This window comes from Pseudophryne corroboree, chromosome 3 (genome assembly GCF_028390025.1).
Source record: "Pseudophryne corroboree isolate aPseCor3 chromosome 3, aPseCor3.hap2, whole genome shotgun sequence".
In the NCBI taxonomy this organism is placed as follows: Eukaryota; Metazoa; Chordata; class Amphibia; order Anura; family Myobatrachidae; genus Pseudophryne; species Pseudophryne corroboree.
The window spans coordinates 699,321,541-699,393,629 of record NC_086446.1 but is presented as its reverse complement, the minus strand read 5'-3'; the positions used below and the strand labels follow the sequence as shown (position 1 = coordinate 699,393,629).

Below are 72,089 nucleotides of genomic sequence, written 5' to 3'. Positions count from 1 at the left end.
GAGTGATTACCACTCACTAGTGGGTAAGGTCTTAAACCAAACGGAATGTTGGACGTGCTCACAGGTACCTCTAAGACAAAATAATGCAGGACTAGTGCCATATTCTTTAGAGTTAGCTGAGGTACTTGAATTAGACGGAGGGGGGGGGGGACCGGTGGACAAGGAATATAATATAACTAGACCCCCTAGTCTTAAGATCCACCTGTACCATAGATAAATCCCTAGTATGTTTAGATCTCAGCAATTTCAGGAAATCAGGAAATTGGGAGGTAATCAGGAACAATCAGAGAATGGCTCATTCACACATAGCAGCTAAAGAGCTCATTAATATATGTGGAAGAAAAATTTATGAGTGGCTCTCCCCGAACTCCGAAGGTTTATGTTATCTAGGAAGGACACTACTAATAACCCTTGTTCAATGATGAAACAGACATAGCATACGATCCAGAAATGGAAACAATATTAAGGGAGTGATAGGAATATAGATCATGAAAATTTTATATGTCTCTTTCACGATTGTTTGTGTTTTCTCCCTCTACCCAGCAAAACCTCTATCGAATCCGAACATCAGTGTGCAAAGACATAGGTGCATGTATGTGTGCAACGTTCGTGAAAATCAGACATCATAGGCCGTAGCACTGTCCCAGCATACTCTATAGGTTGAATGTCGTCCCACACCCAACCAGTGGTCCCTTGACCACCGAGTGCATATAGAGGATGTCCCGTCCTCCTCCCAGTATTCCCCAAATATAGCGAACAAAAATTGTATCTGCACACACACTGTATGTTCTTAATCTACATTTGAAACATAAGTTCCATCAAAGACCCCTATTTAAATTTATGGTAGTTACCATCTATTGTGGGGGTGCTACCAACTACAGCTATCATAGATACACAAAAGAAAGAAGGAAAAGGCTGTATTATCGGTGCACATAAGGAAGATTGGATCTGGTTATCACATCTACCTATATTTGATTAAAATTTAACTTTTATTGATATCTGTTTAAAAATCGTGTACATTACTTACACATAACCATGAGTATAAGCGAAACATAGAGGTTAAAATTGTGACATAGACAAAACATACATAGTGCAAGTGAAATAAAGGTGATTTAATCTTTGATAGCTGTGGTTAGATTGTAGCACATTGCAACAGTTAGTTATGATTAAATGTATGAATATGAAGCCACAATTCTATGAGAACAAAAGACTTCCTGCATCTTCAAGGCTGGACATTGCTTGCATATGAACTGACCAATAACACATCATGAATGAGAGATTTCCCTCCCCTGGACCAATAACAGAAGACTCAGTCCCAGACATGTACTTTCCCCAATACACAGTATATAGGTATTTTCCCCTCACCCAAGAAGGGCTGTTTGCTGTTTTTCTGTTGCTGTTTTGTTGCTGTTGGGGCAGATTCAAAGATGGAGCGGACTGTGCATTGAGCAAATAGGGTGAAGTATGCTGGCTGTAGCTGTAATTGATTCTTTTGTAACTAAAACTGCTTCTTGTGTAATTGTAACACTGTAACCATATATATATATATACTGTACATGTGTCATATTGTATGCATACCCTTTTAATATCAAATATATACATCTCTGAGCATTGGACCTCAGCCACTGTGTGCGATTGCTTGTTTTCTCTTAAGGGATGTAGTGTTTGCAACGTACAGCACACTTTTATCGTATATGGTAATAAGATGTGCCTTGCATCCGCAGCATATATTAACGCTGGAATTTTAAATAATTATTAGAAATAATCTGAACTTCTCAGGGTGAAGCAGGGTGAGGCACCTGGAAACATCTCATCGATCCTGAACATATAGTTAATTTACATGTGATTCACTCACAATTCACTCAGAAGTAACCCTATTAATGCTGTCCTCTCTGCTATATCAATCAACTTTATTGTCACTATACATAGTGGTACTGAGGGGGGGGGGGGTTCGAGTACTAATTTCCCGGGCATAGGCTTCATGGAGGGGCCCGGCCAGGGCCCAGGTCCGTACACTCCCGCAACTACCCCTTACATGTCAGCTGGCAGCCGCATCTTCTTTCTCCAGACGGTGATGGGCTACAGTGGGTCCAGGGAGGCAACTGCCGCTGAGTGCAGCAGTCTCCTCTGGCTGGAAGGGTGGGTTAGCAGTCACACTGACCACGCTCCCTCCATGTATCTAACCCTGGCAGGGGTGTACATGCTTCCCCCCACTGCATGTCAGCTCCATAAAAATTATTTCCTAAGTTTTTTTAAAGGGGGCATGGCCACACTGACATGATTTAGCCACACCCCTTTCATTAACGCAGCCCAGGAATATTTTCTACATCCCTGACTGTACATAACAACTGTATCATATTTGAAGCTATGCTGGGTAATTGGGCTGATATTGCAGTGTGTAGTGTAGTAGTTCCCAAACTGCTCGCTGTGGTGCCTCGGGACACTTGCAGAGGTGTCCTGGGTTGGTTGCCCAGTACTAATTCAAATAATTTATGGTCAATGTGATAGGCAAACCCAGTGCTGGTGGCTTTCAATCATAAAATATGTGGACAAGCAGAAGTGAATCCTGTCCCTCACCACATAACTGACCCTAAGGATGACCTATAAACACAATTTAGTTAATGCAATATTTTTTTCTAAATAAGAAACTTTTGCCCTGGGGGTGCAGTGAAAAAAAAACCTGGTACTCTAGGGCACCGTGATTCAAAAAAAGTTTGTGAACCACTGGTGTAGTGACTCAGAATGATCCCCTTGCCTGAGAATAATCTATTTAAAACCAGTCATGTTGGTAAGTGCTGGATCTCGCAACGTTTTATGATGAGCAGTTTTAGTACTATAGGTATAGTATAGTAACAGATGTTAAGTTATATAGATTTCAACAGTTGGCAAATAGGATCTCCACAAAACAAGACAATTAAATGTAACATTTCTTTAAACAATCCAACAATTTATCAAATACATAAAAAGTGCTACACTGCTGTGACTGACTATATAACATAAAGACCAAACTGCAGGTGCTCACTTTAGGCACTAAAGACAATTGGAAACATATGTGCAGTAAACTAGGCAAACTAGCCAAGTAATATAAATTCTGGAATATAACTTCTGGAATAAAACATGAGGTTCTTAGTACACATCTCAATCAAATTGTGGATGCCTATCTAGCTCAAAACTTTGGCAACCTACACTAAAAAGTTATTCCTGCAACAAGGGATTTATCGGCTCTCTGTGGCTATTGCCTACATTTGTACAATAAACTGCAAAGGTCTGTCCTGCCTACAACATAAATGAGCAGTGGAAGCCAAAGTGTGCACCACCCGCATCCACTGTCCACTCCCGCTGCTAGGGAGACAGGACAGACCCTAGCTGGGGAGGAGGAGAATCTGCCCAGGCCACTGTGAATGGTCTGGATTAAGTATGAGGGTAGGGCAGACAGGAAGACGGCGGGAGGGACAGGATAGAGCAGCAGAGGGAGTGGGGTGGGCCATAGTCGGGCGGAGCAGCAGGCAGGCTGAGGTGATCCGGCATGGTTGTGTCTATGTTCGCCTCGTGGAAAGGACCAGGAAGTGACAGCACGAGAGGGCAGAAGAGAACTTCCGCCCTTAGAGCACGTGAATTTTTTATCTATTCTCAGTTTGTTTTAGGTTATTTTGTTTAATCTATGCACCATGGTACTCTCGCCATGCTTCGGGCTCGGTGGCTTGCCACAGGTTACTGTTTCAAATAGTTGGTGACATGGACCCAGGGGATTTTAGGGAAGGTCCTCTCCATGAAAGGTGACTAGACTCTACCATAAGCTGATAGGTTCATATTTTATGCAGCTAATCTTTCTCCAAGATTTATTAAATGTCCCCCATAAACTTTATACAGAGGCGTAGCTAGGGTTTTCGGAGCCCAGGGCAAGATGGAAAATGGCGCCCCCCCCAAAAAAAAAAAAAAAACACACAAAAAGAAGCATGTGCGCGTGCCGAAAAAATGGGCATGGCCACACACCAGAAGGGGTGTGGCCACGCTCCAGAAGGGGTGTGGCCACTGAAAATGGCCCACAGTGCCAGTTACATTGCCCCACTGTGCCAGATACATGCCCCACAGTGCCAGTTACATTGCCCCACAGTGCCAGTTACATTTACATTGCCCCACAGTGCCAGATACATTGCCCCACAGTGCCAGATACATGCCCCACAGTGCCAGTTACATTGCCCCACAGTGCCAGTTACGTTGCCCCACTGTGCCAGATACATGCCCCACAGTGCCAGTTACATTGCCCCACAGTGCCAGTTACATTGCCCCACAGTGCCAGTTACATTGGCCACAGTGCCAGATACATGCCCCACAGTGCCAGTTACATGCCCCACAGTGCCAGGCCCCACTCAGTGCCAGTTACATGCCCCATTTGGTGCCAGTTACATGCCCCACAGTGCCAGGCCCCACTCAGTGCCGGTTACATGCCCCATTTGGTGCCAGAAACATGCCCCACTGTGCCGCCGGCGCCCCCCCCCCCCCCCCCCCGGTCACTCACCGGCCGCTTGTTGTGTCTATGTGAGGGGAGGAGAGCGCAGCGCCTCTCCTTCCCCTCACCGCTCCAGGTCTCCGGCGGCTGTCTGGCGTCGGTTCGCTAGCCAATCAGAGCTCGCGGACCGGCAGCCAATCAGGAGCCAGTCCGCAAGCTCTGATTGGCTAACGCCGGAAACCGGACACAGCAGCGCTGCTGGCAGCGGCGGTGAGGGGAGGGAGAGACGCTGCGCTCTCCTCCCCTCACATTTCGGGTTGATGGGGCGAGTGGGGCATGATGCCCTGGCCGCCGGCGGTGCCCCCCTCTCCTAGGCCTGCCAAGGCACCCAGGGCACGTGCCCCACTCGCCCTACCCTAGATACGCCTCTGACTTTATAGCAAGTTTCTGATGCTAAAAGGGGTCATGACATTTGTTCACTATTTAGCAAACAGCAGTGAACTAAGCTTACTGCTGTTTCTGATGAAACCTTTCCACCATCTATAGATTGCTGACAAAAGGGGCTTAACGAAGCCTATTAGGCTTCAACAAAGCCTTCCAGAGTCTGCTGAATCCCCTCTGGATTGAAGCTCTATGCGCGGACGGCTATTATTGCGTACACATATTCATCAGCAAACTTTCACACTGCAGCGAAGGCCCATTCTGGGGCTGCCTCTCAGTGCGCCTTCTTGGTACTTTCATATGAAACCATACACTCCACCCAACTCTGCTTGTCCTCTACTCCTCTGCCGAGTTGGCAGCTGTGCCAGGCCCAGGTACTCGGAGGAAAGGGCGTGGTCAATACAGGGAGGTGTGGCCAACCCTCCTCCTTAGCGAATATTAAAATAGTTTCTGTGTAGCCATGAAGCATGCACGCGCTGCACAGGGGGGAAGCTGGGTGAGGAGCAGGGGGGCGGCGGGGATGACTGCTGAAGGGAGTGGCGGGTGCAATTGCTCACTGCCTCCTGCACATCGGGATTTAATCAATTTTCCTATGCCGGAATCCCTCCAGCCGGCAATGCCTCCTGCCAGAATACCGGGGCTATTCCATTTGTGGGTGTCCACGACACCCATAGAGTGGGAACAGAACCTGTGGCGAGCGCACCGCTGGCCCCACTGCCGCCATTCTGCCAGGCGGGATGCCGCTGTCGGGATACTGACAGTCGGCATCACACCCGGCGGGATTACGTATGTAATCCCGCACGTCATGCAGGGAGAGAAGATACAGCATTGTCCACTCTCTCCCCGCTGCCATTGTCTACAATGGGGACCAGGCCCGGGTAAAGAGTTCCTGCTTCCCCCCCATCTCTGCGCCACTGTATGAGACTTGGCCAAATTGTAAACGCATTACGGACCCAAACTGGCCTCACAGATAAGACGGCAGTGAGCTGTATGCAGTGTGGGTGCAGCCTCAGAGTGACAGCAGCCTTCCACACACAGAAACTGTGCTGCAAGAGTGTGCGCCAGCTCTTCCGGGTCCAGCTCTGTTGCAGGCAGTTATGGGACATGGCAGCAGCTCTGTTGGCCAGGATTCCCATGTCCTGCACCAGCCTCTTCTGGTGGGGTGTAAGGGCCACATGGTTCCTGCTTTGCGGTGTTTGGGTCTAGATACTGGGGAGTGCAGCACAGGTGAATCTCTCTCCCTGGGGTAATAGTGGAATGGTGATGGGGTACAGGACTTTGGGATGGGCTGGGGAAGCTGGGAATGCAGCATGGAGTCACATGGAGTCATTCAGGAGAGAAAGACTGTGGCCTGTGTGGGAGGAAGGAGAGGGGGAGACACAGACTGTGCGTGTGTGCGTGTGTGCATGTGTGCGTGTGTGTGTGTGTGTGTGTGTGTGTGTGCATGTGCATGTGTGTGTGTGTGTGTGTGTGTGTGTGTGTGTGTGTGTGTGTGTGTGTGTGTGTGTGTGTGTGTGTGTGTAGAGATACACATTTATATACATGTATAGATAAAAAATATATTTATTTCTGTATTACCGGTTTCATATATAGCGTAGCAAATTCTGTTGCACCATATACAGTGGGGATTGAAAGTTTGGGCACCCCAGGCAAAAATCCATTTTAATTAGAGATGAGCGGGTTCGGTTCCTCGGAATCCGAACCCCCCCGAACTTCACGCTTTTTACACGGGTCCGAGGCAGACTCGGATCTTCACGCCTTGCTCGGCTAACCCGAGCGCGCCCGAACGTCATCATCCCGCTGTCGGATTCTCGCGAGGCTCGTATTCTATCGCGAGACTCGGATTCTATATAAGGAGCCGCGCGTCGCCGCCATTTTCACACGTGCATTGAGATTGATAGGGAGAGGACGTGGCTGGCGTCCTCTCCGTTTAGATAGAGAGTGAGACACTTGATTTACTGGAGCATTAGGAGTACTCAGAGAGTGCAGAGTTTTGCTGATAGTTATACTAGTGGTGACCACCAGTTTTATTTATTATTTAATATAATCCGTTCTCTGCCTGAAAAAAAACGATACACAGTCACATACCATATCTGTGCTCAGCCTCAGTGTGCTGCATGATATAATATCATCTATGTATATCTGACTGTGCTGAGTGCTCACTGCTCACACAGCTGAATTGTGGGGGAGACTGGGGAGAAGTTATAGCAGGAGTACATATTTAACAGTGCACACTTTTGCTGCCAGAGTGCCAGTGTGACTGACCAGCAGTGACCACCAGTATATTGTCTGCCTGAAAAAGTTAAACACTCGTGTGGTGTTTTTTTTTTTTATTCTATAAACGCATTCTGCTGACAGTTAGAGATGAGCGGGTTCGGTTTCTCTGAATCCGAACCCGCCAGAACTTCATGTTTTTTTTCACGGGTCCGAGCGACTCGGATCTTCCCGCCTTGCTCGGTTAACCCGAGCGCGCCCGAACGTCATCATGACGCTGTCGGATTCTCGCGAGGCTCGGATTCTATCGCGAGACTCGGATTCTATATAAGGAGCCGCGCGTCGCCGCCATTTTCACACGTGCATTGAGATTGATAGGGAGAGGACGTGGCTGGCGTCCTCTCCGTTTAGAATTAGAATAGATTAGAGAGACACTTGATTTACTAATTTTGGGGAGCATTAGGAGTACTCAGTAGTGTACAGTGCAGAGTTTTGCTGATAGTGACCAGTGACCACCACTTTTATTTATAATCCGTTCTCTGCCTGAAAAAAGCGATACACAGCACACAGTGACTCAGTCACATACCATATCTGTGTGCACTGCTCAGGCTCAGGCCAGTGTGCTGCATCATCTATTATCTATATATAATATTATATATATCTGTCTGACTGCTCAGCTCACACAGCTTATAATTGTGGGGGAGACTGGGGAGCACTACTGCAGTGCCAGTTATAGGTTATAGCAGGAGCCAGGAGTACATAATATAATCCGTTCTCTGCCTGAAAAAAGCGATACACAGCACACAGTGACTCAGTCACATACCATATCTGTGTGCACTGCTCAGGCTCAGGCCAGTGTGCTGCATCATCTATTATCTATATATAATATTATATATATCTGTCTGACTGCTCAGCTCACACAGCTTATAATTGTGGGGGAGACTGGGGAGCACTACTGCAGTGCCAGTTATAGGTTATAGCAGGAGCCAGGAGTACATAATATATTATATAGTGAGTGACCACCAGACACACAGTGCAGTTTATTTAATATATCCGTTCTCTGCCTGAAAAAAGCGATACACACAGTGACTCAGTCAGTCACATACCATATCTGTGTGCACTGCTCAGGCTCAGGCCAGTGTGCTGCATCATCTATATATATTATATATCTGTCTGACTGCTCAGCTCACACAGCTTATAATTGTGGGGGAGACTGGGGAGCACTACTGCAGTGCCAGTTATAGGTTATAGCAGGAGCCAGGAGTACATAATATTATATTAAAATTAAACAGTGCACACTTTTGCTGCAGGAGTGCCACTGCCAGTGTGACTAGTGACCAGTGACCTGACCACCAGTATATAATATTAGTAGTATACTATCTCTTTATCAACCAGTCTATATTAGCAGCAGACACAGTACAGTGCGGTAGTTCACGGCTGTGGCTACCTCTGTGTCGGCACTCGGCAGCCCGTCCATAATTGTATATACCAGTGACCTAACCGTGGTTTTTTTTTCTTTCTTTATACATACATACTAGTTACGAGTATACTATCTCTTTATCAACCAGTCTATATATTAGCAGCAGACACAGTACAGTGCGGTAGTTCACGGCTGTGGCTACCTCTGTGTCGGCACTCGGCAGCCCGTCCATAATTGTATATACCACCTAACCGTGGTTTTTTTTTCTTTCTTTATACATACATACTAGTTACGAGTATACTATCTCTTTATCAACCAGTCTATATATTAGCAGCAGACACAGTACAGTGCGGTAGTTCACGGCTGTGGCTACCTCTGTGTCGGCACTCGGCAGCCCGTCCATAATTGTATATACCACCTAACCGTGGTTTTTTTTTCTTTCTTTATACATACATACTAGTTACGAGTATACTATCTCTTTATCAACCAGTCTATATATTAGCAGCAGACACAGTACAGTGCGGTAGTTCACGGCTGTGGCTACCTCTGTGTCGGCACTCGGCAGCCCGTCCATAATTGTATATACCACCTAACCGTGGTTTTTTTTTCTTTCTTTATACATACATACTAGTTACGAGTATACTATCTCTTTATCAACCAGTCTATATATTAGCAGCAGACACAGTACAGTGCGGTAGTTCACGGCTGTGGCTACCTCTGTGTCGGCACTCGGCAGCCCGTCCATAATTGTATATACCACCTAACCGTGGTTTTTTTTTCTTTCTTTATACATACATACTAGTTACGAGTATACTATCTCTTTATCAACCAGTCTATATATTAGCAGCAGACACAGTACAGTGCGGTAGTTCACGGCTGTGGCTACCTCTGTGTCGGCACTCGGCAGCCCGTCCATAATTGTATATACCACCTAACCGTGGTTTTTTTTTCTTTCTTTATACATACATACTAGTTACGAGTATACTATCTCTTTATCAACCAGTCTATATATTAGCAGCAGACACAGTACAGTGCGGTAGTTCACGGCTGTGGCTACCTCTGTGTCGGCACTCGGCAGCCCGTCCATAATTGTATATACCACCTAACCGTGGTTTTTTTTTCTTTCTTTATACATACATACTAGTTACGAGTATACTATCTCTTTATCAACCAGTCTATATATTAGCAGCAGACACAGTACAGTGCGGTAGTTCACGGCTGTGGCTACCTCTGTGTCGGCACTCGGCAGCCCGTCCATAATTGTATATACCACCTAACCGTGGTTTTTTTTTCTTTCTTTATACATACATACTAGTTACGAGTATACTATCTCTTTATCAACCAGTCTATATATTAGCAGCAGACACAGTACAGTGCGGTAGTTCACGGCTGTGGCTACCTCTGTGTCGGCACTCGGCAGCCCGTCCATAATTGTATATACCACCTAACCGTGGTTTTTTTTTCTTTCTTTATACATGCATACTAGTTACGAGTATACTATCTCTTTATCAACCAGTCTATATATTAGCAGCAGACACAGTACAGTAGTTCACGGCTGTGGCTACCTCTGTGTCGGCACTCGGCAGCCCGTCCATAATTGTATATACCACCTAACCGTGGTTTTTTTTTCTTTCTTTATACATACATACTAGTTACGAGTATACTATCTCTTTATCAACCAGTCTATATATTAGCAGCAGACACAGTACAGTGCGGTAGTTCACGGCTGTGGCTACCTCTGTGTCGGCACTCGGCAGCCCGTCCATAATTGTATATACCACCTAACCGTGGTTTTTTTTCTTTCTTTATACATACATACTAGTTACGAGTATACTATCTCTTTATCAACCAGTCTATATATTAGCAGCAGACACAGTACAGTGCGGTAGTTCACGGCTGTGGCTACCTCTGTGTCGGCACTCGGCAGCCCGTCCATAATTGTATACTAGTATCCAATCCATCCATCTCCATTGTTTACCTGAGGTGCCTTTTAGTTGTGCCTATTAAAATATGGAGAACAAAAATGTTGAGGTTCCAAAATTAGGGAAAGATCAAGATCAACTTCCACCTCGTGCTGAAGCTGCTGCCACTAGTCATGGCCGAGACGATGAAATGCCAGCAACGTCGTCTGCCAAGGCCGATGCCCAATGGCATAGTACAGAGCATGTCAAAACCAAAACACCAAATATCAGTAAAAAAAGGACTCCAAAACCTAAAATAAAATTGTCGGAGGAGAAGCGTAAACTTGCCAATATGCCATTTACCACACGGAGTGGCAAGGAACGGCTGAGGCCCTGGCCTATGTTCATGGCTAGTGGTTCAGCTTCACATGAGGATGGAAGCACTCAGCCTCTCGCTAGAAAACTGAAAAGACTCAAGCTGGCAAAAGCACCGCAAAGAACTGTGCGTTCTTTGAAATCCCAAATCCACAAGGAGAGTCCAATTGTGTCGGTTGCGATGCCTGACCTTCCCAACACTGGACGTGAAGAGCATGCGCCTTCCACCATTTGCACGCCCCCTGCAAGTGCTGGAAGGAGCACCCGCAGTCCAGTTCCTGATAGTCAGATTGAAGATGTCAGTGTTGAAGTACACCAGGATGAGGAGGATATGGGTGTTGCTGGCGCTGGGGAGGAAATTGACCAGGAGGATTCTGATGGTGAGGTGGTTTGTTTAAGTCAGGCACCCGGGGAGACACCTGTTGTCCGTGGGAGGAATATGGCCGTTGACATGCCAGGTGAAAATACCAAAAAAATCAGCTCTTCGGTGTGGAGGTATTTCACCAGAAATGCGGACAACAGGTGTCAAGCCGTGTGTTCCCTTTGTCAAGCTGTAATAAGTAGGGGTAAGGACGTTAACCACCTCGGAACATCCTCCCTTATACGTCACCTGCAGCGCATTCATAATAAGTCAGTGACAAGTTCAAAAACTTTGGGTGACAGCGGAAGCAGTCCACTGACCAGTAAATCCCTTCCTCTTGTAACCAAGCTCACGCAAACCACCCCACCAACTCCCTCAGTGTCAATTTCCTCCTTCCCCAGGAATGCCAATAGTCCTGCAGGCCATGTCACTGGCAATTCTGACGAGTCCTCTCCTGCCTGGGATTCCTCCGATGCATCCTTGCGTGTAACGCCTACTGCTGCTGGCGCTGCTGTTGTTGCCGCTGGGAGTCGATGGTCATCCCAGAGGGGAAGTCGTAAGCCCACTTGTACTACTTCCAGTAAGCAATTGACTGTTCAACAGTCCTTTGCGAGGAAGATGAAATATCACAGCAGTCATCCTACTGCAAAGCGGATAACTGAGTCCTTGACAACTATGTTGGTGTTAGACGTGCGTCCGGTATCCGCCGTTAGTTCACAGGGAACTAGACAATTTATTGAGGCAGTGTGCCCCCGTTACCAAATACCATCTAGGTTCCACTTCTCTAGGCAGGCGATACCGAGAATGTACACGGACGTCAGAAAAAGACTCACCAGTGTCCTAAAAAATGCAGTTGTACCCAATGTCCACTTAACCACGGACATGTGGACAAGTGGAGCAGGGCAGGGTCAGGACTATATGACTGTGACAGCCCACTGGGTAGATGTATGGACTCCCGCCGCAAGAACAGCAGCGGCGGCACCAGTAGCAGCATCTCGCAAACGCCAACTCTTTCCTAGGCAGGCTACGCTTTGTATCACCGCTTTCCAGAATACGCACACAGCTGAAAACCTCTTACGGCAACTGAGGAAGATCATCGCGGAATGGCTTACCCCAATTGGACTCTCCTGTGGATTTGTGGCATCGGACAACGCCAGCAATATTGTGTGTGCATTAAATATGGGCAAATTCCAGCACGTCCCATGTTTTGCACATACCTTGAACTTGGTGGTGCAGAATTTTTTAAAAAACGACAGGGGCGTGCAAGAGATGCTGTCGGTGGCCAGAAAAATTGCGGGACACTTTCGGCGTACAGGCACCACGTACAGAAGACTGGAGCACCACCAAAAACTACTGAACCTGCCCTGCCATCATCTGAAGCAAGAAGTGGTAACGAGGTGGAATTCAACCCTCTATATGCTTCAGAGGTTGGAGGAGCAGCAAAAGGCCATTCAAGCCTATACAATTGAGCACGATATAGTAGGTGGAATGCACCTGTCTCAAGTGCAGTGGAGAATGATTTCAACGTTGTGCAAGGTTCTGATGCCCTTTGAACTTGCCACACGTGAAGTCAGTTCAGACACTGCCAGCCTGAGTCAGGTCATTCCCCTCATCAGGCTTTTGCAGAAGAAGCTGGAGGCATTGAAGAAGGAGCTAAAAGGGAGCGATTCCGCTAGGCATGTGGGACTTGTGGATGCAGCCCTTAATTGGCTTAACAAGGATTCACGGGTGGTCAATCTGTTGAAATCAGAGCACTACATTTTGGCCACCGTGCTCGATCCTAGATTTAAAGCCTACCTTGGATCTCTCTTTCCGGCAGACACAGGTCTGCTGGGGTTGAAAGACCAGCTGGTGACAAAATTGTCAAGTCAAGCGGAACGCGACCTGTCAACATCTCCTCCTTCACATTCTCCCGCAACTGGGGGTGCGAGGAAAAGGCTCAGAATTCCGAGCCCACCCGCTGGCGGTGATGCAGGGCAGTCTGGAGCGACTGCTGATGCTGACATCTGGTCCGGACTGAAGGACCTGACAACGATTACGGACATGTCGTCTACTGTCACTGCATATGATTCTCTCAACATTGATAGAATGGTGGAGGATTATATGAGTGACCGCATCCAAGTAGGCACGTCACACAGTCCGTACTTATACTGGCAGGAAAAAGAGGCAATTTGGAGGCCCTTGCACAAACTGGCTTTATTCTACCTAAGTTGCCCTCCCACAAGTGTGTACTCCGAAAGAGTGTTTAGTGCCGCCGCTCACCTTGTCAGCAATCGGCGTACGAGGTTACATCCAGAAAATGTGGAGAAGATGATGTTCATTAAAATGAATTATAATCAATTCCTCCGCGGAGACATTGACCAGCAGCAATTGCCTCCACAAAGTACACAGGGAGCTGAGATGGTGGATTCCAGTGGGGACGAATTGATAATCTGTGAGGAGGGGGATGTACACGGTGATATATCGGAGGGTGAAGATGAGGTGGACATCTTGCCTCTGTAGAGCCAGTTTGTGCAAGGAGAGATTAATTGCTTCTTTTTTGGGGGGGGTCCAAACCAACCCGTCATATCAGTCACAGTCGTGTGGCAGACCCTGTCACTGAAATGATGGGTTGGTTAAAGTGTGCATGTCCTGTTTTGTTTATACAACATAAGGGTGGGTGGGAGGGCCCAAGGACAATTCCATCTTGCACCTCTTTTTTCTTTTCTTTTTCTTTGCATCATGTGCTGATTGGGGAGGGTTTTTTGGAAGGGACATCCTGCGTGACACTGCAGTGCCACTCCTAGATGGGCCCGGTGTTTGTGTCGGCCACTAGGGTCGCTAATCTTACTCACACAGTCAGCTACCTCATTGCGCCTCTTTTTTTCTTTGCGTCATGTGCTGTTTGGGGAGGGTTTTTTGGAAGGGACATCCTGCGTGACACTGCAGTGCCACTCCTAGATGGGCCCGGTGTTTGTGTCGGCCACTAGGGTCGCTAATCTTACTCACACAGTCAGCTACCTCATTGCGCCTCTTTTTTTCTTTGCGTCATGTGCTGTTTGGGGAGGGTTTTTTGGAAGGGACATCCTGCGTGACACTGCAGTGCCACTCCTAGATGGGCCCGGTGTTTGTGTCGGCCACTAGGGTCGCTAATCTTACTCACACAGTCAGCTACCTCATTGCGCCTCTTTTTTTCTTTGCGTCATGTGCTGTTTGGGGAGGGTTTTTTGGAAGGGACATCCTGCGTGACACTGCAGTGCCACTCCTAGATGTGCCCGGTGTTTGTGTCGGCCACTAGGGTCGCTAATCTTACTCACACAGCTACCTCATTGCGCCTCTTTTTTTCTTTGCGTCATGTGCTGTTTGGGGAGGGTTTTTTGGAAGGGCCATCCTGCGTGACACTGCAGTGCCACTCCTAGATGGGCCCGGTGTTTGTGTCGGCCACTAGGGTCGCTAATCTTACTCACACAGCTACCTCATTGCGCCTCTTTTTTTCTTTGCGTCATGTGCTGTTTGGGGAGGGTTTTTTGGAAGGGACATCCTGCGTGACACTGCAGTGCCACTCCTAGATGGGCCCGGTGTTTGTGTCGGCCACTAGGGTCGCTAATCTTACTCACACAGTCAGCTACCTCATTGCGCCTCTTTTTTTCTTTGCGTCATGTGCTGTTTGGGGAGGGTTTTTTGGAAGGGCCATCCTGCGTGACACTGCAGTGCCACTCCTAGATGGGCCCGGTGTTTGTGTCGGCCACTAGGGTCGCTAATCTTACTCACACAGCTACCTCATTGCGCCTCTTTTTTTCTTTGCGTCATGTGCTGTTTGGGGAGGGTTTTTTGGAAGGGCCATCCTGCGTGACACTGCAGTGACACTCCTAGATTGGCCCGGTGTTTGTGTCGGCCACTAGGGTCGCTAATCTTACTCACACAGCTACCTCATTGCGCCTCTTTTTTTCTTTGCGTCATGTGCTGTTTGGGGAGGGTTTTTTGGAAGGGACATCCTGCGTGACACTGCAGTGCCACTCCTAGATGGGCCCGGTGTTTGTGTCGGCCACTAGGGTCGCTTATCTTACTCACACAGCGACCTCGGTGCAAATTTTAGGACTAAAAATAATATTGTGAGGTGTGAGGTATTCAGAATAGACTGAAAATGAGTGTAAATTATGGTTTTTGAGGTTAATAATACTTTGGGATCAAAATGACCCCCAAATTCTATGATTTAAGCTGTTTTTTAGTGTTTTTTGAAAAAAACACCCGAATCCAAAACACACCCGAATCCGACAAAAAAAATTCGGTGAGGTTTTGCCAAAACGCGTTCGAACCCAAAACACGGCCGCGGAACCGAACCCAAAACCAAAACACAAAACCCGAAAAATTTCAGGCGCTCATCTCTACTGACAGTGTCCAGCAGGTCCGTCATTCATTATATTTCTATCTTCTTCATACTAGTAGTTTAGGAGTCTGCAGTGCTGACAGTGTCCAGCAGGTCCGTCATTATACAATATATACCTGTCCTGCAGTAGTGATATATATATATTTTTTATATCATTATCATCCAGTCTATACTAGCAGACGCGCAGTACGGTAGTCCACGGCTGTAGCTACCTCTGTGTCGGCAGTCGCTCATCCATAATTGTATACCTACCTGTGGTGGTTTTTTTTTTTTCTATCTTCTTCATACTAGTAGTTTAGGAGTCTGCAGTGCTGACAGTGTCCAGCAGGTCCGTCATTATACAATATATACCTGTCCTGCAGTAGTGATATATATATATTTTTTATATCATTATCATCCAGTCTATACTAGCAGACGCGCAGTACGGTAGTCCACGGCTGTAGCTACCTCTGTGTCGGCAGTCGCTCGTCCATAATTGTATACCTACCTGTGGTGGGTTTTTTTTTTCTATCTTCTTCATACTAGTAGTTTAGGAGTCTGCAGTGCTGACAGTGTCCAGCAGGTCCGTCATTATACAATATATACCTGTCCTGCAGTAGTGATATATATATATTTTTTATATCATTATCATCCAGTCTATACTAGCAGACGTGCAGTACGGTAGTCCACGGCTGTAACTACCTCTGTGTCGGCAGTCGCTCGTCCATAATTGTATACCTACCTGTGGTGGTTTTTTTTTTTTCTATCTTCTTCATACTAGTAGTTTAGGAGTCTGCAGTGCTGACAGTGTCCAGCAGGTCCGTCATTATACAATATATACCTGTCCTGCAGTAGTGATATATATATATTTTTTATATCATTATCATCCAGTCTATACTAGCAGATGCGCAGTATGGTAGTCCATGGCTGTAGCTACCTCTGTGTCGGCAGTCGCTCGTCCATAATTGTATACCTACCTGTGGTGGTTTTTTTTTTTCTATCTTCTTCATACTAGTAGTTTAGGAGTCTGCAGTGCTGACAGTGTCCAGCAGGTCCGTCATTATACAATATATACCTGTCCTGCAGTAGTGATATATATATATTTTTTATATCATTATCATCCAGTCTATACTAGCAGACGCGCAGTACGGTAGTCCACGGCTGTAGCTACCTCTGTGTCGGCAGTCGCTCGTCCATAATTGTATACCTACCTGTGGTGGTTTTTTTTTTTTCTATCTTCTTCATACTAGTAGTTTAGGAGTCTGCAGTGCTGACAGTGTCCAGCAGGTCCGTCATTATACAATATATACCTGTCCTGCAGTAGTGATATATATATATTTTTTATATCATTATCATCCAGTCTATACTAGCAGACGCAGTATGGTAGTCCACGGCTGTAGCTACCTCTGTGTCGGCAGTCGCTCGTCATCCATAAGTATACTAGTATCCATCCATCTCCATTGTTTACCTGAGGTGCCTTTTAGTTGTGCCTATTAAAATATGGAGAACAAAAATGTTGAGGTTCCAAAAATAGGGAAAGATCAAGATCCACTTCCACCTCGTGCTGAAGCTGCTGCCACTAGTCATGGCCGAGACGATGAAATGCCATCAACGTCGTCTGCCAAGGCCGATGCCCAATGTCATAGTACAGAGCATGTAAAATCCAAAACACAAAATATCAGTAAAAAAAGGACTCAAAAATCTAAAATAAAATCGTCGGAGGAGAAGCGTAAACTTGCCAATATGCCATTTACCACACGGAGTGGCAAGGAACGGCTGAGGCCCTGGCCTATGTTCATGGCTAGTGGTTCAGCTTCACATGAGGATGGAAGCACTCAGCCTCTCGCTAGAAAAATGAAAAGACTTAAGCTGGCAAAAGCACAGCAAAGAACTGTGCGTTCTTCGAAATCACAAATCCACAAGGAGAGTCCAATTGTGTCTGTTGCGATGCCTGACCTTCCCAACACTGGACGTGAAGAGCATGCGCCTTCCACCATTTGCACGCCCCCTGCAAGTGCTGGAAGGAGCACCCGCAGTCCAGTTCCTGATAGTCAGATTGAAGATGTCAGTGTTGAAGTACACCAGGATGAGGAGGATATGGGTGTTGCTGGCGCTGGGGAGGAAATTGACCAGGAGGATTCTGATGGTGAGGTGGTTTGTTTAAGTCAGGCACCCGGGGAGACACCTGTTGTCCGTGGGAGGAATATGGCCATTGACATGCCTGGTGAAAATACCAAAAAAATCAGCTCTTCAGTGTGGAAGTATTTCAACAGAAATGCGGACAACATTTGTCAAGCCGTGTGTTGCCTTTGTCAAGCTGTAATAAGTAGGGGTAAGGACGTTAACCACCTCGGAACATCCTCCCTTATACGTCACCTGCAGCGCATTCATCATAAGTCAGTGACAAGTTCAAAAACTTTGGGCGACAGCGGAAGCAGTCCACTGACCAGTAAATCCCTTCCTCTTGTAACCAAGCTCACGCAAACCACCCCACCAACTCCCTCAGTGTCAATTTCCTCCTTCCCCAGGAATGCCAATAGTCCTGCAGGCCATGTCACTGGCAATTCTGACGAGTCCTCTCCTGCCTGGGATTCCTCCGATGCATCCTTGCGTGTAACGCCTACTGCTGCTGGCGCTGCTGTTGTTGCTGCTGGGAGTCGATGGTCATCCCAGAGGGGAAGTCGGAAGACCACTTTTACTACTTCCACCAAGCAATTGACTGTCCAACAGTCCTTTGCGAGGAAGATGAAATATCACAGCAGTCATCCTGCTGCAAAGCGGATAACTGAGGCCTTGGCATCCTGGGCGGTGAGAAACGTGGTTCCGGTATCCATCATTACTGCAGAGGCAACTAGAGACTTGTTGGAGGTACTGTGTCCCCGGTACCAAATACCATCTAGGTTCCATTTCTCTAGGCAGGCGATACCGAAAATGTACACAGACCTCAGAAAAAGACTCACCAGTGTCCTAAAAAATGCAGTTGTACCCAATGTCCACTTAACCACGGACATGTGGACAAGTGGAGCAGGGCAGACTCAGGACTATATGACTGTGACAGCCCACTGGGTAGATGTATGGACTCCCGCCGCAAGAACAGCAGCGGCGGCACCAGTAGCAGCATCTCGCAAACGCCAACTCTTTCCTAGGCAGGCTACGCTTTGTATCACCGCTTTCCAGAATACGCACACAGCTAAAAACCTCTTACGGCAACTGAGGAAGATCATCGCAGAATGGCTTACCCCAATTGGACTCTCCTGTGGATTTGTGGCATCGGACAACGCCAGCAATATTGTGTGTGCATTAAATATGGGCAAATTCCAGCACGTCCCATGTTTTGCACATACCTTGAATTTGGTGGTGCAGATTTATTTAAAAAACGAGAGGGGCGTGCAAGAGATGCTGTCGGTGGCCAGAAGAATTGCGGGACACTTTCGGCGTACAGGCACCACGTACAGAAGACTGGAGCAACACCAAAAACGCCTGAACCTGCCCTGCCATCATCTGAAGCAAGAAGTGGTAACGAGGTGGAATTCAACCCTCTATATGCTTCAGAGGTTGGAGGAGCAGCAAAAGGCCATTCAAGCCTATACAACTGAGCACGATATAGGAGGTGGAATGTACCTGTATCAAGCGCAGTGGAAAATGATTTCAACGTTGTGCAAGGTTCTGCAACCTTTTGAACTTGCCACACGTGAAGTCAGTTCAGACACTGCCAGCCTGAGTCAGGTCATTCCCCTCATCAGGCTTTTGCAGAAGAAGCTGGAGACATTGAAGGAGGAGCTAACACAGAGCGATTCCGCTAGGCATGTGGGACTTGTGGATGGAGCCCTTAATTGGCTTAACAAGGATTCACGGGTGGTCAATCTGTTGAAATCAGAGCACTACATTTTGGCCACCGTGCTCGATCCTAGATTTAAAACCTACCTTGGATCTCTCTTTCCGGCAGACACAAGTCTGCAGGGGTTCAAAGAACTGCTGGTGTGAAAATTGTCAAGTCAAGCGGAACGCGACCTGTCAACATCTCCTCCTTCACATTCTCTCGCAACTGGGGGTGCGAGGAAAAGGCTCAGAATTCCGAGCCCACCCGCTGGCGGTGATGCAGGGCAGTCTGGAGCGACTGCTGATGCTGACATCTGGTCCGGACTGAAGGACCTGCCAACGATTACGGACATGTCGTCTACTGTCACTGCATATGATTCTCTCCCCATTGAAAGAATGGTGGAGGATTATATGAGTGACCGCATCCAAGTAGGCACGTCAGACAGTCCGTACGTATACTGGCAGGAAAAAGAGGCAATTTGGAGGCCCTTGCACAAACTGGCTTTATTCTACCTAAGTTGCCCTCCCACAAGTGTGTACTCCGAAAGAGTGTTTAGTGCCGCCGCTCACCTTGTCAGCAATCGGCGTATGAAGTTACTTCCAGAAAATGTGGAGAAGATGATGTTCATTAAAATGAATTATAATCAATTCCTCCATGGAGACATTCACCAGCAGCAATTGCCTCCACAAAGTACACAGGGAGCTGTGATGGTGGATTCCAGTGGGGACGAATTGATAATCTGTGAGGAGGGGGATGTACACGGTGATGAATCGGAGGATGATGATGAGGTGGACATCTTGCCTCTGTAGAGCCAGTTTGTGCAAGGAGAGATTAATTGCTTCTTTTTTGGTGGGGGTCCAAACCAACCCGTCATTTCAGTCACAGTCGTGTGGCAGACCCTGTCACTGAAATGATGGGTTGGTTAAAGTGTGCATGTCCTGTTTATACAACATAAGGGTGGGTGGGAGGGCCCAAGGACAATTCCATCTTGCACCTCTTTTTTCTTTCATTTTTCTTTGCGTCATGTGCTGTTTGGGGAGTGTTTTTTGGAAGGGCCATCCTGCCTGACACTGCAGTGCCACTCCTAGATGGGCCAGGTGTTTGTGTCGGCCACTTGGGTCGCTGAGCTTAGTCACACAGCTACCTCATTGCGCCTCTTTTTTTCTTTGTGTCATGTGCTGTTTGGGGAGTATTTTTTGGAAGGGCCATCCTGCCTGACACTGCAGTGCCACTCCTAGATGGGCCAGGTGTTTGTGTCGGCCACTTGGGTCGCTGAGCTTAGTCACACAGCTACCTCATTGCGCCTCTTTTTTTCTTTGCGTCATGTGCTGTTTGGGGAGTGTTTTTTGGAAGGGCCATCCTGCGTGACACTGCAGTGCCACTCCTAGATGGGCCAGGTGTTTGTGTCGGCCACTTGGGTTGCTGAGCTTAGTCACACAGCTACCTCATTGCGCCTCTTTTTTTCTTTGCGTCATGTGCTGTTTGGGGAGTGTTTTTTGGAAGGGCCATCCTGCGTGACACTGCAGTGCCACTCCTAGATGGGCCAGGTGTTTGTGTCGGCCACTTGGGTCGCTGAGCTTAGTCACACAGCTACCTCATTGCGCCTCTTTTTTTCTTTGCGTCATGTGCTGTTTGGGGAGGGTTTTTTGGAAGGGCCATCCTGCGTGACACTGCAGTGCCACTCCTAGATGGGCCCGGTGTTTGTGTCGGCCACTAGGGTCGCTAATCTTACTCACACAGCTACCTCATTGCGCCTCTTTTTTTCTTTGCGTCATGTGCTGTTTGGGGAGGGTTTTTTGGAAGGGACATCCTGCGTGACACTGCAGTGCCACTCCTAGATGGGCCCGGTGTTTGTGTCGGCCACTAGGGTCGCTAATCTTACTCACACAGTCAGCTACCTCATTGCGCCTCTTTTTTTCTTTGCGTCATGTGCTGTTTGGGGAGGGTTTTTTGGAAGGGCCATCCTGCGTGACACTGCAGTGCCACTCCTAGATGGGCCCGGTGTTTGTGTCGGCCACTAGGGTCGCTAATCTTACTCACACAGCTACCTCATTGCGCCTCTTTTTTTCTTTGCGTCATGTGCTGTTTGGGGAGGGTTTTTTGGAAGGGCCATCCTGCGTGACACTGCAGTGCCACTCCTAGATTGGCCCGGTGTTTGTGTCGGCCACTAGGGTCGCTAATCTTACTCACACAGCTACCTCATTGCGCCTCTTTTTTTCTTTGCGTCATGTGCTGTTTGGGGAGGGTTTTTTGGAAGGGACATCCTGCGTGACACTGCAGTGCCACTCCTAGATGGGCCCGGTGTTTGTGTCGGCCACTAGGGTCGCTTATCTTACTCACACAGCGACCTCGGTGCAAATTTTAGGACTAAAAATAATATTGTGAGGTGTGAGGTATTCAGAATAGACTGAAAATGAGTGTAAATTATGGTTTTTGAGGTTAATAATACTTTGGGATCAAAATGACCCCCAAATTCTATGATTTAAGCTGTTTTTTAGTGTTTTTTGAAAAAAACACCCGAATCCAAAACACACCCGAATCCGACAAAAAAAATTCGGTGAGGTTTTGCCAAAACGCGTTCGAACCCAAAACACGGCCGCGGAACCGAACCCAAAACCAAAACACAAAACCCGAAAAATTTCAGGCGCTCATCTCTACTGACAGTGTCCAGCAGGTCCGTCATTCATTATATTTCTATCTTCTTCATACTAGTAGTTTAGGAGTCTGCAGTGCTGACAGTGTCCAGCAGGTCCGTCATTATACAATATATACCTGTCCTGCAGTAGTGATATATATATATTTTTTATATCATTATCATCCAGTCTATACTAGCAGACGCGCAGTACGGTAGTCCACGGCTGTAGCTACCTCTGTGTCGGCAGTCGCTCGTCCATAATTGTATACCTACCTGTGGTGGTTTTTTTTTTTTCTATCTTCTTCATACTAGTAGTTTAGGAGTCTGCAGTGCTGACAGTGTCCAGCAGGTCCGTCATTATACAATATATACCTGTCCTGCAGTAGTGATATATATATATTTTTTATATCATTATCATCCAGTCTATACTAGCAGACGCAGTATGGTAGTCCACGGCTGTAGCTACCTCTGTGTCGGCAGTCGCTCGTCATCCATAAGTATACTAGTATCCATCCATCTCCATTGTTTACCTGAGGTGCCTTTTAGTTGTGCCTATTAAAATATGGAGAACAAAAATGTTGAGGTTCCAAAAATAGGGAAAGATCAAGATCCACTTCCACCTCGTGCTGAAGCTGCTGCCACTAGTCATGGCCGAGACGATGAAATGCCATCAACGTCGTCTGCCAAGGCCGATGCCCAATGTCATAGTACAGAGCATGTAAAATCCAAAACACAAAATATCAGTAAAAAAAGGACTCAAAAATCTAAAATAAAATCGTCGGAGGAGAAGCGTAAACTTGCCAATATGCCATTTACCACACGGAGTGGCAAGGAACGGCTGAGGCCCTGGCCTATGTTCATGGCTAGTGGTTCAGCTTCACATGAGGATGGAAGCACTCAGCCTCTCGCTAGAAAAATGAAAAGACTTAAGCTGGCAAAAGCACAGCAAAGAACTGTGCGTTCTTCGAAATCACAAATCCACAAGGAGAGTCCAATTGTGTCTGTTGCGATGCCTGACCTTCCCAACACTGGACGTGAAGAGCATGCGCCTTCCACCATTTGCACGCCCCCTGCAAGTGCTGGAAGGAGCACCCGCAGTCCAGTTCCTGATAGTCAGATTGAAGATGTCAGTGTTGAAGTACACCAGGATGAGGAGGATATGGGTGTTGCTGGCGCTGGGGAGGAAATTGACCAGGAGGATTCTGATGGTGAGGTGGTTTGTTTAAGTCAGGCACCCGGGGAGACACCTGTTGTCCGTGGGAGGAATATGGCCATTGACATGCCTGGTGAAAATACCAAAAAAATCAGCTCTTCAGTGTGGAAGTATTTCAACAGAAATGCGGACAACATTTGTCAAGCCGTGTGTTGCCTTTGTCAAGCTGTAATAAGTAGGGGTAAGGACGTTAACCACCTCGGAACATCCTCCCTTATACGTCACCTGCAGCGCATTCATCATAAGTCAGTGACAAGTTCAAAAACTTTGGGCGACAGCGGAAGCAGTCCACTGACCAGTAAATCCCTTCCTCTTGTAACCAAGCTCACGCAAACCACCCCACCAACTCCCTCAGTGTCAATTTCCTCCTTCCCCAGGAATGCCAATAGTCCTGCAGGCCATGTCACTGGCAATTCTGACGAGTCCTCTCCTGCCTGGGATTCCTCCGATGCATCCTTGCGTGTAACGCCTACTGCTGCTGGCGCTGCTGTTGTTGCTGCTGGGAGTCGATGGTCATCCCAGAGGGGAAGTCGGAAGACCACTTTTACTACTTCCACCAAGCAATTGACTGTCCAACAGTCCTTTGCGAGGAAGATGAAATATCACAGCAGTCATCCTGCTGCAAAGCGGATAACTGAGGCCTTGGCATCCTGGGCGGTGAGAAACGTGGTTCCGGTATCCATCATTACTGCAGAGGCAACTAGAGACTTGTTGGAGGTACTGTGTCCCCGGTACCAAATACCATCTAGGTTCCATTTCTCTAGGCAGGCGATACCGAAAATGTACACAGACCTCAGAAAAAGACTCACCAGTGTCCTAAAAAATGCAGTTGTACCCAATGTCCACTTAACCACGGACATGTGGACAAGTGGAGCAGGGCAGACTCAGGACTATATGACTGTGACAGCCCACTGGGTAGATGTATGGACTCCCGCCGCAAGAACAGCAGCGGCGGCACCAGTAGCAGCATCTCGCAAACGCCAACTCTTTCCTAGGCAGGCTACGCTTTGTATCACCGCTTTCCAGAATACGCACACAGCTAAAAACCTCTTACGGCAACTGAGGAAGATCATCGCAGAATGGCTTACCCCAATTGGACTCTCCTGTGGATTTGTGGCATCGGACAACGCCAGCAATATTGTGTGTGCATTAAATATGGGCAAATTCCAGCACGTCCCATGTTTTGCACATACCTTGAATTTGGTGGTGCAGATTTATTTAAAAAACGAGAGGGGCGTGCAAGAGATGCTGTCGGTGGCCAGAAGAATTGCGGGACACTTTCGGCGTACAGGCACCACGTACAGAAGACTGGAGCAACACCAAAAACGCCTGAACCTGCCCTGCCATCATCTGAAGCAAGAAGTGGTAACGAGGTGGAATTCAACCCTCTATATGCTTCAGAGGTTGGAGGAGCAGCAAAAGGCCATTCAAGCCTATACAACTGAGCACGATATAGGAGGTGGAATGTACCTGTATCAAGCGCAGTGGAAAATGATTTCAACGTTGTGCAAGGTTCTGCAACCTTTTGAACTTGCCACACGTGAAGTCAGTTCAGACACTGCCAGCCTGAGTCAGGTCATTCCCCTCATCAGGCTTTTGCAGAAGAAGCTGGAGACATTGAAGGAGGAGCTAACACAGAGCGATTCCGCTAGGCATGTGGGACTTGTGGATGGAGCCCTTAATTGGCTTAACAAGGATTCACGGGTGGTCAATCTGTTGAAATCAGAGCACTACATTTTGGCCACCGTGCTCGATCCTAGATTTAAAACCTACCTTGGATCTCTCTTTCCGGCAGACACAAGTCTGCAGGGGTTCAAAGAACTGCTGGTGTGAAAATTGTCAAGTCAAGCGGAACGCGACCTGTCAACATCTCCTCCTTCACATTCTCTCGCAACTGGGGGTGCGAGGAAAAGGCTCAGAATTCCGAGCCCACCCGCTGGCGGTGATGCAGGGCAGTCTGGAGCGACTGCTGATGCTGACATCTGGTCCGGACTGAAGGACCTGCCAACGATTACGGACATGTCGTCTACTGTCACTGCATATGATTCTCTCCCCATTGAAAGAATGGTGGAGGATTATATGAGTGACCGCATCCAAGTAGGCACGTCAGACAGTCCGTACGTATACTGGCAGGAAAAAGAGGCAATTTGGAGGCCCTTGCACAAACTGGCTTTATTCTACCTAAGTTGCCCTCCCACAAGTGTGTACTCCGAAAGAGTGTTTAGTGCCGCCGCTCACCTTGTCAGCAATCGGCGTATGAAGTTACTTCCAGAAAATGTGGAGAAGATGATGTTCATTAAAATGAATTATAATCAATTCCTCCATGGAGACATTCACCAGCAGCAATTGCCTCCACAAAGTACACAGGGAGCTGTGATGGTGGATTCCAGTGGGGACGAATTGATAATCTGTGAGGAGGGGGATGTACACGGTGATGAATCGGAGGATGATGATGAGGTGGACATCTTGCCTCTGTAGAGCCAGTTTGTGCAAGGAGAGATTAATTGCTTCTTTTTTGGTGGGGGTCCAAACCAACCCGTCATTTCAGTCACAGTCGTGTGGCAGACCCTGTCACTGAAATGATGGGTTGGTTAAAGTGTGCATGTCCTGTTTATACAACATAAGGGTGGGTGGGAGGGCCCAAGGACAATTCCATCTTGCACCTCTTTTTTCTTTCATTTTTCTTTGCGTCATGTGCTGTTTGGGGAGTGTTTTTTGGAAGGGCCATCCTGCCTGACACTGCAGTGCCACTCCTAGATGGGCCAGGTGTTTGTGTCGGCCACTTGGGTCGCTGAGCTTAGTCACACAGCTACCTCATTGCGCCTCTTTTTTTCTTTGTGTCATGTGCTGTTTGGGGAGTATTTTTTGGAAGGGCCATCCTGCCTGACACTGCAGTGCCACTCCTAGATGGGCCAGGTGTTTGTGTCGGCCACTTGGGTCGCTGAGCTTAGTCACACAGCTACCTCATTGCGCCTCTTTTTTTCTTTGCGTCATGTGCTGTTTGGGGAGTGTTTTTTGGAAGGGCCATCCTGCGTGACACTGCAGTGCCACTCCTAGATGGGCCAGGTGTTTGTGTCGGCCACTTGGGTTGCTGAGCTTAGTCACACAGCTACCTCATTGCGCCTCTTTTTTTCTTTGCGTCATGTGCTGTTTGGGGAGTGTTTTTTGGAAGGGCCATCCTGCGTGACACTGCAGTGCCACTCCTAGATGGGCCAGGTGTTTGTGTCGGCCACTTGGGTCGCTGAGCTTAGTCACACAGCTACCTCATTGCGCCTCTTTTTTTCTTTGCGTCATGTGCTGTTTGGGGAGTGTTTTTTGGAAGGGCCATCCTGCGTGACACTGCAGTGCCACTCCTAGATGGGCCAGGTGTTTGTGTCGGCCACTAGGGTCGCTGAGCTTAGTCACACAGCTACCCCATTGCGCCTCTTTTTTTCTTTACGTCATGTGCTGTTTGGGGAGTGTTTTTGGAAGGGCCATCCTGCGTGACACTGCAGTGCCACTCCTAGATGGGCCAGGTGTTTGTGTCGGCCACTAGGGTCGCTTAGCTTACTCACACAGCTACCTCATTGCGCCTCTTTTTTTTCTTCTTTGCGTCATGTGCTGTTTGGGGAGTATTTTTTGGAAGGGCCATCCTGCCTGACACTGCAGTGCCACTCCTAGATGGGCCAGGTGTTTGTGTCGGCCACTTGGGTCGCTGAGCTTAGTCACACAGCTACCTCATTGCGCCTCTTTTTTTCTTTGCGTCATGTGCTGTTTGGGGAGTGTTTTTTGGAAGGGCCATCCTGCGTGACACTGCAGTGCCACTCCTAGATGGGCCAGGTGTTTGTGTCGGCCACTTGGGTCGCTGAGCTTAGTCATCCAGCGACCTCGGTTCAAATTTTAGGACTAAAAATAATATTGTGAGGTGTGAGGTGTTCAGAATAGACTGAAAATGAGTGGAAATTATGGTTATTGAGGTTAATAATACTTTGGGATCAAAATGACCCCCAAATTCTATGATTTAAGCTGTTTTTTAGGGTTTTTTGAAAAAAACACCCGAATCCAAAACACACCCGAATCCGACAAAAAAATTCGGTGAGGTTTTGCCAAAACGCGTTCGAACCCAAAACACGGCCGCGGAACCGAACCCAAAACCAAAACACAAAACCCGAAAAATTTCCGGTGCACATCTCTAATTTTAATGTGCAAAAAGAAGCCAAGGAAAGATGGATAAATCTCCAAAAGGCATCAAATTACAGATTAGACATTCTTATAACATGTCGAAAAAAGTTTGATTTTATTTCCATCATTTACACTTTCAAAAGAACAGAAAACAAAAAAATGGCGTCTGCAAAAGTTTGGGCACCCTGCAGAGTTAATACCTTGTACTGCCCCCTTTGGACAGCTGAGACCTGGCAGTGTCATGGATTGTTCTCAATCATCGTCTGGAAAGACCAGGTGATGTCAATCTCAAAGGTTTTAAAAGCCCAGACTCATCTGACTTTGCTTCAACAATCAGCACCATGGGTTCCTCTAAGCAGTTGTGTAGAACACTGAAACTGAGAATAGTTGACGCTCACAAAGCAGGAGAAGGCTATAAGAAGATAGCAAAGCGTTATCAGATGCCCATATCCTCTGTTCGGAATGTAATTAAGAAATGGCAGTCATCAGGAACAGTGGAAGTTAAAGCAAGGTCTGGAAGACCAAGAAAAATATCAGACAGAACAGCTCGCAGGATTGTGAGAAAAGCAAGTCAAAATCCACGTTTGACTGCACGATCCCTCCAGGAAGATCTGGTAGACACTGGAGTTGTGGTACACTATTCCACTATAAAGAGATACTTGTACAAATAAGGTCTTCATGGAAGAGTAATCAGAAGAAAACCTCTTCTACGTCCTCACCACAAAAATCAGCGATTGAAGTTTGCAAATGAACATATAGACAAGCCTGATGCATTTTGGAATAAAGTTCTGTGCACCGCTGAGGTTAAAATTGAACTTTTTGGCCGGAATGAGCAAAGGTACGTTTGGAGAAGGAAGGGCACAGAATTTAATGAAAAGAACCTCTGTCCAACTGTTAAGCATGGGGGTGGATCAATCATGCTTTGGAGTTGTATTGCAGCCAGTGGCACAGGGAACATTTCACGAGTAGAAGGAAAAATGGATTCAATAAGATTCCAGCAAATTTTGGACGCTATCTTGATGCCATCTGTGAAAAAGCTGAAGTTAAAGAGAGGCTGGCTTCTACAATTGGATAATGATCCTAAACACACCTCAAAATCCACGGTGGATTACATCAAGAGGCATAAACTGAAGGTTTTGCCATGGCCTTCACAATCTCCTGACCTCAACATAATTGAAAATCTATGGATAGACCTTAAAAGAGCAGTGCGTCACAGACAGCCCAGGAATCTCAAAGAACTGGAAGACTTTTGTAAGGAAGAATGGGCGAAGATACCTCAAACAAGAATTGAAAGACTCTTGGCTGGCTACAAAAAGCATTTACAAGCTGTGATACTTGCCAAAGGGGGCAGTACAAGGTATTAACTCTGCAGGGTGCCCAAACTTTTGCAGACACCATTTTTTGTTTTCTGTTCTTTTGAAAGTGTAAATGATGGAAATAAAATCAAACTTTTTTTGACATGTTATAAGAATGTCTAATCTGTAATTTGATGCCTTTTGGAGATTTTTCCATCTTTCCTTGGCTTCTTTTTGCACATTAAAATGAATTTTTGCCTGGGGTGCCCAAACTTTCAATCCCCACTGTATATATATATATATATATATATATATACACATACACTGTAATATGAGGGTGACACAGTGATATACGCCTCAAATGCGGCCATGACACGCCTGCGTGTTACAAACCACTACCCACAAACACCATGTTGTCTCCCACAAGTAGTCAGTTCATGTCAATTTGTGATCGTATCTCCCTTATAGCCTGCGAATGCACAGCAATCGCAATTTGCAGCGCATTCTGACGATAATCGTCTGATTTGCGTTTTTTCAATTTAGCGATCCATGCTGAATGAGGGCCCATGTGTACTCCTTACAGTAAATAAATAGGTTATTCAAGTTCACTAAGGAGCTTCATGACCATGTAAATGCAGGAGGCAGCAGGTTTCATACAGGTCACACAGATCTGAGTGGACTTCTAATATCCATTAAGTATACACACAGTAGTGTTTGATTTTTTAAGAGAGGACAATATTACACTGTATGTCCTCACCACTAGTGAGCTATTATACTGCTGGTAGCTATGTAGAAACAACTTCTGCGTTAATACATTTCATGACCCACACGCATACACCAGGAACGTGCGGTGAGGTAAATGGCTGAGGAGGCACTGGCTAGTACCAGAGACAGGTTTATACACAATATATAAGCCCAAGGGTTCATGTGGGCTTTATACAAAGATGCAGAAGTATTTACTGTTGGAAATTTGGAGAGATTTGATCAGAGATGTACGGAAAAGGTAGGCAGGGGAGGCGCTGATACACCTGTACTAGGTCCTAATTCACACCTTACCGCTGTGCTGCAAATTACACTGTCCATCGATCAGATAGTCGCTGCCTAGGGGGAGTGAAAATTCACCCCATGCAAGTGTGTGAACGCATGTGCACTCTGTGCGAAACTTTTCCTCAGTTAGCGGACAGCCGCAAAACCCTTCGCATCACACTCACCATCGAATGTTTTTCCCATTCTGTGCAGTGTGTGCAGTCTGTGCGTAGCTCAATACTTACTCCTCCAGTGCGAAGAAATCAGGCTGATCGGGTCCAGAGCTGACATCACACAACCGCCCTGAAAACGCTTGGGAATGCCTGCGTTTTCCCTGACACTCCCAGAAAATGTCAGTATTTCAAAAGAAAAAGGAGAGACTCTGTGTTGGGGCACGCTTAAGAAATAAAAATTAAAACGTAACTTTTAATTAGAATATAATAAAATTGTGGTACACAGACAAACACACATATAGTACTTTATGAGAAAATCTTAAGGAATTTTTGAATCTGAGGACAGATCCTCAATTATCAAAAAGAAAAATTGGTGAATAGGAGTATTAAGTCTCCAATTTATATGAATATTACAGGTGACAGTGACACCCAAGATGAAAGTATCAGAAATTAAATTTCAACATAACAGGAAAAGAGTTCCGACATATGGCACATAGGCATTTGATATAGCAATCTAGATTATAAGTTTCGTCCAATAACCAATGCCTATTGTGATAGTGAAAAGACGGGCCCTGAACCTATACGTTTCCTGTATCTTGCTCTTTTCAGTACTTTCTCATCCTGCTGCCAGTCACATAATTTCTCTGCAATGCGAAAGTAACAGAGAGACTGTGCCCATCAATGGACAGTAGAAGTACTCCTTCTGGTATGTGCCAATAACCATACACCCTCTCATTCACAATCTATGTGATATTACTGCCATATCTCACTGGTTACGCCCAATCTCGCCAGATCTTGGAAGCTAAGCAGTGAGGAGCCTGATCAGTACCTGGATGGGAGACTGCTAGGGAATATTAGGTGCAGTAGTAAATACCTTTGTCTCCATGTGAACAGCAGAAGTGTTGGAGCAACCTTTGACCCTTACCGACTTCACATCTATAATCATTTATCTGATCCTAGAATAATTTAGAGATTTTTTTCTTTCACTGTACATGTTGACCAGAAACTTAGCAATAGCAGATTAACCGATACCAGGTTTCACTATCACAATAGGCATTGGTTATTGGACGAAACTTATAATCTAGATTGCTATATCAAATGCCTATGTGCCATATGTCGGAACTCTTTTCCTGTTATGTTGAAATTGAATTTCTGATACTTTCATCTTGGGTGTCACTGTCACCTGTAATATTCATATAAATTGGAGACTTAATACTCCTATTCACCAATTTTTCTTTTTGATAATTGAGGATCTGTCCTCAGATTCAAAAATTCCTTAAGATTTTCTCATAAAGTACTATATGTGTGTTTGTCGGGATCCGGACTGAAAGTCGACAGTAACTAGGTCGACAATGTCTAGGTCGACCACTATTGGTCGACAGTAACTAGGTCGACAGGGTGTCTAGGTCGACAGGGTCTTTAGGTCGACATGTTCTAGGTCGACAGGTCAAAAGATCGGCATGAGTTTTTCACAATTTTTTTCTTTTTTTGAACCTTTTCATACTTAACGATCCACGTGGACTACGATTGGAACGGTAATCTGTGCTGAGCGAAGCGGTAGCGGAGCGAAGGCACTATGCCCGAAGCATGGCGAGCGAAGCGAGCCATGCGAGGAGACGCGTGCACTATTTGGGGTTCCCGGTCACTCTACGAAGAAAACAACACCAAAATAACATTAAAAACTCATGTCGACCTTTTGACCTGTCGACCTAGAACATGTCGACCTAAAGACCCTGTCGACCCAGACACCCTGTCAACCTAGTTACTATCGACCAATAGTGGTCGACCTAGACATTGTCGACCTAGTTACTGTTGACTTTCAATACCACACCCGTGTTTGTCTGTGTACCACAATTTTATTGTATTCTAATTAAAAGTTAAGTTTTAATTTTTATTTCTTAAGCGTGCCCAAAACACAGAGTCTCTCCTTTTTCTTTTGAAATACTGACACGTACTATTGACTCTGGGTGCACCACCAACAACAACAACTACTCCTTGGATACCGATTTCAGGCATCGCTTATGCACATGCACTGTTGGTCTACAAGGGACAAATTCTATAAGAGCCCATTATAAAGATATTGTTTTAGTCCTGTGCGGCACCAAACCAACCTTACTCCCAGAAAATGGCCAGTTACCACCCACAAATGTCATGTTCCTGTCAATCACCTTGCTAACAGCCGTGCAATCAAAATTTTTGCACCATCCTGTTGCTGTTTGGCGACGCGTGTGTGTATTGCTGTGCATATACATGCGCAGTAGTTCGATATTCGCCTGCTGTGCAAATACTCACAGCAGCGATCAGGTCTGAATCAGGTCCGTAGATCAGTATACTCAAGAGTTTTGTAAAAAATAATACAAAGAAGATCTTTATAATATATTCTTTGGGGGATATTCATTTGTTTTAAAAGTCAGTTGGGAGTCTGTTTTTTCCTATCTAATAGACAGAAAAACACAGACACCCAACCGACTTTTCTAACATTTGAATCTCCCCCTTTGTATTTTTCATACACTTTATATAGTCAGAACTCTGTAGTATATTGGAGTATGACAGGAAAGACTCTGCCCACATGCCTCACCTCACCGCATGTCACTGACGTACACCCAGAGACCTGTGCATTGGTACCTAATACATCAATACCATGCATTATCTTTTCACATTATGGGTGGTATTCAATTATTTTCACCCACTTCCACACCTGTTTTGTTTTTGCTGATGGGTGTGGTATAATAATTTCAGCTCGCTACGCCAGGGGTAGCGAGGGTGCCCAACCATTTAAGCACTTAAACCTGATTACTATGGGTGCGATATGCGCGATAATGGGGTCACTTTAGAAAGGAGATTGGGTGTGATATATGTGTCTGATTCAAAGAAGGACACAGCATACTTGAAATGTGGGTGGCGTTCCCGGCCTCCTGGAAAGTTGGGCAAGCCCCCTGCAGTCGGCCACTGCCGCTAGTTGTCGTCCACTTACCGAGTGGGTGGTCCCAGTGGCTGATGACGCAATTCACTCTGAATTGGTGGCCATGATGATCCAATTGTGGCCACCACACCCCACTACTGTTTCTTATGCCTTGCCCCACCCCCTTTAACATGACATGTCACCCTGCTGTGTCAACCCAGCTGCCCTCTGTCCTCTCCTGGAGTGGCCAATGTTTTAAATCTGCACATGTGTCTGAGTTACCGCTTGGAGACGCAGAACATAATAAGGTTCATGGTCTGTGGCATCACTGGGCATTCCTGCAAGGTAGCCAGATGTGGGCGTGTCTCTGATCTCCGGCGTGTCGCTAACAGCAGGCACGTCTAAGACACAGAACCACTCACACTGATGGTGTGACCGTACTGAGACAGTAGGCAGACCATCAGCTGTAGCATTAGGATACAGACGTAGAATTGGCCACATCTGTGTCCGAATCAAATTCACCCCCTATCTCTGTACTGGCTCTCCAGGTTTGTAGAGTTGGATGCAACAGAGTTCATGCACAGAATATATCATTAGATTAGCAGTCTGACGCTGTATCTGTGCGCAGTAACAGGTCACCGTGAAATGAGTGGCAACTATAGATTGTAAGCTTGCGAGCAGGGCCTTATTACCTCTATGACTGTTTGTTATTACCCAGTTTTTTTATATCATTGTTATTTCCAATTGTAAAGCGCAACGGAATTTGCTGCGCTATATAAGAAACTGTTAATAAATAAATAAATAATAACTGGGCAGGGAGTATCAGCTTGCGCGGGAAAGCTCACTTCAATAGGAGTGTCATGGGAGTATCTTGGGCATCATCTGGGCATGTTTTAAGTAGTTGCTGCATCTTTGCAGAGGTCGCACGGTAATCCAACTTCTTCTCAAGCTGCCAAATATAAAGCCACAACCACTACAGCAGCGGTGGCCAACCAGTGGCTCTTGAGCCGCATGCGGCTCTTTCTTTATTCAAATGTGGCCCCCAACTCTCTAAAGCATGTGGCCACAACAGATACAGAAACCGCTGCACTCCAGCCAGACACGCAGCAGCACTACAAACTGAAAACTGCAGGAGCCAGATACTAGAGGTGAGACACCCACTGGAAAACAGAGGACATATAAGTGGCTGGTGCAATGGCACGAGTTGGTGGGGGGGCTGTAGTGATACACGAGGGTGGGCTAGAGTGTCACAAGGCAGAGCTGGCTGGAGTGACATAGGAGGGTGGTAGTAGGAGTGACACATGGAAGAGTTGGCTGAAGTGACACAGGGGGGTGCTGGCAGGAGTGACTCACGGAGAGTTGGCTGAAGTGACACAGGGGGGTGCTGGCAGGAGTGACTCACGGGGAGCTGGCTGGAGTGACATAGGAGGGTGCTAGCAGGAGTGACACATGGGGGAGCTGGCTGGAGGGACAACAGGGTGTTGGCTGGAGTGACACATAGGGGAGCTGAAGTTTATTATGTGAATCTGGCTTTTTCAATGGATCTGGTGTTAAAAATTTATTTTATGTCGTTCTGGCTTTTTCAATGAATTTTATACCAGGGACGTGGTCTAGCAGGCACAAGACCACATTCCATTTTTGCATGTGTGCTTTCGGCTCGATGTCGGCTCTTTCACGTACCTAACAAGATTTTTTGGCTCTTTGTCACTGACTGGTTGGCTACCCCTGCACTACAGGATCAGCCCACATGCCCAATACAGCTGTCAATATGGCATCAGAAACTGCTTCACACTTGGAATTGTGCCTGATAGTAACGGTATAGCTGTCATGTACGAACTGCAGGCAGCCATGTTTGTGGGCTGGGCGATATTCATGACAATGCATGCTATGCCGATATTCACGCAAATGTTGTTTTCTTCCCTCTGTGCATGGGTCCCAATTTTGTATGTACAGAGACGCAGGACAGATTTGAGCACATGGTATCAGAAATTTGTAGGGTGACCGATGGTGCACACTGAACTGTATTACAGCGTCTATGGAAGCTGACAGTGAGAATGTATTACACATGGCATCATGGATGCGATACATTCCGCCATGTATTGGGTACATACCAATTTTAATAGCTCTAATATGCATATAGAAAATTGCAAAGGACAGCTCTACCAGTAAGAACTATCCTTTGCAATGTAAGGATTTCTGGTTAATGACCCAGGACTACGCATGCTCAGAATGACGTGAGCTGCATGGGACACTAAGAGGCATCCATCTTTGTTAGAAATGCAAAAAAGATTCCCATAGGCTTCTATTGGACAATGGTTATGTACCGGGTCCAGAATATGTCACATTCTGGAGCTTGGTACATATGGGAAATGCGGCCACATTTTAGAACATGCCGCGCAGGATGTTATATTGGTAAAATAGAACCTTTGAGTTAGTTGTGCATATTTACATATTAACTTTTTTTTTGTTAAATTATCTAAATTATGGCTAACGTGTTTCCTGAAGTATTCTGAGAGAAAAATAATAATAATAATAATAATAATAATAATAATATATTATTCTGCCCCAAGATTATGTAGAGACGTACAAACAACATTTTTATTATTGTTTATTAATATAGTGCCACCAATCGATGGACAGACCCTCCAACCGTCCAACTTTTGGCAAGACAGTTCCAATTTTCTGCCATTTTCCCACCATCCCACCTGCTAGGGAAAAGGGGTGGGGGAGATCGATGAAGCATTCATCACTACTGCATGCGTATAGCATCTACGCAGAGCGAGGTGAGCCTGGGGGCAGGCCTGCAGCTCAGAGAGCACTGGGCAGTCCCCCATAGTGGTATAAACGGGGGTGCGATGCAAGACCGGACTGCCCATCTGGCACTTCTGGCAAACACCAGAATGGCCGATGGGCTGGTTGGCCGGTCCTGTCACACAGAGAGACGGTCTGGCTGCTCCCCTGCCCGTCTCCATGGAAATGGAGGCACGCAGTGAGTCCACGCCCCCTGACTCGTGCCCCCCCGCCTGTCTCCATGGAAATGGGGGAGTGCTGCTAGTCCATGCCCCCTTCACTCGTGTCTGCGCACCCCCTTACACGACGTGCGCGCCCCTGTAATTTGCGCACATGCCAGGGCAGATTTCGGGCCCCAGTCTGTCCCTGGTGTGATGTGAGGCTTCACTCCCTTCCGTGAGAACATGCCCCTTTTTTTGAGTGTGCATCAAAGACACGTACCCGGATGTCAGACCATTTTCAGTCAGCACACAATTAACCTCTCAGTATGCTTTTGGCCTTTGATAATATATTTAATTAAGTGCAATAACCAGAGCAGAAAATTGCCATATCATACGGAAAATTACTTCCCCATCTGCTCAATTTGATGACAAGTGTGGACTGTTCTCTACCATCTAATACTATGCCAGTTAAAAAAGAAAAGGGAACATCATTTTGCTGAGCAAGTTCTCAGTGCCCTGAAGATTTGTCAATGTCTTTATTGTCTCCAAGTTGATATGTGGAATTAGCAGTGTGCGGCGGGTACTTTACTGGTTGTGAAATAAGAGGGGAATCTTGTCACTGCTTATAAGCCGCAAAACTCGAGGTCAAAAACATGTCAGAAGCCAGCAAAAATATTATGAATATGTTATACTGCCCATTATCACTGCTGGTAGTTTATTAGTTATTGTGAGGCAGATGTATTAAGCCTTGAGAAATGATAAAGCAGTGATAAGTGGAAGGTGATAACGCACCAGCCAATCATTACGGGTTTGAAAAATGACAGTTAGGAGCTGATTGGCTGGTGCATTATCACCTTCCACTTATCACTGCTTTATCACTTCTCCAGGCTTAATACATCTGCCCCTTCGTAATTACAGAAAAAAAAAGACAAACAGAACTATACCTTAATATACATCATTTGTTAATAAAGGCACCTGTACTAAATTAGCGGTATTGTTGATGCATTGTAGACAGCTACCAAAGACCATATAGACGGTGGAGCAACCGGTGACACTACCCAGTCCTTAGGTTGCGCCTACCACCCAGCCTTCTGCTCCCGGCCTTACCTGTATTCAAACGCTTTTGTCATCATGACATCACATGCACCGGGGCAGGGTGCGGGGGCCTGCCCGGGGAGCCGAAGTATAGCATCTCAGCTATGTGGGTTCTCTGCTTGATCACAACCAATATTTGTGATGTGGCTGAGACTAACCATTCCTGTGTATGCCATTTTTCAATCATATGGGGGATAGGGGTACCAAGAGGTCCTATGGTTTAGTGACTTTCACCCAACTTAAAACTATCCAGGACAAAAAGCAGAAACCTAAACTTTATTGAAACAAATCAAGGCAGAAGAGCAGTAACATAATAAACAGGTGACTAATGTTAACTTGTATTTCCACAAATCAATAAAAACAATTGAGTTCAAACAATCGCTCAGATAGCATCTCTCGTCCACTTTGATTTTGCTGTCTCTCCGAATAATGGCTAGAACAAGCAACATGAAATGCACGCACCCTGTTAATGATTAGTTAGCTATGGTCAAGTGCCTGGGTACAGTAGCCTTGATGGATTTCCACCACAGATGAGAGGAGATTAATATCTCAAACCTGTTGCTATAGAGTTTGCCCCTGGGACTAAAAACATTAATACTTCGCAGAACATCCCAAAAAGAAAACATATTAAAGCGATTAATCAAAGTATACTTGATAGCCATTCGTTAATATGTTTTAACAATCAAACAACTAAGGAATGTTTAGCTTTGCATGTTGTTGACCTCCAGTAACCTATAGCCATTATGTTGGGTTAGTTTGATAAATTAGTGAAAGGGAATGTTTACCTGTCATTATTGAAGCCTGGCCTGCTTTCTTAAGACTCTCTGGCTACTGTGTATCAGATGGATCTGGAATGTGAATGACTGACGTGTGGCACAACGACCTGCATTGATAAGGTGATTGGAACAAAGTAACTAGGGATGAATTGCTGGGCTCATCAGTGTTGTATCTGTATTATCATGTCAGTATGATCATATGTGCAAGGCAAGCTATTCTTCCAATTCAATTGTACCCTACACAGTAAATTACACTATATAAATGCATAAATTAGAAAGAGGTATATTTCATTTTAAGCCATAAATCCTGCATTTTTTTATTGAATAGCAATTTAAGTAACTTTAAAGCATGTATCAGATCACTTTTCTTAGTGTCCTACTTTTTTCTTTATCTCCTTATCAAAATCTCCCTGGAAACCGCAAAGCACAAATTTGTGGCAGCCCCAGGCTAACTAGCATGTTGGCAATTTAGCAGACTGTGCATATCTCCTGTGAATTATTTTAATTTACATATTTTATTGTTTAATTATTTGTTTGTATATTATTGAAGTTTATAGTCAAAAAGTATTTATGTATGTGGCTTAGAAGAAACTTGTAGTGTGCAGTATGTGGGTAACAGGAGTTTGAATCACACATTAGAACATTTTTATTTTATCAAGCAATTATTTGTATATTGTTGAAGTTTGAGGTTTATTAAATATATTACAAATATACTCTGAAGCAAATTCATTTCATTTTTTTTATATAGTGCAATCTAGCACAGGTCCTTGATTGGTGTTCAACTACGTTTGGGGGCTCGTAATCCTCCCCCACTACATCATGTGACTTTGTTTGCCATGGTAGTAACAACGTATAGAATTATGAATCATTAACAGCAGTCTGAAGAAACAAACCAATGAACATGGTAAATACAAAACAAAAATTATGATTTATGTAACAAAAAAATAAAAACAAAATGTCATGGATTTGCAGCTTTAAATTCCACGAATAAAATGAAACATAAAAATATATTTTGACATGTTCGCTGGTAGGAGGATATCATGTAGCAATTACTCAGTGTGTCACCCCCCCCCCCCCCCCCTCCACCCCACCCCTCCAAACTGTGCTCACAGCCAGGACTGGATTGACCATTAATAAAAATAAGCACGTGCTTAGGGCATCAAGGTAAGGGGGGCACTACAGATATTTTCCGGATTTACCATGGATTTACCATGAACCACATGGTGCAAAACTGCAAATGGTGCTGTGTATGTGTGTGTGTGTGTGTGTGTGTGTGTGTGTGTGTGTGTGTGTGTGTGTGTGTATACATATATAACAAAAATAGTAATAATAATTTTCTCAGTTGTATATTAAAAATCGTAACAGAACAATTACACAACAAGGCAGGCTGGAAGCCTTATCTCCGCAAAGTACACAAGCAGGTGTGTTGCGTAAGATTAGTTTTGAGGATATGATCAAAGACTTTGCAAATAGAAAAAGTAGGAGAAAACTTTTGAAATATAAATAAAGGGGAAGTATAAAAAAAAACATTATTGCCATCTTACTGTAAATTCTATTTCATCTCAAAAAATAAAATTTTATTTCACGGCTCATTAAGGTTTCTATTCTGAATTATATATGGGGGCATCAAAGTCTTTTAAATGCTTTGGACCTCTAAAGGTCTTAATCCGGCCCTGCTGACAACATTGCCTACATGCCGACTTTCTGGCTAGTGGGGCAGACAGGTTGGCACAACAGAGGGTGTGGCTCTGGCATAGGGTGGCAGTTCAAGGGCATGGAGACGTGATTGCGTCATTGCGGCCTGCCCCCTGCTATACAATGCCCACATTACCAGCATTGTAAAGCCGGGGGACGTGGCTACAATGACTCAATTCAGCATAGCCAAGGGGTGCGGTGTGCATGGCTGCAGGGGAAATTGGCGGGTGTAAGCCAGCTCCAGGAGATTTGCATACTTTTCCGGGTGGCCAGGGGTGCCACTTGATTTTCCAGAGTCTTCCGGTCTTTCTGGGAGAATAGGCTAGTATGCAGCATTGTCACTCCTACCATGCATACGCAGTATAAACACAGGGTTATAGAAAAGAGGACATTTTCATTTATTGTAGATCACCGTACTGAAATCACACAGCAGATTATTAGGCAAGGGCAAAATTAAAATAAAGTTTAGAGCTTTTGTTCAATGACGCAGGACATTACGATTGCAAGTATACAGTAACTGGTTATACATACCGTGATACATATCAGCAGTGATATCTGCCCATTTTAATCTAATAAACAGAACGTAGCCTTAAGTTGTTATATAACAAACATCAGAAGCACTGAGTAGGCAAATATTTATATTCATGACATCTTGTGGCCACTACACAAACTATTGGTGGTTCAAGTTCTATTTTCATTAGCTTGAGTTTTCTTAATTCTCTTTACTCTGATCTGAATCACTTAACTGGCTAATATTATTTCCAAAAATGTCTCCAAAATGTATGAACTGTTTTTATTTTTTAATGTATGTAAATAACAGCTATTTCAACCCGATTCAGTATAATTTTATTAACATACTAGCATTTGCTGATGGCATCACTCACGTGCATGTCTGTTAAGACAGTAGTGCCATCTAACATTATGATATATATTTTATATTGATCACAAAAATTCTTTGTAAACAATGTTTGCAGGCTTTCCTTCAGGGATTAACACAAAAAAATGCTTGGAGCTTACTCGTGAGCAAGCCACGTAAAGCTGCCTGTGGAAGAGGAGGCTGGCCCTGCAGCCTTGAGCATTTGTCAATTTTTCCTTTATTGCTCCTCTCCCTGATGTCACATCGAGATCATACATACCTTTCTATGTCACTAAGCTATACAAAAGTGAAAATGTGATACAAATTCATCCAGTAGTTATTGTGTGATGCTGGAATGAACAGACAGACAAATAGACAGACAGACAAAAATGTATAAACATTTTCTCATCTCCATAGTTCATAAACAGCCCCTAGAAGTATTTTTCTAAAAAAATAAAAAAATTCTATGCACAGACAAAACCCTTACAATTATACTGACTACGGGTTAAATAGTTCTTATTTACATAAATTGTTAATTTAAAAAAAGTCAACAAATTTGGGGACAGTTTTGGGGAATAATTATGATAGATAGATAGATAGATAGATAGATAGATAGATAGATAGATAGATAGATAGATAGATAGATAGTCCTGCAAGAAGATCACCCAGCAGGACTGCCCACCCTGGGCAATCCTAAGGATCGCCCATGACAGCTGGCTGAGAGGGTGAGAGGGAAGGGTGAGGCAACGCTGTGACAGTGCTTACTGCGCCCGGTGCTGGCCATGCCCCCTGAGTGCAGGACATTATGGCAATATGCAGAGGGGGTGTGGCCAATGGCACTGGGAATTACAGCACAGGGAATCACTGCCCGTAGCTTCCTGAGGATGCTCTGGGGGGCTGTAAGAGCTGCAGTGTGCACGTCTGGGTGGCACTTCAGTAGCAATTCAAGTTGCAAGTTGTCTGGTAGACTGGCTTTTAGAACTGTCCCCCACTGATTGTGCTGTTTTGGCAAGGACGGGAGGGCACAGTGCGCGCCTCTCCTGTGTGTCCCTCCTGGGTCTTCGGCGGCAGCGGCGTGTCTATTAAATGAAGTGCTAGATCGTGAGCTCTGATTGGCAGTTCATTTAACAGACATGCTGCTGCCGCCAGAGACCCAGGAGGGACACACAGGAGAGGGGCGCACTGTGCCCTCCGTGTCCTTCCCAAAATGCACAGCAGCGGGGGAGCCCAGGGGGGAAAGGGGGGTGTACCTGGCACTGGGGGGGCATATTTGGCACTGGGGGGTATATGTGTACCTGGCATGGGGGGGCATATTTGGCACTGGGGGGTATATGGGTACCTGGCACCAGGGAGGGGCATATTTGGCACTGGGGGGTATATGTGTACCTGGCACTGGGGGGGGGGCATATTTGACACTTGGGGGGTATATGTGTACCTGGCACTGGGGGGGTATGTTTGGCACTGGGGGGGTATATGTGTACCTGGCACTGGGAGGGCATATTTGGCACTGGGGGTATATGTGTACCTGGCACTGGGGGGTATGTTTGGCACTGGGTGGGTATATGTGTACCTGGCACTGGGGGTATATGTGTACCTGGCACTGGGGGGGGCATATTTGGCACTGGGGGTATATGTGTACCTGGCACTGGGGGGGCATATTTGGCACTGGGGGTATGTGTGTAGCTAGCACTGGGGGGGGCATATGGGGCATTGGGGGCATATGTGTATCTGGCACTGTGGGGGAATATCTGGCACTAGGGGCATATGTGGCACTGGGAGCACAGGCCTAGCAACAAGCATTACCCCTTGGTTGCAAGCACAACACCCAGCTCATGAAATCCCTGGCAACAAGCATTACCTCCTAGCAACGAGCATGACACCCAGTGCATGAAACCCCTGGTAACGAATATTACCCCCTGGCAACAAACTTGGAAAGCCAGCACATGATACCTCTGGCAACAAGCATAACACCCAGCGCATGAAACCCCTGGCAATGAGCATGACACCCTGAGCATGAAAACCCTTGGCACCGTGCATGGAACAAAGAGCATGAAACCCCTGGCAACGAGCAGGTAATTTAAAAGTAATTAGGAGCCTTACTGTAGGACTTAATGCGTAATGGGCATTGCGGTGTGTGGCATAATGTATCACGGACATTGTGGTGTGTGTCATAATGTGTCACAGGCATTACGGTGTGTGATATACTATATCACAGGCAGTGTGGTATGTGGTATAATGTCTCAGGGGCATTGCAGTGTGTGGCATAATGTATAATGGCATTGAAGTGTGTGGCACAGGGTATAACGGGCATTGCAGTATGTGTCACAGGCATTACGGTGTGTGGTATACTATATCGCGGGCATTGTGGTATGTGGTATAATGTCTCAGGGTCATTGCAGTGTGTGGCATAATGTATCACGGACATTGCAGTGTGTGGCATAATGTATCATGGACATTGCGGTGAGTGTCATAATGTGTCACAGGCATTGTATGTGCTATAATGTATCAGGGGCATTGCAGTGTGTAACATAATGTATAACGGGCATTGCGATGCGTGTCATAATGTGTCACAGGCATTACGGTGTGTCAGAGGTGGAATTACCGCCAGTGCAACCAGTGCGTTGCACTGGGGCCCGCCTCTGTCCAGGGGCCCAAAGCATGTAATGAGTCAAACTGACTCATTACATGCCGCTGTGTGCTGCGGGCAACCGCTGCCCGCAGCACACAGCCGCCGGGAGAGGAGAGGAGCAGTGGTACGGGGGAGAAGGAGGAGGAGGGAGGTGGAGGAGGGAGCCGCATCAGCGCTTTACTACTGGTTGAGGCGCTGCTGCTGCTGGCCCTCTGCTTCACTATAGGCTGTCTTCCGAGAACAGCCTATAGTGAAGCAGAGGGGCAGCAGCAGCAGCGCCTCCGCCAATAACACAGCGCTGCTGCGGCTCCCTCCTCCTCCTTCTCTCCTGCCCGGGAATCATGAGTGACCAGAAGCTGCACCGAGGAGCCTGAGCCAGCAGAGAGGGTAAGTATAATTCATTCTTTCTTTCTTTTCTTTTCTTTTCTTTTCTTTTCTTTCTTATCTTTCTTTCTTTCTACAAAAAGGGGGACTGTCTGCCACAATGTGTAAAAAGGGGGAATCTGCTTGCCGCAATGTGTAAAAATGGGGAATCTGTGTAAAAAGGGGGAATCTGCCTGCCGCAATGTGTAAAAAGGGGGATGCTGTCTGCCGTAATGTGTAACAAGGGCACTCTGTCTGCCGTAATGTGTAAAAAGGGCACGCTGTCTGCCGTAATGTGTAACAAGTGCACGCTGTCTGCCGTAATGTGTAAAAAGGGCACGCTGTCTGCCGTAATGTGTAACAAGTGCACGCTGTCTGCCGTAATGTGTAAAAAGGGGACGCTGTCTGCCGTTATGTGTAAAAAGGGCACGCTGTCTGCCGTTATGTGTAAAAAGGGGGACGCTGTCTGCCGTAATGTGTAAAAAGAGGAATCTGTCCGCCGTAAGGTGTAAAAGGGTCTCTACCTGGTGTAGTGGTGCTACTGTGCGGCGTAATTTGAATAATGGAGACTACTGTGCACCGTTTTATGAATTGGTATTATTTTGTGGCCACACCCCTTCCCCACGAAGCCACGCCACTATGTATTTTTGCGCGCGCCTGCGGCGCGCACTGCCCCTGTTTTGCATGCAGGGGTGGGGCTCCGATGCCATTTCTTGCACACAGTGCTAAAATGTCTAGTTACGGCACTGTTGCTAGGTATCCATTTCTCTGGCCCTGAGCAGGTCCCCCTCACCAGATCCTCTCCAGGGGTGAGGGAGTGGACTTGGATGGGATGGGTGGCCCAAAGCATTTTGTTGCACCTGGGCCCACCGCTCGCTAGTTCCGCCACTGCGGTGTGTGGTATACTATATCACAGGCATTGTGGTATGTGGTATAATGTCTCAGGGGCATTGCAGTGTGTGGCATAATGTATAACGGGCATTGCGGTGTATGGCATAGGGTATAACGGGCATTGCGGTATGTGTCCCATGCATTACGGTGTGTGGTATACTATATCACGGGCATTGTGGTATGTGGTATAATGTCTCAGGGTCATTGCAGTGTGTGGCATAATGTATCACGGACATTGCAGTGTGTGGAATAATGTATCACAGACATTGCGGTGTGTGTCATAATGTGTCACAGACATTGTATGTGCTATAATGTATCAGGGGCATTGCAGTGTGTAACATAATGTATAACGGGCATCGTGTGCGTGTCATAATGTGTCACAGACATTACGGTGTGTGGCATAATGTGTCGGAGACATTATGGTGTGTGGCATATTGTGTGTGGCATAATGTCTAAGAGCCATTGCAGTATGTGGCATAATGTATACTGGGCATTACTATAAGGAGGAAAAATAACAAATAATGTAAGGGGCATGAATCAGGATTATTTTTTTTCCTGTGGTGGCCAACGTATGGGCGTGCAGGTTGCAAAACTATGGTATAAGGTAGTCTTGTCCTGCAATGCCACGACCCTTTCTGCAAAGCCGCGTCCATTTCAGCAAGGTCATGTCCCTTTTTTTGCGGCGCGCGCCTTTGGCACGCGCGCAGATTCATCGCTGTACTAGTGCCAATTATAGGGGAGGCGGCACCAGAGAATGTTTTGGCTTGGGGGAGAAAAGGTTCTAGTTTCACCACTGCCTCCTCTGTGGCCCAACTAGCAGTAAGAGGCTGTGGGGAAGATTGCAGTGGCAACCGAGGGTTGGCCAGGTGGGCTGTGAAAGATCAACATCCAGCAGCCACGGGCAGGCTCCTCTGGAAAGGGCCCATCAGATGTGACTGTGTCAGAGGAAGCCCAGCTTAGTGTGGTCACATCTCACCAGGCAAGGGGTTAAAGGATTTTCCTTTTTAAATGTGAGTTGTTGTTTTGTTTTGTTTTTGGGAAGGGGGGGGGGGTTGTTTTGTTTTTGGGAAGGGGGGGGGTTGTTTTGTTTTTTCCCAAAATCCCTAATTTTGCAGGACTTTCCTGGAAACACACATTTTCAGATAATAGCCGCAAATTTCATGCATTCTCAGATTGTATTTTTTTTTTTATTACATATGCAGCCCCCATGGGCTGTTATATTGTAACATTTATCATGCTCCGGAATCGGAATGACAAGATTGCATTGGCCCATGGTAGACACAGTTTGGGGGAGATGTACCAAGAGTGGAGAAATGTGCCAGTAAAGAAATAGCTCATAACAACCAATCAGCTTCAAGATAGCATTAATCATATAGGTAAAATGAGAGGTAGAATCTGATTGGTTGCTATGGGCAACTAAATCATTTATGGTCAATCTACTGATGTACTCACCAGTCTCCCCCCCCCCCCCCCCCCTGCCCCCCCCCCCCCAGACTATGACGATCCCATAGAGGACTAAGGGGGTTATTCATGTTTGTTAGCAAACCAAAAAGTTTAGCAATTGGGCAAAACCATGTGCACTGCAGGTGTGGCAGATATAACATGTGCAGAGAGAAATAGATTTGGGTGAGTTATATTGTTTCTGTGCATGGTAAATACTGTCTGTTTAATTTTTACAATGCAATTTAGATTTCAGCTAGAACACACCCCACCCAAATCTAACTCTCTCTGCTCATGTTATATCTGCCCAATTGCTAACTTTTTTGCTTTGCTCACAAACCTGAATAATGCCCTATGGGGGTCATTCCGGGTTGATCGCTCACTAGCAACTTTGTGTAGTGCTGCGACCAGGTTAATTCTCGGCAAAACTGGGCATGCGCGTCATACGGGTACAAAGAGGATCGGTGCTGGGCGATGGATTTAACAAAGAATCCATTCGCACAGCCGATCACAAGGTGATTGACAGAAAGAGGGTGTTTGTGGGTCTCAACTGACCGTTTTCTGGGAGTGTTTGCAAAAACACAGGCGTGTCCAAGCGTTTGCAGGGCGGGTGTCTGACGTCAATTCCGGGACCAAAAAGACTGAAGTGATCGCAGCGGCTGAGTAAGTCCAGAGCTACTCAGAAACTGCAAAAAACTTTTTTGTGCCGTCGGCTGCAAAAGCATTCGCACACTTGCAAAGCTAAAATATACTCCCCCATAGGCGGCGACTATCTGATCACAGCGCTGCAAAAAGTTATTAGTGAGCGATCAACTCGGAAATGAATGACCCCCTATATACACTACATTTGCAAACAGCCTGTCCTAGTTAGACATCTCATTTAATCTCAGCTCCAACAATTAAATAGTGAGTGGATGATTTGCACATCAGTCTCTTTTTATCTGCAAACACTTTATTAAATGAGGCATAAAATAACTACTTTTCAAAAAGATGACAAACACTTCCTAATTTAATAGTGTGCAATAGGCTCAAACATTTAGCTGTGCATTAGAACGACATGAAGGCAGCAGTTATGCAGTTTCCATTTGTTAAAAGGTTCTCAATATCGGCTTGATTTCATGCCCCAGCGGCCAGCCATAATTGATGCTTAGAGGAGAGATCTGTGTTTAACATTGTAAATGTATCAGCAAACAGTAACAGACAACACAAAAAACCTGTGTTCGTTTTCCATTTAATCCATTTGCAGTGGCTGCTAATTTATTTCTTTTACGGCTCTGGCTGTTAGCAGATAATTGCCCTCCCAGGGAAATGATAGGATCCATGAAATGTTACGTAAACACTCCGATTACATTCAGGAAGAGGTGATTAGTTAGTCCGCTACTGGGGCTGAGTGTAGTGTCTTCACATAAGACTCTCACATGATGAGTGTTATTGGGAGATGTTTTTTATTGCTTATAATATTAAACTCAAAGGACAGCTGTCGGATTATTTTCTCCTGCAATTCCAGATACTATAAAATGCATTTGAAATCCATGGAAGGCCTTTATCACACTTCAACCAATTCCCACCAGGTGACATTTTAGATAAACACAAGCAGTAAAATGTGCTTCTGAGCAGGGCATGAATGTAAGTCAGTGGTTTCCAAACTTTTTTGAACCACGGCGCCCTAGAATATCAGATTTTTTTTCACAGCACCCCTAGGCCAAAAATTTCTTATTGAGAAATTTAGAAAGAAAGATTACATTAAGTAGATCGTGTTTATATGTCATCCTTAGCACCCCTAGGCCAAAAATTTCTTATTGAGAAATTTAGAAAGAAAGATTACATTAAGTAGATCGTGTTTATATTAGTGATGAGCGGGTTCGGTTTCTCGGAAACCGAACCCCCCCGAACTTCACCCTTTTTACACGGGTCCGAGCCATACTCGGATTTTCCCGTATGGCTCGGGTAACCCGAGCGCGCCCGAACGTCATCATCCCGCTGTCGGATTCTCGCGAGATTCGGATTCTATATAAGCAGCCGCGCGTCGCCGCCATTTTCACTCGTGCATTGGAAATGTTAGGGAGAGGACGTGGCTGGCGTCCTCTCCGTTATTGTTGAACTTGATTGTGCTGTGCACTATTGCTTACTTGTGGGGAGGGCTGGGGAGCAGCTGTATAATATAGGAAGAGTACAGTGCAGAGTTTTGCTGATCAGTGACCACCAGTTATCCGTTCTCTGCCTGAAAAAAACGCTCCATATCTGTGCACACAGTGTGCTGCATATATCTGTGCTCACACTGCTTAATTGTGGGGACTGGGGAGCAGCTGTATTATATAGCAGGAGTACAGTGCAGAGTTTTGCTGACAGTGACCACCAGTATACGTTGTCTGCCTGAAAAACACTCCATATCTGTGCTCAGTGTGCTGCTTTATTGTGGGGACTGGGGACCACCAGTATAATATTATATAGGAGGAGTACAGTGCAGAGTTTTGCTGACCAGTGACCACCAGTATATAATATATAGCATTACGGTACAGTAGCCACTGCTGTACCTACCTCTGTGTCGTCATTAAGTATACTATCCATCTACATTCTATACCTGTGGTGCATTTTAGTTTTGCAGCTTGCTGACACAGTGACCACCAGTATACTATATATAGCAGTACGGAAGGCCACTGCTGTACCTACCTCTGTGTCGTCATTAAGTATACTATCCATCTACATTCTATACCTGTGGTGCATTTTAGTTTTGCAGTTTGCTGACACAGTGACCACCAGTATACTATATATAGCAGTATGGTACGGAAGGCCACTGCTGTACCTACCTCTGTGTCGTCATTAAGTATACTATCCATCTACATTCTATACCTGTGGTGCATTTTAGTTTTGCAGTTTGCTGACACAGTGACCACCAGTATACTATATATAGCAGTACGGAAGGCCACTGCTGTACCTACCTCTGTGTCGTCATTAAGTATACTATCCATCTACATTCTATACCTGTGGTGCATTTTAGTTTTGCAGTTTGCTGACACAGTGACCACCAGTATACTATATATAGCAGTACGGAAGGCCACTGCTGTACCTACCTCTGTGTCGTCATTAAGTATACTATCCATCTACATTCTATACCTGTGGTGCATTTTAGTTTTGCAGTTTGCTGACACAGTGACCACCAGTATACTATATATAGCAGTACGGAAGGCCACTGCTGTACCTACCTCTGTGTCGTCATTAAGTATACTATCCATCTACATTCTATACCTGTGGTGAATTTTAGTTTTGCAGTTTGCTGACACAGTGACCACCAGTATACTATATATAGCAGTACGGAAGGCCACTGCTGTACCTACCTCTGTGTCGTCATTAAGTATACTATCCATCTACATTCTATACCTGTGGTGCATTTTAGTTTTGCAGTTTGCTGACACAGTGACCACCAGTATACTATATAAAGCAGTACGGTACGGAAGGCCACTGCTGTACCTACCTCTGTGTCGACATTAAGTATACTATCCATCTAGATTCTATACCTGTGGTGCATTTTAGTTTTGCAGTTTGCTGACACAGTGACCACCAGTATATATAGCAGTACGGTATGGAAGGCCACTGCTCTACCTACCTCTGTGTCGTCAAGTATACTATCCATCCATACCTATGGTGCATTTCAGTTGTGCGCAGTATATATAGTAGTAGGCCATTGCTATTGATACTGGCATATAATTCCACACATTAAAAAATGGAGAACAAAAATGTGGAGGTTAAAATAGGGAAAGATCAAGATCCACTTCCACCTCGTGCTGAAGCTGCTGCCACTAGTCATGGCCGAGACGATGAAATGCCATCAATGTCGTCTGCCAAGGCCGATGCCCAATGTCATAGGAGAGAGCATGTAAAATCCAAAAAACAAAAGTTCAGTAAAATGACCCAAAAATCAAAATTAAAAGCGTCTGAGGAGAAGCGTAAACTTGCCAATATGCCATTTACGACATGGAGTGGCAAGGAACGGCTGAGGCCCTGGCCTATGTTCATGGCTAGTGGTTCAGCTTCACATGAGGATGGAAGCACTCATCCTCTCGCTAGAAAAATGAAAAGACTTAAGCTGGCAAAAGCACAGCAAAGAACTGTGCGTTCTTCTAAATCACAAATACCCAAGGAGAGTCCAATTGTGTCGGTTGCGATGCCTGACCTTCCCAACACTGGACGGGAAGAGCTTGCGCCTTCCACCATTTGCACGCCCCCTGCAAGTGCTGGAAGGAGCACCCGCAGTCCAGTTCCTGATAGTCAAATTGAAGATGTCACTGTTGAAGTACACCAGGATGAGGATATGGGTGTTGCTGGCGCTGGGGAGGAAATTGACAAGGAGGATTCTGATGGTGAGGTGGTTTGTTTAAGTCAGGCACCCGGGGAGACACCTGTTGTCCGTGGGACGAATATGGCCATTGACATGCCTGGTCAAAATACAAAAAAAATCAGCTCTTCGTTGTGGAATTATTTCAACACAAATGCGGACAACAGGTGTCAAGCCGTGTGTTGCCTTTGTCAAGCTGTAATAAGTAGGGGTAAGGACGTTAACCACCTCGGAACATCCTCCCTTATACGTCACCTGCAGCGCATTCATCATAAGTCAGTGACAAGTTCAAAAACTTTGGGTGACAGCGGAAGCAGTCCACTGACCACTAAATCCCTTCCTCTTGTAACCAAGCTCCTGCAAACCACACCACCAACTCCCTCAGTGTCAATTTCCTCCTTACCCAGGAAAGCCAATAGTCCTGCAGGCCATGTCACTGGCAAGTCTGACGAGTCCTCTCCTGCCTGGGATTCCTCCGATGCATCCTTGAGTGTAACGCCTACTGCTGCTGGCGCTGCTGTTGTAGCTGCTGGGAGTCGATCGTCATCCCAGAGGGGAAGTCGGAAGACCACTTGTACTACTTCCAGTAAGCAATTGACTGTCCAACAGTCCTTTGCGAGGAAGATGAAATATCACAGCACTCATCCTGCTGCAAAGCAGATAACTCAGGCCTTGGCAGCCTGGGCGGTGAGAAACGTGGTTCCGGTATCCACCGTTAATTCAGAGCCAACTAGAGACTTGATTGAGGTACTGTGTCCCCGGTACCAAATACCATCTAGGTTCCATTTTTCTAGGCAGGCGATACCGAAAATGTACACAGACCTCAGAAAAAGACTCACCAGTGTCCTAAAAAATGCAGTTGTACCCAATGTCCACTTAACCACGGACATGTGGACAAGTGGAGCAGGGCAGACTCAGGACTATATGACTGTGACAGCCCACTGGGTAGATGTATTGCCTCCCGCAGCAAGAACAGCAGCGGCGGCACCAGTAGCAGCATCTCGCACACGATAACTCGTTCCTAGGCAGGCTACGCTTTGTATCACCGCTTTCCAGAATAGGCACACAGCTGACAACCTCTTACGGAAGATCATCGCAGAATGGCTTACCCCAATTGGACTCTCCTGGGGATTTGTGACATCCGACAATGCCAGCAATATTGTGCGTGCATTACATCTGGGCAAATTCCAGCACGTCCCATGTTTTGCACATACATTGAATTTGGTGGTGCAGAATTATTTAAAAAACGACAGGGGCGTGCAAGAGATGCTGTCGGTGGCCCGAAGAATTGCGGGCCACTTTCGGCATTCAGCCACCGCGTACAGAAGACTGGAGCACCACCAAACATTCCTGAACCTGCCCTGCCATCATCTGAAGCAAGAGGTGGTAACGAGGTGGAATTCAACCCTCTATATGCTTCAGAGGATGGAGGAGCAGCAAAAGGCCATTCAAGCCTATACATCTGCCCACGATATAGGCAAAGGAGGGGGAATGCACCTGACTCAAGCGCAGTGGAGAATGATTTCAACGTTGTGCAAGGTTCTGCAACCCTTTGAACTTGCCACACGTGAAGTCAGTTCAGACACTGCCAGCCTGAGTCAGGTCATTCCCCTCATCAGGCTTTTGCAGAAGAAGCTGGAGACATTGAAGGAGGAGCTAAAACAGAGCGATTCTGCTAGGCATGTGGGACTTGTGGATGGAGCCCTTAATTCGCTTAACCAGGATTCACGGGTGGTCAATCTGTTGAAATCAGAGCACTACATTTTGGGCACCGTGCTCGATCCTAGATTTAAAACCTACGTTGTATCTCTCTTTCCGGCAGACACAAGTCTGCAGAGGTTCAAAGACCTGCTGGTGAGAAAATTGTCAAGTCAAGCGGAACGTGACCCGTCAACATCTCCTCCTTCACATTCTCCCGCAACTGGGGGTGCGAGGAAAAGGCTAAGAATTCCGAGCCCACCCGCTGGCGGTGATGCAGGGCAGTCTGGAGCGAGTGCTGACATCTGGTCCGGACTGAAGGAACTGCCAATGATTACTGACATGTCGTCTACTGTCACTTCATATGATTCTCTCACCATTGAAAGAATGGTGGAGGATCCAAGTAGGCACGTCAGACAGTCCGTACGTATACTGGCAGGAAAAAGAGGCAATTTGGAGGCCCTTGCACAAACTGGCTTTATTCTACCTAAGTTGCCCTTCCTCCAGTGTGTACTCCGAAAGAGTGTTTAGTGCAGCCGCTCACCTTGTCAGCAATCGGCGTACGAGGTTACTTCCAGAAAATGTGGATAAGATGATGTTCATCAAAATGAATTATAATCAATTCCTCCGTGGAGACATTCACCAGCAGCAATTGCCTCCACAAAGTACACAGGGACCTGAGATGGTGGATTCCAGTGGGGACGAATTAATAATCTGTGAGGAGGGGGATGTACACAGTGAAAGGGGTGAGGAATCGGAGGATGATGATGAGGTGGACATCTTGCCTCTGTAGAGCCAGTTTGTGCAAGGAGAGATTGATTGCTTCTTTTTTTGGTGAGGGCCCAAACCAACCAGTCATTTCAGTCACAGTCGTGTGGCAGACCCTGTCGCTGAAATGATGGGTTCGTTAAAGTGTGCATGTCCTGTTTATACAACATAAGGGTGGGTGGGAGGGCCCAAGGACAATTCCATCTTGCACCTCTTTTTTCTTTCATTTTTCTTTGCATCATGTGCTGTTTGGGGACAATTTTTTTGAAGTGCCATCCTGCCTGACACTGCAGTGCCACTCCTAGATGGGCCAGGTGTTTGTGTCGGCCACTTGTGTCGCTTAGCTTAGTCACACAGCGACCTTGGTGCGCCTCTTTTTGTCTTTGCATCATGTGCTGTTTGGGGACAATTTTTTTGAAGTGCCATCCTGCCTGACACTGCAGTGCCACTCCTAGATGGGCCAGGTGTTTGTGTCAGCCACTTGTGTCGCTTAGCTTAGTCACACAGTGACCTTGGTGCGCCTCTTTTTTTCTTTGCATCATGTGATGTTTGGGGACAATTTTTTTGAAGTGCCATCCTGCCTGACACTGCAGTGCCACTCCTAGATGGGCCAGGTGTTTGTGTCGGCCACTTGTGTCGCTTAGCTTAGTCACACAGCGACCTTGGTGCGCCTCTTTTTTTCTTTGCATCGTGTGCTGTTTGGGGACTATTTTTTTGAAGTGCCATCCTGCCTGACACTGCAGTGCCACTCCTAGATGGGACAGGTGTTTGTGTCGGCCACTTGTGTCGCTTAGCTTAGCCATCCAGCGACCTCGGTGCAAATTTTAGGACTAAAAATAATATTGTGAGGTGTGAGGTGTTCAGAATAGACTGGAAATGAGTGGAAAATAAGAATTTACTTACCGATAATTCTATTTCTCATAGTCCGTAGTGGATGCTGGGGACTCCGTAAGGACCATGGGGATTAGCGGCTCCGCAGGAGACTGGGCACATCTAAAGAAAGCTTTAGGACTAGCTGGTGTGCACTGGCTCCTCCCCCTATGACCCTCCTCCAAGCCTCAGTTAGGACACTGTGCCCGGACGAGCGTACACAATAAGGAAGGATCTTGAATCCCGGGTAAGACTCATACCAGCCACACCTATCACACCGTATAACTTGTGATCTGAACCCAGTTAACAGCATGATAACAGAGGAGCCTCTAGAAAAGATGGCTCACTACAGCAATAACCCGATCTTTTTGGTAACAATAACTATGTACCAGTATTGCAGACAATCCGCACTTGGGATGGGCGCCCAGCATCCACTACGGACTATGAGAAATAGAATTATCGGTAAGTAAATTCTTATTTTCTCTAACGTCCTAAGTGGATGCTGGGGACTCCGTAAGGACCATGGGGATTATACCAAAGCTCCCAAACGGGCGGGAGAGTGCGGATGACTCTGCAGCACCAATTGAGAGAAACTCCAGGTCCTCCTCAGCCAGGGTATCAATTTTGTAGAATTTTACAAACGTATTTGCTCCTGACCAAGTAGCTGCTCGGCAAAGTTGTAAAGCCGAGACCCCTCGGGCAACCGCCCAAGATGAGCCCACTTTCCTTGTGGAGTGGGCATTTACAGACTTTTTGGCTGTGGCAGGCCTGCCACAGAATGTGCAAGCTGAATTGTACTACAAATCCAACGAGCAATAGTCTGCTTAGAAGCAGGAGCACCCAGCTTGTTGGGTGCATACAGGATAAACAGCGAGTCAGTTTTCCTGACTCCAGCCGTCCTGGATATTTTCAGGGCCCTGACAACATATAGCAACTTGGAGTCCTCCAAGTCCCTAGTAGCCGCAGGCACCACAATAGGTTGGTTCAGGTGAAACGCTGAAACCACCTTAGGGAGAAACTGAGGACGAGTCCTCAATTCCCCCTGTCCGTTCCAAAACTATCTCCCTGTCAGAAGGAGACATTGGTAAAGCCGACTTTAGGAAACGGCGAGGGGGAGACGTCTCGAATTCTAATTTGTACCCCTGAGTATCACCTGAAGGATCAAGGGGTCTACTTGCGAGTGAGCCCACTGCGCGCTGAAATTCATTGAGACGGGCCCCCCACCGTGCCTGATTCTGCTTGTAAAGCCCCAGCGTCATACTGAGGGCTTGGCAGAGGCGGGAGAGGGTTTCTGTTCCTGGGAACTGGCTGATTTCTGCAGCCTTTTTCCTCTCCCTCTGTCACGGGGCAGAAAAGAGGAACCTTTTGCCCGCTTGTCCACGAAAAGACTGCGCCTGATAATACGGCGTCTTCTCATGATGAGAGGCGACCTGGGGTACAAACGTGGAATTCCCAGCTGTTGCCGTGGCCACCAGGTCTGAAAGACCGACCCCAAATAACTCCTCCCCTTAATAAGGCAATATTTCCAAATGCCGTTTGGAATACGCATCACCTGACCACTGACGTGTCCATAACCCTCTACTGGTAGAAATGGACAACGTACTTAGACTTGATGCCAGTCGGCAAATATTCCGCTGTGCATCACGCATATATAGAAATGCATCTTTAAAATGCTCTATAGGCAATAATATACTGTCCCTATCTAAGGTAACAATATTTTCAGTCAGGGAATCCGACCACGCCAACCCAGCACTGCACATCCAGGCTGAGGCGATTGCTGGTCGCAGTATAACACCAGTATGTGTGTAATACATTTTAGGATATCCTCCTGCTTTCTATCAGCAGGATCCATAAGGGCGGCCATCTCAGGAGAGGGTAGAGCCCTTGTTCTTACCAGCGTGTGAGCGCTTTATCCACCCTAGGGGGTGTTTCCCAACGCACCCTAACCTCTGGCGGGAAAGGATATAATGCCAATAACATTTTTATCAGTTGTTATCGGGGGAAACCCACGCATCATCACACACCTCATTTAATTTCTCAGATTCAGGAAAACTACAGGTAGTTTTTCCTCACCGAACATAATACCCCTTTTTGGTGGTACTCGTATTATCAGAAATGTGTAAAACATTTTTCATTGCCTCAATCATGTATCGTGTGGCCCTACTGGAAGTCACATTTGTCTCTTCACCGTCGACACTGGAGTCAGTATCCGTGTCGGTGTCTATATCTGCCATCTGAGGTAACGGGCGCTTTAGAGCCCCTGACGGCCTATGAGACGTCTGGACAGGCACAAGCTGAGTAGCCGGCTGTCTCATGTCAACCACTGTCTTTTATACAGAGCTGACACTGTCACGTAATTCTTCCAACAGTTCATCCACTCAGGTGTCGACCCCGTAGGGGGTGACATCACTATTACAGGCAATCTGCTCCGTCTCCACATCATTTTTCTCCTCATACATGTCGACACCAACGTACCGACATACAGCACACACACAGGGAATGCTCTGATAGAGGACAGGACCCCACTAGCCCTTTGGGGAGACAGAGGGAGAGTTTGCCAGCGCACACCAGAGCGCTATATATATACAGGGATAACCTTATATAAGTGTTTTTCCCCTTATAGCTGCTGTATTGTTTATACTGCGCCTAATTAGTGCCCCCCTCTCTTTATTTAACCCTTTCTGTAGTGTAGTGACTGCAGGGGAGAGACAGGGAGCTTCCCTCCAACGAAGCTGTGAGGGAAAATGGCGCCAGTGTGCTGAGGAGATAGGCTCCGCCCCCTTATCGGCTGCCTTATCTCCCGTTTTTTGTGTATTTTTGGCATGGGTTAAATGCATCCATATAGCCCAGGAGCTATATGTGATGCATCTTTTGCCATTTAAGGTATTTTTTATTGCGTCTCAGGGCGCCCCCACCCAGCGCCCTGCACCCTCAGTGACCGGAGTGTGAAGTGTGCTGAGAGCAATGGCGCACAGCTGCGGTGCTGTGCGCTACCTTTTTGAAGACAGGACGTCTTCTGCCGCCGATTTTCCGGATCTCTTCAGGCTTCTGGCTCTGTAAGGGGGCCGGCGGCGCGGCTCTGGGACCCATCCAGGCTGGGCCTGTGATCGTCCCTCTGGAGCTAATGTCCAGTAGCCTAAGAAGCCCAATCCACTCTGCACGCAGGTGAGTTCGCTTCTTCTCCCCTTAGTCCCTCGATGCAGTGAGCCTGTTGCCAGCAGGACTCACTGAAAATAAAAAACCTAAAACTAACTTTTCACTAAGCAGCTCAGGAGAGCCACCTAGTGTGCACCCTTCTCGTTCGGGCACAGAAATCTAACTGAGGCTTGGAGGAGGGTCATAGGGGGAGGAGCCAGTGCACACCAGCTAGTCCTAAAGCTTTCTTTAGATGTGCCCAGTCTCCTGCGGAGCCGCTAATCCCCATGGTCCTTACGGAGTCCCCAGCATCCACTTAGGACGTTAGAGAAATGATGGTTATTGAGGTTAATAAAACTATGGGATCAAAATGACCCCCAAATGCTATGATTTAAGCTGTTTTTTAGGGTTTTTTGTAAAAAACACCCGAATCCAAAACACACCCGAATCCGACAAAAAAATTTCGGTGAGGTTTTGCCAAAACGCGTCCGAATCCAAAACACGGCCGCGGAACCGTATCCAAAACCAAAACACAAAACCCGAAAAATGTCCGGTGCACATCACTAGTTTATATGTCATCCAGCACTGGTTTTGCCTATTATATTGACCATTAATAATTTGAATTGGTCCTGGACCACCAACCCAGGGCACCCCTGCAAGTGTCCCGAGGCACCCCAAGGATCCACGGCACACAGTTTGGGCACCTCTGATGTAAGTTATTGGGATTTAGCACAAAACACACTGGGCCTGTGCCTACGGGCAGCAGAAGCTAAGAGGCGTCTTTTTCCATGCGCATCACGTTTTCTTTCCCAAACAACTCAATGTTTTACTCAATTCTGTGACCAGCAAAAACATACATTACCGGTGGAGTTTATGGATATGGCAGGATTTACGGGGTGTATCACCAAATTTAAATTTAAAAACATCAAGTTACTACTGAACCTGGATAGTAACCCTGAAATATTCTACAGAATACAACAATTTGTAAAACTCCCGGGGCTGGCAGGGTATGTCTAGGTGGTTGAGAGAGGTATCCAAGGTGTTGAGTGGCTATGTGACTAATACCGCATTCAGATCGCAAATGCCGGATCCCACCCGGTAAAAGAAACGTGTCCTTACCGGGTGGGATCCGGCATTTGCGCTCCTTTGCTGGCTTTCCGACCCGGCAATATACCGGGTCGGTTGCCATAGCAGCAGGGGGGGGGGCGCAGCAGCAGCAGGGGTGGGGGTGGAGGCGGCGCTGGGAGATGAGCTCATCTCCTGCGCCGCCTCTCCCTATGCTGTGAATGGGAACCGTGTCGCATCGACGCGGCTCCCATTCACACTGCACCTGACCCGGTATTCAACCCGGATATAATCCTTCTTTTATACCGGGTTGAATTACCGGGTCAGACGACCCGCTAATTCTTGGAAAGTGCTTTCACATCGCACACTGACCCGTGTCGACACGGCAATATGCCGTGTCGATACCGGGTTATTTGTGCAATGTGAAAGGGGTATAACCTTTCCCCTTTAAGTGTTGTTCCCCTTACCTTGTCTCATAGTACCGTGCTCAGAGAGGTAGAAGAGATAGATATGAATCAGAAGTGAGTCGGCAATTCCAACAGGAAGTCTTTTTATTAATATGCCATGGACTCTGGATTTAGGATGAATAATGAATTCAGGAAAGTTACTTGGGTGATGAATTACAAAAGAACACTTTAATGAGAAAAACAGTATTATGCAAATTTCTCTACAGTTACACCACAAAAAGTCATCCAGTTTGCAAAAGGCGAGTTATTAGAATCACGAAGATGAATTATTAGAATCAAGATGAGAAACAACTCAAATCACAAAAATTAACAAAATCGTTGGAATCCGTAAAATCAAATCAGATGCTGTGCATTCCTTTCTGCAATGTGATCACAAAAAGAATAAAGACAAGGGCCCTCATTCCGAGTTGTTCGCTCGCAAGCTGCTTTTAGCAGCTTTACACACGCTAAGCCGCCGCCTACTGGGAGTGAATCTTAGCTTCTTAAAATTGCGAACGAAAGATTCGCAATATTGCGATAAGACATCTCTGTGCAGTTTCTGAGTAGCTCGAGACTTACTCTGCCAGTGCGATCAGTTCAGTGCTTGTCGTTCCTGGTTTGACATCACAAACACACCCAGCGTTCGTCCAGACACTCCTCCGTTTCTCCAGCCACTCCCGCGTTTTTCACAGAAACGGTAGCGTTTTTTCCCACACGCCCATAAAACGGCCTGTTTCCGCCCAGAAACACCCACTTCCTGTCAATCACATTACGATCTCCAGAACGAAGAAAAAGCCGTGAGTAAAATTCCTAACTGCATAGCAAATTTACTTGGCGCAGTCGCAGTGTGAACATTGCGCATGCGCACTAAGCGGAAAATCGCTGCGATGCGAAGAAATTTACCGAGCGAACAACTCGGAATGACCCCCAATATGTTTCAGTAATTTAGCAACTGACTGCCTAGCCAATTATTATCTATTTATTTATTAACAGTTTCTTATATAGCGCAGCATATTCCATTGCGCTTTACAATTAGAACAACAGTAATAGAATAAAACTGGGTAAAAACAGACAGACAAAGAGTTAGGAAGGCCCTGCTCACAAGCTTACAATGCAACAAGTATCTTTACAAGCAGTTATTGTTGGAGCTCTTGTTACAACTTGATGTGCCACATAGTTACTGGGGGAAATCCTGGGGTCAAAATTTCAATTGGGCACAGTTCTTTATCTCAAAGAGGATGTAACTAGCGAAGGAATAGCAATGTCTCTTATGTCACAATAAGGGGCTTTGGGTATTGAACAAACTCAGTCTCTTGTAGTTGCATCAACACTTGTATAATTAGGTCAGTCCTTCAGCAGTGTTTATCTACTGTATCTGCGTTGCGCAAACTCAGTCCTTTAGCACATATATGCCTCTTATCCTTGCATCAAAAACTACAAACAATTCCCTCGAACTTGAAATAAACTCAGTCTTGTGGCTCTCTCCAGCATACAACTCCTGCTCTGCTCCGCATTCCTTCTTCAGCCAGCATACACCACGCTCTCTAGCCTTCTTCTTCCCAGCATTCCACACTTCTCCCAGCAGCCTCCTGCCAATCAGATCCCTCTCTTCAGACCACACGACCGGACCCAGGGCTCAGTTAACGCCTGCGTAGCCTCCCCAAAGAGCTTTTAAAGGGGCACATACACACAGATGCCACAAATAGGCTAAATGGTGTTAGAAATCCAGAAATGATTTACAAATCAAATTTTTTAATAGAGTTTCTTTCAGGTCTTCATTTCAAATATTTGTCATATATCTTCTTGCCCTGAACCCTGTTTGTCTTCTTGCAACCTGGAGGCACTTGATGATGGAAACACCAGGACAGACTTCTGCCCTTTACTAATGAAAGCTGTGTTACTGCCAGAAGAGTCATATACTGGGGTTGGGTACGAAGTTCCAGCAGTTAATATCCCAATGATCAGGATGCCTACAGGCACAGCAGCCTCCCAGTGGTCAAGATCCCAGCAGCTTCCAGTAAGTATTTTACCCCTAACCACCGCCTCTCCAGCCTAACTCTTCTCCCCATGCACAGCCTAACCCTAACTGTCCTCTCATACAGTCTAGCCCAATCCACCCCCGCAGCCTAACCCTAAGTGCTCCCTCCTTGCTGCCTAATCCTAACCATCAACTCCCACAGCCTAACTTTGACCTCCCCCTCCCTCAGCCTAACTCTAACTGCCACCTTCTGCAGTGTAACCCTAACTCACCGCTCCCAAAGCCCCATGCACGGCACGCCTTAGACCCATGAGCGGCATGCCTGAAACCTATTCTTGGCATGCCTTAGACCCATGTGCAGCATGCCTTAGACCCATGTGCAGTGCACCTTAGACCCATGTGTGGCGCCTTAGACATTTGCGTGACTCACCTTAGACACGTGCGTGGCATGCCTTAGACACATGTGCCGTAGTGAAAAATCTCTCCACTATGTCCAACACTGACAGTGGGTCTACTCCTGACTCAGCCCTTTACTGTGCATCCAATGAGTATATATAATAGCTTTAAGAATATAGTTCTAATAACACTGGCCACAATCTGGTTCACCATGACACTTAAGCTAGGGGTTTTTCTTTTTCCACTAAGCCATCAACAATCGGCAGTTTTGAGCAATGGATTTAAAAGAACAACCATAATACATGCATATTCAGGATTGTTTTGCCTGTACTGTACTGTTGCCCTTTTAAATCCAGCACTCAAAGCTGTCAAGAATCTATGGCTTTATTAAACAAATGTTTAGTAAATATACCCCTAGCTGTCAGTATGCAATCGTCTTGTCAATAGTCAGAATGGGAATGTAGTCAGGATGCCGATTTTCAGAATCCCAACAGCGGAATCCCGATGGTCACAATACTGACGTATCCCAACGGTAAGTACTGGTGTTAGGGTTAGGCACTAGGGAGAGGGTTGCTGTTAGGCTACGGTGGGGGCGGTTAGGGTTAGGCAGCGGGAGGCGGCTATTAGGTCTAGGCTGAGGGAGGGGTGGATTAGGGTTAGAATACTCACCGGGATCCGACAGCATTGTTACCATCAGAATGCCGCTGTCTGGATCCTGAATGCTGGCATTTCATACCCCACCTGTCAGTATGTTGACACTACAGTGACTATGTAAAAAGCATAATGCCGGCACCATTTATGCTGACATGCTTGTAATTCAACTTTAGCATTTTAGCCATGGTGGAATTATAACTTTAAAGATGGTGGTAAAGCATCATGATTGTCAAACAAACATGTGTTCCTACAGTAGGTGTCACTTCAGAGACAGCGGTGATCTCTCTCAAACCCTCCATCATGACCACTTCTAACAGGTATTCAATAAGTGGCAATCAAGGGCACAGAGAGGAGGGAGAACGGGTAGTTATTACCTGGGTCCAGGTCTCTATAAGGTCTTGGGATTGCAGGGAGGCATTTTCACACCCCTGCTATGCCGTGACTATAACCCCCAGATGGCGTTAGCGTATAGTAGCCCATAGGCTACTGTAGCACATATTTAAGTGGGAAGGTATCCTCTACATCCTTTCCCATCAGCATCCCCTGATGCATACACAGGCCAGTGACCGCCCATACGAAGTACACGCACCAGGTCAGAACCCAAAGCAAAGTGACAGCAGTAGCCATTTGCCCTAAGACAGGGCTTTTTCAGAAGCTCCGTCCCGGCGCCCCTTTTCATTTTCATGACTGCATTGTGATTTGGGGGGAAATTTCATGCCACAATGGTTGGTGGTAAATATGTCCTATGTATTAGAAAACCACGTCCTAGTAAAGGTTATTAAATCAAAAAGTTAAAGTAAGGGTCAATAAAGCAAGCAAACTCTCCCAGTCAGGTTGCTTGGTGGTTGAGTCAAAACAACCAGATTAGTAAGTAAGTTCACCACTATTGTACTTATGCAGTTATTAAGGAAGCCGGTCAATCAACCCAATCGCAACACTGCCAAACACACTTGTGATAAAATTTGACCCGTACATGCACAGATAGTTCTTTCTGTTGTGCCAGTTTTATGCCTTGTCTGATAAAACCTGATCCAATCGGATCCAATTACATTAGCCCACACAACACGTTTATTAAGGTTCACAATCAATCTTGCCTAAAGCTAGCCATACATCAAGAAGAAATCGTTCCAACCAGCCAACTAGTTGGCTGGTTGGAATGACAATCTGGCAGTGTCTGGGAACAAACGAGTATCAGCAGTTTTCTCCCACACACTAAAAAACGGCCAGAAACGGTTGGCCCAACTAGTTGGGAAAATCTTGTTTGATTTTCCCAACTAATCGTTCAGGTGTAGGGGGAACTTTAGTTTGACCAGCTAATTCTTATTTTCTATACTGTAAATCGGTCAAACTGTTCATGAGATTTTATCAAATTCTGCTATAAATTCACTCAATCCTGAAGAATGTCTATAGCTGAACAGACAAGTTGGACAGTTGGATGATTGGATGAAAGTTGGTCTAGTGTATGGTCAGCATTACTCTTCACAGAACAGTGAGTTTACAAGCCGTTTTGCAATTTATCATTCAAGCCAGGAGACCACCATGACAGTACTTATCTATAGTAATAAATGTATAATATTTAGTTTCCCTTAAGTTGGCCATACACTATACAATTATCTGACAGATCATCTGCCAGATCTGGCTGGTTGGAATGAAAATCTGGTAATGGAAGTAAGCAAATGGCAATCAATCATTTGCTCCCAAACAGTGGAAAATGGACAAAAACTATTGTTCATACAAACTGGTTAAATCCATAATTTAACCAATTTGTCTGAATGATAGTTTTTGTTAATTTTACAGCGTTTCATTCCAGATCTGGTAGATTATCTGACAGATAATTGTAAAGTGCATGCCCATCTTAAAAAAGTTGTGGTACTGTATGTATGTATATATATATATATATATATATATATATATATAAGTGTTTATGGGGGAGGTATATGAAACTTTGAGGAGAAATAAAGTGAAGAGAGATAAAGTACCAACTAATCAGCGTCTAACTGCCATGTTACCGGCTGTATTTGAAAACTGACAGGAGCTGATCAGTGGGTAGTTTAACGCTCTACACTTTATTTCTTTCCAAGGTTTGATAAATCTCCCCCTGTGTATGTATGTGATTTGTATTTAAGTCTATTCCAGTTTTCTGATAGCCGTGCTGTTACATTATCATCACATCTCATGAAAAGGTGACAGGTGATACAGAACATAATGGAACTTAGAACGTATAACCAAATGTTTGCAGTGACTGATTTGTCCCATCAGCAAATCTATCTCACCTAATACCAGGAACAATATGCTATTGATAGGACGGTGGTTTTGTCAGAGCGTTAGTTTATTGATTGGAAAAGTCATGGAGAGATCAGTTAATTGACCAACGGAGCTAGAAAATTTACATTCAATTAAGCAATCAACAACTTTCTGCCTGAGTTAGCGGCAGCCGGGAGTTACGGGGCTATCAGGTCATTAGCAGGCAGTTGTCTGAGAAACCACTTCTGTGCTTCCACTGCAGCACTCACAGCCCTGGTTTAAAAATGATTTAGTCAATTGCATGGGTGTGATTGGTAAATAATGGAAGGTATGTAGTAATGCACATTCCATGAGCAGCTAGGGAACACGACGGTCCTGGTCAGCTGCTCACAGAAGATCACTATTTGTTATCCAATTACATTTATTATCATGTGTTTAGAAAATCATTTCCACAATAACGTTATCTTTCTGCCTGAACCCCCGATGAGTGGATGCCTGGTTACACCTAGAAAATAAAGGGTGAGACTCTTCAGGTTAGATAAGCAGACGAGCAAAGCTCTCCGATTTCTCAGTTTTCACCTGAGCATTACAAAAGAGTGACATACTGTATACAAAATGGACATTTTATTTAGGGGAACAGCTGCAGAGATTAGGCATAAATATGCACTAACAAATGTGTATTGTGATCATATCAAAAGAATATTCATAGAGATATAAGGGTCTGTGTACTAAGCCTTGGAGAGAGATAAAGTGGACAGAGATAAAGTACCAGCCAGTCAGATCCTAACTTCAATATTACAGGCTGCATTAGAAGCTGGTTTGTTAGTACGTTATCTCCATTGTAGATGCCATCAATGAAAGGGTAAAACTAATAAGCTGCAGTGCAATTGCAGCTATGGACTCAGTGGGGTAAATTTAATAGGGTGCGAGTTGCTGAAGGTGCGGGACTTCGGATGTGAATGTCTGTATTTTTAAAGCGCCAATCATTTACAAGGCAAAACCCTTGCAAATGATTGCCACTTTAAAAATACGGGCATTCCCGCCGGAAGTCCCGCACCTCTAGCAATTTGGACCTTATTACATTTACCCCATTGTGCTGTGCAATTCAGAGCTGGAATAACAGCCAAGGGCCACACAAACACCCTGGGAGCTTACACACATAGGGCTTAATTCAGATCTGATTGGTGCTGTGCCTTTTCACACAGCAGCCGATCAGGTCTGAAATGTACATGCCAGACACCCGACGGCCGTCTCAGCCCTGCGATCGCCTCTGCCTGATTGACAGGCAGAGACATTCGGTGGGCGGGAGGGGGCGGGCCAGCGGTGCTTGGTGTGCTTGGACCGTGCAAGGGGCGGGCCGCAGTGGCTGAGTGACATCACACGCAGCCGCTGCGACCCTCACAGCAACGGGTAGCTCCCTGCCAGCGCACAGGAGCTGAGCTGGTGGGGAGTTGCTCTTCAAGTACAAAAGCATCGCCGCTGGGCAATGCTTTTGTACTTGTGCGGGGGGGTCGGGCCTGACATGCGGGGCGGACTAGCCCTGTGCTGGGCTTCCCCCCGCATGTCTGTGTGGCTGATCGTAGATGTGCTAAATTTAGCACATTTACGATCAGGTCTGAATTAGGCCCATAGTTACACCACAAGTGTTGAGCACAGTGGCATAACGTGAACTCGGGTTTCTGAATGGCATAATGTGAACTGGAGGCACTACAGAATGTTCAACACATTTGTGGTGCTATTTTACACATTATACTTTTAAATAACTTTGCCACTGTATCATATTGACAGTGTTATAACTTATTGGTAGGGGTTCCAACAAGTTAGTTGAATTCTGCACCATCTTATAACTAGAGTAGATCGGGTCTCCTTCTTTACTTTTACGGACATATTCATGAACAAACCCAATGTCCATAAGGTATCCAATTCAAGTTACGGCAGTGTACTGTCTCTAGCATTGCCACTTTCACTATTATTTATTAGTAGAGTTTACACATGCACACAGAGAGCGCCGGAGGAGGCGGAGGGATCCAAATGGATGGCTCAGATAATTAACAACTTCTGAAGATGGCGTCAGTTCCCACAATCAAACTCCAAACACTGATCTAGATGATCAATGGGCCCATTACTTAAAACATGAAGAAACTACTGTTTCCACAGGTGTTATAGCCCGTTTACCTTAATGAATAGGCTTACATGTCTGTAAGTGTTGCAGTACAATTAGAATGTAAGCACTTTGTGGCAGGGAACAACAACTTCCTCCTTTTCTAGTGACCTAAACTTGTATTATTATTTGTATTCTCCCTCAAAAAGCAGATATATTTCATAGATAGATAGATAGATAGATAGATAGATAGATAGATAGATAGATAGATTGATTTATAAAATACTGTGATATAATGACAGAAATCCCACAAATATGATTAGATACATTAGATAACATGCCCATGCATTATTAGCCAATGACCACACATGTCTCAGTGTAACTGCACACCTGAACTATTTCCAACTGTCACCAAAACCTTATCACACAGCCACAGCTGTATCACTCCACAACTGTAAGCAATAGCATCACTGACAGAGACATTGCTCACTGACAGCTGCACATCCCTGCCTCACTGACAGCAGCCCATCACTGCCCAGCATACCCTGTACATTCCAGGCTGCAATGGGATATTCCTCACTTCCTATAGCTGCTTCATATTACTGTTAGCCTTGTGCTATCCTACTACCTGCTTCTACCAGTTAAGAAACCAAGGGGTCGCCTTACCTTCCCTACTAGAAATCTTTATCTTTGGGCGTTAGATGAATCGCTGCCTCATCTTCACATTTCCTATTAGGTATTGAGGGGCAGATGTATTAACCTGGAGAAGGCATAAGGAAGAGATAAACCAGTGATAAGTGCAAGGTGATACATGCACCAGCCAGTCAGCTCCTAACTGTTAATTTAGATATTGGAGCTGATTGGCTGGTGCCTTTATCACCTTGCACTTATCACTGGTTTATCACTTCCTTATGTCTTCTCCAGGTTAATACATCTGCCCCTGAGTACCTTGCAGATCTTTTTTCCCCATCCTCCATCTTATCATTTACTTATCTTGGTGTTAAATTTAATCTAGATCCCTCAGCTTGGTTTTACTATTTTCAACTTAAGCACTGGGGGCATGAAATGGCCACTAGTCCCACTGTCTTCCTTATTCCCCCAGAAAATGTTTTGGGTAGATTGACTAGATTCTCCTCCCATGTTGCCATATCCTATTGGTATGGTTTGCTGTCACCCCCAGAGTCAACAGTTAAGTCTCCTGCTCAGCTTAACTGGGAGACTGACCACCATTGCATCTTTACCCTCAAACTGTGGGAATCTATCCACCTCTCCACTTTCTCCTTATCTAAATGCACCAATCATGCTGAAATGCATATTAAATTAGTACATAGATTTTACTTCACCCTTTCCAAATAACATAGGATATGGCCTGCTACTTAAAAAATTTGCTGGCGCCTTTGCCATTCCGATGGTACTATTTTACATGTCTCTTGGGAATGCCCCATTTTACGCCCATTCTGGGTTAAGGTGTTTGCCCTTATACAAGATGTTATTGGCCTTTTATTAACCCAGGCCCTTCTGCATCTGTACCCTAGTATTGTCCCCAAATCCACCCGCTATGTCCTTTGTCACATTCTAATATCCACCAGAGCTACTATTGGTCAGCATTGGAAATCTCCAAAACCCAATTCCATTTCGAAATGGAGACTAGGGAGATTCCATATTCTACAGCCCTCTCTTCCCTCATTGTGAAATGGCTTCCGTGGCATGTATGTAGAGGGAAAGTGTGCCCCATGCCCTCCTTCACGGAGCACCTCTCACCCTTTCAATTTAAATGAACCTCAGACAAGGGACTCAGATGCATGATTTATATGCTGCATTTTGTGTTTATATCTGATGCCTTTGGATGACCCGTCAATTAGAAGCTGATCAGCTGGTACTGTATCTCTAATCAAGGATTAGTAAATAGCCCTCCAACTCCCTGGTTAAGTTTATCTGTCATTTGGACTGTCCTCCATCGCACACTACTGCTACTTAATAGCATTATAGGATCTACATACACTATGGGAGTCATTCCAAGTTGATCGCTAGTTGCATTTGTTCGCAGCGCAGCGATCAGGCTAAAAAAAGCGTATGAGGCGCAATGCGCACGCGCATCGTACGGGCACAACGACCGATGCAGTTTTGCACAGGGTCTAGCGATGCATTTCAGTCGCACTGGTTGCCGCAGAGTGATTGACATGAAGTGGGCGTTTCTGGGTAGCAACTGACTGTTTTCAGGGAATGTTCAGAAAAACGCAGGCGTGGCTGGGCGAACGCTGGCCGGGTGTGTGACGTCAAATCCGGAACTGAATAGTCTGAAGTGATCGCAAGCGCTGAGTAGGTTTTGAGCTACTCTGAAACTACACAAAAAATGTTTGCAGGAGCTCTGCGAAACAACCGTTCGCACTTCTGCTAAGCTAAAATACACTCCTAGTGTGCGGCGGGATAGCATTTGCACGGCTGCTATTCCTTATTTATGAACCTACTATGCAGTATCATAGGAGACATGTATCAAACCTTTGAGAGAGATAAAGTGGAGAAATTGCCAACAGTGTCTGATTAACTCCTAACTATCATTTATCTAGCACAGTTTATGAAATGAAATGATGAATGGAGTTCATCTCCATGAACCGTAAAGTACCATTTCAGCTTTGTTATCAAGGTTGCACAGGCATGGTTGGGTAAGAAGTTGATTTCAAACCACTATCACTATAACTAAATCAGGACCAGGATCAGGAATACTATGGAGTGGCATTGGATCCTTGTGGGCACTTTGAGGTACAATGTAAACTGGGGGAACTATTAAGGGGCATAAAATAAACAATCACATTGTGCCAGAGTCTACTGCACATGAGTATCATACTTGCCTAATCTCCTACAAGTTTCGGGAGACTTACAGTTGTTCAGGTAGACCCCTGCGCCCGTAGAGGTGTGGCCGCATCTCCCGCATCCCACCCACTTTCTAGTGAAGTCAGTAGGATAAGGAGATTTCACTGGGAATCGTTGCGCCAAATGCAGGGAGGCGGGACAAAATGACACAAATTATCATAATTTATCCCCGCCGCCTCCTGTAGACCCACGTATCACAATACTTGTGGGTGGGGTTTAGTGCCATGAGAGCCCAGCCCCGCCTCCGAAGTGCTCAACAGCGTCTCCTCTCCGGACTTCTCTCTGGGATTTTAAGCTCCACTGGGGCAGGAACTGATGTGAATGGCCAAATATTCTCTCTGCAACAGCCCTGTAGAAGATGTGTGCACTATATAAATAAATGGTAATAATAATAATAATCATCATCATCATCATAATAATAATAATAATGTTGTTAATGTAGAACAGATGACTGGACACCTGTTGCGGCTTCTCCAGTTACCTACATGGACATCCTTCTGATGCACACCATTTCCATTCAACTGTCTCCAGACTATTGCACCAGATAATGCATCAGTATAAAGGCAGTGGTGAGGATGTCAGATATACGGAAGAGGTTTATTCACAAATAAATATTAAATACAACCTGGAGTTTGTCTGTAGCACGCCAAATCTGTACTTCAAAGAATCGAACTGATTTAATACCAGTGTTTCCCAAGATCAATCTTACAATTGTAATATTCAAATCACAAATATGATCAGTTACTAACCTTGACTCACAGCCTCTCTGTATTTTTCCTATTTCTTTTTTTTTTTACACAGGGAACAATGCAATGTCTGTATGTCCTTATTGGTGTCTGTTGCAAAACTGTTTAACTTGCAGATTTAAGTATCATTTTAAAAGTCAAAGTACATGTAAAAAACGAGGAAAATCAATGTTATTTTGTTGAACTCTTTCATTTCAAAGGCCAATGAACTTAATGACTAAAAATACAGGTACATAAAGACGAAGATTGATCACCCAATGTCATGTCGAAATTGGTGTACTTATTTTGAATCATTAACAAAAATGTTCGTTGTGTTTGTCTTTCTACTAAATGATAACCGTTTTCAAGTTTAATCTCCTTATAAACGAGCGAAACAACAAGATCCAGGTTGTTATGAAAAAGGTTATACATGCCGATTTCACATGAAATGTCCTACCAGCAAACAAATAATAAACTATACCCAGATTCCAGAAATACACCACAACACTACCTCCAGCTGAGCTGATTATTGATATGGCTTATCTTGATATAACAAAGTACAAGTTATGTTAATTGTTAATACAATATATTATATATATAGTGTACACACACACACACACACACACACACACACACACACATATATATATATGTATGTGTATATATAAATAAATAAATATATATATATATATATATATATATACTGAATATGGGATGTATTCATGTGACCGGCGGTCAGGAGACCAACGGTCACATAACCTCCACCTATATTCCGCCCCCTCTCAATCCCGACGGTCGGCATGCCGACAGACAGGGACTATTCCCACTCATGGGGGTCAACGACACCCATAGAGTGGGAATAGAGAATCGGGTGGTGGAGAAAGTATTCCCTCAGGCGCTCATCACAACAACAAATAAAAAATATATTTTAAAAGGAGTGATACATTCCTTAATATGTAGAGGAAATCCAGGACACAGTTGCAATCCTTCTTCACTTATCAATATCTCACGAATACAGGAGAATATGTAAAAAAGAAATCATAACATGTGTAGTACAATCACAATTTAATGATAAACACTAACACACATTAAACATAAACACAATCCACAATAAAAGCTCTCCAAAGATTCTGCTGAGAATGGGAAGCCAGAATAATTACCAGCAAATAATGAGAACTGATTTTTGTCAGCTCTCAAAATAGCAGTTTGTAATACAGTCACCAAGCGTCTCTCCGGAAAAGGCCACTGGAATTGGTGTTTGGCAATCAATTCAGCTTTCCAGATCTTTTAGCAACAGCAGCTTCGGAGTCCAGTCTGTCCCTTAAATACCGACGCGTTTCTACCCGCGATGCTGCTGGTCTTTCTCAAGGTGAAGTAAGGGACAGTGTTCTGATCCATATATTTATTCAAATGTCCACCAATAAGAATCCTAATCCTCTATTACAATCAGCTGTTGTTTCACAGGTTTGGTTACCATGGAGATGCAATCCTCCAATCTCGGACACTGATTTCCGATACGTCACTTCCGGGGGGCGCGGTTTTTCCATAGGTTTCCGGCTATTATAACTAAACAAATCTTATTATCCTCTAACCCCAGCACATCACTTCCAAGACTATGGACTGGGTTCCGAGAGGGCTTTCAATAGCCCATTCCTGTATATACTAATATATTAAAACATATCAGTGGTAGCGGAGACTTCCGCCAACCACTCATGTTAGGCAACGGGACTTCCGCCAACCATTCTCACAGGGTAGATGTCCGTGGAGGCTTCCGCCAACCACTCGACATCCACTTGACAACCGCTTTCATCATATCCTGTGACGCGGGCTCTATCCCGACCCCGTCAGTTCCGGTAATACGGATTCTTAAAACAGCCAATTTGCTACATATATTAATACTATTAAATTGGGACATTGCGGCGGTGGGAACTTCCGCCAACCCTTCAATCCCAATTCTGCCATCCAAAAGACCCGGAGGTGGTGACCGGTCTCACTGATTCAATTGCATCTCCACGGCACATATAAATACAAATTACATTATGATATTTCCAAATGAAAAAGTCCAACTCTCAAAGGGATTCAAACCTAAAAATAAACATAAATTTAATTAAAGCATTTTTGTCATACCCTTTTTAAATGCTTTAATTAAATTTATGTTTATTTTTAGGTTTGAATCCCTTTGAGAGTTGGACTTTTTCATTTGGAAATATCATAATGTAATTTGTATTTATATGTGCCGTGGAGATGCAATCGAATCAGTGAGACCGGTCACCACCTCCGAGTCTTTTGGATGGCAGAATTGGGATTGAAGGGTTGGCGGAAGTTCCCACCGCCGCAATGTCCCAATTTAATAGTATTAATATATGTAGCAAATTGGCTGTTTTAAGAATCCGTATTACCGGAACTGACGGGGTCGGGATAGAGCCCGCGTCACAGGATATGATGCAAGCGGATGTCAAGTGGATGTCGAGTGGTTGGCGGAAGCCTCCACGGACATCTACCCTGTGAGAATGGTTGGCGGAAGTCCCGCTGCCTAATGCGAGTGGTTGGCGGAAGTCTCCACTACCACTGACATATGTTTTAATATATTAGTATATACAGGAATGGGCTATTGAAAACCCTCTCGGAACCCAGTCCATAGTCTTGGAAGTGATGTGCTGGGGTTAGAGGATAATAAGATTTGTTTAGTTATAATAGCCGGAAACCTATGGAAAAACCGCGCCCCCCGGAAGTGACGTATCGGAAATCAGTGTCCGAGATTGGAGGATTGCATCTCCATGGTAACCAAAACTGTAAAACAACAGCTGATTGTAATAGAGCACAGGTTCTCAAACTCGGTCCTCAGGACCCCACATGGTTCATGTTTTGCAGGTCACCTGTAGATTTTTAAAATGTGACAGTTGGTGATACACAGTGCACCTGCTGGGTGACATGGAAAACGTGAACTGTGTGGGGTCCTGAGGACCGAGTTTGAGAACCACTGTAATAGAGGATTAGGATTCTTATTGGTGGACATTTGAATAAATATATGGATCAGAACACTGTCCCTTACTTCACCTTGAGAAAGACCAGCAGCATCGCGGGTAGAAACGCGTCAGTATTTAAGGGACAGACTGGACTCCGAAGCTGCTGTTGCTAAAAGATCTGGAAAGCTGAATTGATTGCCAAACACCAGTTCCAGTGGCCTTTTCCGGAGAGACGCTTGGTGACTGTATTACAAACTGCTATTTTGAGAGCTGACAAAAATCAGTTCTAATTATTTGCTGGTAATTATTCTGGCTTCCCATTCTCAGCAGAATCTTTGGAGAGCTTTTATTGTGGATTGTGTTTATGTTTAATGTGTGTTAGTGTTTATCATTAAATTGTGATTGTACTAC

General features: G+C 45.7%; 1 long non-coding RNA gene and 1 pseudogene across 1 annotated transcript; one reads left to right on the top strand and one right to left on the bottom strand.

Moving 5' to 3' along the window:
• The first annotated feature begins 30,581 nt into the window (after positions 1-30,581).
• LOC134895243 (5S ribosomal RNA) lies at positions 30,582-30,700 on the top strand (annotated as a pseudogene).
• Positions 30,701-62,703: 32,003 nt separating this feature from the next.
• Positions 62,704-68,824, bottom strand: LOC135058184 (uncharacterized). The gene is made up of 3 exons (XR_010244662.1): positions 68,737-68,824; positions 67,996-68,336; positions 62,704-63,520 (listed from the first exon to the last, which is right to left on the bottom strand). It is a non-coding gene; the product is annotated as an uncharacterized LOC135058184 (long non-coding RNA).
• Positions 68,825-72,089: the final 3,265 nt, after the last annotated feature.